This window comes from Rhinolophus sinicus, chromosome X (genome assembly GCF_036562045.2).
Source record: "Rhinolophus sinicus isolate RSC01 chromosome X, ASM3656204v1, whole genome shotgun sequence".
NCBI classification, from domain to species: Eukaryota; Metazoa; Chordata; class Mammalia; order Chiroptera; family Rhinolophidae; genus Rhinolophus; species Rhinolophus sinicus.
In genome coordinates this window covers 98,537,002-98,609,090 of record NC_133768.1, presented here as the reverse complement: position 1 = coordinate 98,609,090, position 72,089 = coordinate 98,537,002, and the positions used below count along the sequence as shown (strand labels likewise).

At 39.7% G+C, this 72,089-nt stretch overlaps 1 protein-coding gene and 1 long non-coding RNA gene across 2 annotated transcripts; one reads left to right on the top strand and one right to left on the bottom strand.

The window, feature by feature from the left end:
* The first annotated feature begins 28,676 nt into the window (after window positions 1-28,676).
* Window positions 28,677-38,761, top strand: GPR101 (G protein-coupled receptor 101). The gene is made up of 2 exons (XM_019714665.2): window positions 28,677-28,911; window positions 30,939-38,761. Exon 2 carries the CDS (start codon window positions 31,031-31,033, stop codon window positions 32,477-32,479), a length of 1,449 nt encoding a protein of 482 aa, XP_019570224.2. The 5' UTR covers window positions 28,677-28,911; window positions 30,939-31,030; the 3' UTR covers window positions 32,480-38,761.
* Window positions 38,762-42,021: 3,260 nt separating this feature from the next.
* On the bottom strand, window positions 42,022-59,179 carry LOC141569647 (uncharacterized). Its single transcript, XR_012493360.1, has 3 exons — window positions 59,067-59,179; window positions 56,784-56,955; window positions 42,022-42,099 (listed from the first exon to the last, which is right to left on the bottom strand). It is a non-coding gene; the product is annotated as an uncharacterized LOC141569647 (long non-coding RNA).
* Between the last annotated feature and the right edge of the window lie 12,910 nt (window positions 59,180-72,089).

Sequence of the window (72,089 nt, the reverse complement as noted above, 5' to 3'; positions counted from 1 at the left end):
AACCTGTAGGTAAAAAAAGGCTTAAATATACATCGGGTGCCAAAAAAATGTATACACATTTTAAGAAAGGAAAAAACTGTATTAAAATTGTAATAATATATACCGATAACAAATGATGAATACAAGTCACCTTTGACTTCTGTAATTACAAGAGGTGCTCAAAGTGGTTACCATCAGCATCCAGACACTTCTGACTACTGCAAACTACTGCTTGAGCAACGTTGACCAAAGTGTCCACTTGTATACATTTTTTTGGCACACCCGGTATATATCAAGAATATCAGTGTGTAGACCTTATTTTAGATCCTAATTCTAACAAACTGTATAACTTAAAAATATCCTATGGCATTTAAGAGTTAACTGAAAATTTTAATACTCATTGGAAAATTTATGCTATTAAAGAATTATTGTTAATTATTTTACATGTGATAATGGCACTGTGTTTATGGTTGCCTTTTTAAAAGGTTCCTGTGCTTAATTTAGAGATGCATACTGAAGTATTTACAGATGAAAGGATGATATCAAAGGTTTGCTTCAAAATGTTCTAGGGGTGAATATTTATAATAGCATTTATAACAGCATTATTCATAATAGCCAAAAAGCGGAAACAACCCAAATTTCCATCAGCTGGTAAATGGATAAACAAAAAGTGGTATATCCATACAATGGAATACTACTCAATAATTTTTTTAAACGCATGAACTACTAGCATGTACCATAGCCTCGAAAACATTATGCTAAGTGTAAGAAGCTAAATGCAAAATCTGCATATTTTATGATTCCATTTATATAAAATTTTCCAAAAAGGCAAATTTATAGAGACAGAAAGCAAATTAGTGGTTGCAGGGGGCTCAAGGTGGGAAAGAGAGTCTGGGAAAATAAGCTCAAGGAATCTCTTTGGAGTCATAAAAATGTTCTAAAACTAGATGTGATGATATTTGTACAACACTGTAAATTTACTAAAAGCCATTGAGTTTTACACTAAAAGTGGATTAATTTTATAGCTTGTAAATTATGCCTCAATAAAGCTATTTTGCTTTTGGTGCTCCAGGGCATGGGAGGAGGGAGTGGGTGGGAATTAGATAAAACAAGATTGCCCATTGTAATTGCTTAAGCTGGATGATGGGTACATGGGGTTTATTGAACTACTGTCTTTAATTTTGCATATGTTTGAGAATTTCCATAATAAAAAATAATTAAAATTAAAAAGTGAGAGGAAGAGCTTGGAAGATGAAAGTCATCAGGAACTAAGGTTTCTGTGGGAACATGCTACTCTCCACCATTTCTCTTTCTCATGTGTCACATTATCTCTCATGGTCTCTGCCCTCTTGCCTATGCCTCTCTACCTACCAAATGACTAAGCCTCTTGATGTTTTCTAGTCTAAATCCCAGAGGGCATTGCCTTCATGACCTGGCTGATTGGTAAGGACACTCTTAGGCAAAGTTCTTGCTGCAAGCCTAGGTAGGGACCACTCTTGGGTGAGGTGTCCAAACAGTACCCCCCCACACACACACACAAACACAATATGAGCCTAGTTCCCTGAGAAGGGGACTATAGAATAGGCTGTTTGGGCTAAAAGTGAAAGTTGAATACAGCAGGCACTAGCATTTCCCATAAAGCCCCCATTCCTACTGCCCATAGAACATAACACGGGCTGTTGCATTTCTGGAGCTGCCTCTCATGGGTGTGTCTCCAGCAGTTGAGTATGAGACTCAGAAAGCATGGCCTGCCAAGCAAGAATGATCAAAAGTGATGGAATGTACTCCAGTCTGGCATGGGATAGCAAAGGTTAAAGAACAAGTCAAACTCTTCTGAAAGGCCTGTGGACCTAAGTGTGGACGAATGAAAATCAAGGAGCTCCAAGCAACCTAGAGGGTTCATTAATTCAGCAGGTCTGGCAACCCTCCTTAGTGCTTCATTCTGGTGACCAACTCTCAAAGTTTTCCCCTAAAAATCCTTGAATATAAAGATGATGAGAGAGGTCCAAAAAGAAGAAGAAAAGAAAATTTCTGGGCAGCCAGACCTGTCTCTGCCTACTTTTGGTGTGGCAAGTAAATGATGGTGAGGTGTTCATTAGCAGCAGTTCACCCTGCCACCTCTGAAGTGGTTGATTATAAACATTTCCCTGGTTATTGCCCCATGAGTGCATCTACAACCACCCACAGAAATGGCATGTTGCCTTAGGCAGGGAAAGAACTATTTTGAGCAAAGAAAGCTATTCAGCCTCCAAGCCCCATTGGCTTGTCTCACTTGAATACACCACAGGAAAAGTAGGACTCTCCTCCTACCACAGTTACACTCCAGCTGCCATTCCAGCTCTTTGGCTGGCTCAATGCCAAGGGTAAATTTATCATGCCAAGCAGATGCCCAAGGCTAACACAATTAATTCCAATTAGCTGACCCCTTTTTCCTCTGCCTGTTGTTTCCAAAGCAGCTTTTCTCTGATGGTATCAGTCTAGCCAAAGCTCTTTCACAAGCTCCATATCTTAGACAGTTACTCTCTGTAATTATTCACCATGGCAGAAGAATAGAGCCAGCACTGAATCCAGTTCAGCCTTCAGAAAAGACATACTACTCCAAAATGGACCAAACTCAGGTACATTAAAGATGGATCTGCCTACACCACGCAACACCTCAGTGCCTTTTACCAAGCTCCTTCTAATCTCCACTCTCTGGATCCCAACATATCCCTCACATTTCCCCACAACTCAATGGCACAGACAAACAAGCTCTTTCAAAGGAAATCATGACATCTGTATCAAGAAATAAAATATCAGAGATCCACGAGATCCAAGATGGAGAAGTAAATAAATGCTGTACTTGCCAAATCCTGTGAACAAATCAAAATTATAACTAAATTATTGAACAATCAACCTGGAGAACCATCTGAAGTCTAGCTGAACAGAAGTTATATAACTAAGGATATAAAGAAGAAGCCACATTGAGACCAATAGGAGGGAGTGGAGACACAAAATGGGCGGGCCCCAAACCTCCACGTGGCAGAGGAAAATTAGTAGGGAGATCTCAGCCACAGAAGTTCCCCATGGAGGAGCAAAGGAGCAAGGGACCCCAGCCCCACACCAGCCTCCCCAGCCTGGAGTACTACTGCAGGGAAGAGGAGTCCCCACAACATCTGGCTGTGAAAAACAGTAGGGATTGCGATCATCTGGGTGAGACAGAAGGCTGCAGGAAACCCAGACATCCTCTTAAAGGGCCTTCACAGTCACTCACCCTGGGATCCAGCAGAGGGACGGTGACTCTGGGGGTGTCAGAGACATAGGGGGAGAGACAGAGTTGTGTAATTTTGGGGTGAGGACTGCAGGGACAGTCCCCATTTTCCTCATGGGGCCTTCCTTTAGTGGGACCAGGAGGTAGTCACCATCTTTCCTGTGTTGAGCCCACCCCCAGAAAATGGGGACAGAAAATGGGGACTGTCCCTGCAGTCCTCACCCCAAAGTTACACAACTCCATCTCTCCCCCTATGTCTCTGACAACCCCAGAGTCACCGTCCCTCTGCTGGATCCCAGGCCAAATCTGAATCTGATTGGCCTGGTTAGCTCCAGTGCTCCACCCTGCTGACTCACTGAGACCCTGCCTCATGGAACTTACTTACTGCTGGAGGCTTTATCAGTGGCTGATCCTTATAAGAACCAGCAAGTGGCAGCAGGCTTTGGAGAGTCCTGACTTTTTGTGGAGCTACCCCAGACCCAGTACTAGTGGCAGATGTCCTTGGTTCACAGTGTGGCATCTCCCATGTGCCTCCAAGTACAGCACAGGCAGCAACCAACCATGGATTACATTGTACCTCCTACCAGGTACTCTCCAGCCAATCACAAGTAGTGGCTGACCTGGGCCTGCACTGGAGCCCCTCCCAAGAAGCCCCAAAACTAGCATACTTGGAGGTTGGATTCAGACCACAGCAGAGCACCACACAATTAGCCCCACAAGCAGCACACACAAAGGGCCATCTCAACAGACATGAGAGCCCAGTGGGGCAAATCCCACTCTGTGGATTAAGCCCCCATAAGTTGTGAACATGGCCAAACACCACAGCCAGTCAGCTTCAAGGTTAACATCAGTCAAGGATCAACTATAATTGGAGGGCACACACAACCCACACAAGGAACACTCCTGGAGCACCCAGCTCAGATGTCCAGGGAGACTGTGCCACTGGGCCACACAGGACACCTACCACATAAGGTCACCCAACAAGATTGGGAAACATAGCAGCTCTACCTAATACATAGAAACAAACACAGGGAGGCAGCCAAAATGAGGAAACAAAGAAATATGTCCCAAATGAAAGAACAGGAGAAAACTCCAGAAAAATAAGTGAACAAAATGGAGGCAAGCAACCTACCAGAGACAGAGATCAAAATGATGGTTATAAGGATGCTTAACAAACTTAGTGAGAACTTCAACAAATAGATAGAAAGCATAAAAAATGACATAGAAACCATAAAAAAGAACCAGTCAAAAGTGAAGAATACAATAACTGAAATGAGGAATGCACTAGAAGAAATCACCTAGATGAAGTAGAGGATCGAATCAGCAATTTCGAAACAAGGTGGCAGAAAACACGCAATCAGAACAGTAAAATGAAAAAAAAAATCCAACGAAATGAGGACAGTTTAAGAGACCTCTGGGACAACATCAACCATAACAACATTCACATCATAGGGCTACCAGAAGGAGAAAAGAGAAAGCAAGGTATTGAGAAGCTATTTGACTGAAAACTTTCCTAACCTGGCAAAGGAAATAGACATACAAGCCTAGGAAGCACCGAGAGTCTCAAAAAAGATGAACCCAAACAGGCTCACACCAAGACACATTATAATTAAAATGGCAAAGGTGAAAGACAAAGACAGAATCCTAAAAGCAGCAAGAGAAAAGCAGTTAGTTACCAACAAGGGAGCTCCCATAAGGTTGTCTGATGATTTCTCAACAGAAACTGCAGGCCAAAAGAGATTGTCACAAAATATTCAAAGTGATGAAAAACAAGGACTTACAACCAAGGGTACTCTACCCAGCAAGGCTATCATTCAAAATCGAAGGACAGATAAAGATCTTCCCAGACAAGAAAAAGCTAAAGGAGTTCATCACCACCAAACCAGTATTACAAGGAATAATAGAGGGACTTCTTTAAGATGGAAAAAAGATTAAAAAAATATGAATAATAAAGTGTCAATAACTACTTATCTATCCACAATTGCTTTCAATGTAAGTGGATTAAATACGCCAATCAAAAACATTAGGTGGCTGAATGGATAAGGAAACAAAACCTTTACATATGCTGCCTACAAAAGACTCACTTCAGATTGAAAGACACACAGAGACTGAAAATAAAGGGATGGAAAAAGTCATTTCATGGAAATGGAAATGAAAAGAAAAAAACTGTTGTAGCAATACTTATAATAGACAAAATAGACTCTAAAATTAATACTATAAGAAGAGACAAAGAAGGACCCAGTAATCTCACTTCCTGGTATTTATCTGAAGAAATCCAAAACTCTACTTTGAGGGGACATATGCATCCTTATGCTCATTTTAGCATTTTTACAATGCCCAAAATGTGTAGGCACCCTGGTTCTTCATCAATAAAGAACAGATAGAGTCAGTGGTACATATGTACAGTGAAATATTGTTCAGCTATGGAAGGGAATGGGTGTTGCCATCTGCAGTGGCATGAATGGACCTGGAGGGTATTGTACTGAGTGAAATATGCCAGACAGAGAAAGACAGGTGCAATGTGATTGTGGAATCTAAAGAACAAAATAAACAAAACAAAAACAGACTCATACCTACAGAGAACATTTTAATGGTTGCCAGATGGGAGGGGATTTAGGGTATTGGGTGAAAAGAGGGAAGGGATTAAAAAGTATAAATTGGTTGTTACAAAGTAGTCATGGGGATGTAGGGTATAGCATAAGGAATATAGTCAATAATATTGTAATACCTACGTATAGTGTCAGATGTGTACTTGATTTATTGGTGTGATAGATCGGAGTGGGTTGGGGGACAGGGTGAAAAAGGTGAAGGGAGTAAGAAGTACAAATTGGTAGTTACAAAATAATCATGGGGATGTAAAGTAAAGCATAGGGAATATAGTCAATGATATGGTAATAAGTATGAATAGTGCCAGGTGGGTACTAGACTAGTCAGGGGGATCACTTCTTAAATTACATAAATGTCCAACCACATTCTTACATCTAAAATCAATAAAAAATAATATTGAATGTCAACTATACCTGAAAAATTAAAAAGGGGGAAATGTGAAGGGCAATAAGTGATCCAATTTTCAAGGTATAAAGCAAATAAGGGGAAGTCAGATGGCTCAGCTGGTTAGAGCGCGAGCTCTGAACGACAGGGTTGCCAGTTTGATTTCCTACAAGGGCCAGTGAGCTGTGCCCTCCACAACTAGATTGAAGACAACAAGCTGCTGCTGAGCTTCTGGAGGGGCGGCCGGATGGCTCAGTTGGTTAGAGCATGAGCTCTCAACAACAAGCTTGCCGGTTCAATTCCTGCATGGGATGGTGGGTGCACCCCCTGCAACTAAAGAATGAAAACGGCGACTGGACTTGGAGCTGAGCTGCACCCTCCACAACTAGATTGAAGGACAATGACTTGGAGCTGATGGGCCCTGGAGAAACACACTGTTCCCCAATATTCCCCAATAAAAAAATTTTTTTAAAACAAAAACAAAAACAAACAAATAAGTCATGGGGTTGTAATGTACAGCAGGGGAATATAGTCAGTAATATTGTGATAGCGTGGTAAGGTGTCAGATGGTTGCTGGACTTATGGTGATCACTTCTTTATGTATATAAATGTTGAATAACTATGATGTACACCTGAAACTTATGTAATATCATATGCTAACTATATTTTTAATTAAAAATTTTTCAGATGCAAAAAAAATAAATAAAATATCAGGGTAAAGGAGGTTTTCCCTAAAGCATACCCTTCCTGTATCATTTACTTTTCCTTAGGCTTGCTTGTTTTTCAGATTATTGGCTTTCTAAGTCTATTTATTTCACCCATTAGTCCTTCACCTTCATTTAAACCACCACTTTGCATCTGAACATACTTCCCTCTCAATTGAGCCTTTACCTTACTCTTTACTTGGCTGTTTTTCATAGATTTTGGTTGGTATAACAAAAAGCAAAGAATTCTCTTCCCCATTTGCCAACCACAGAGACACTTCTCAGTGATTCCACTTCCCCCAGCAAGCTTCCAACTGGAGAAAGCTCCTTGACCAGAGATGTGGGGAGAATCTGCCCACTTGGCACTCATTCCCTTTCCTTTTTGTTGTTGGAGGGGCTTAGCACAACTTCTCAGCGTAGAATTACTGTCCAAGGGGAAATGGCTCCTTCTAAATACATTCAAGGCTCTGGATCAATTCTGGTGTCTTGTTCGTTCCCCACATTGATCATAGTCCATGAGGTCAGAGCATAACCAAGCTGCAAAGGAGGACACTAAGCTCAGGGCAGGCCAAGAGCCATCTTCTATAGCAAGGGAGATTAACAAGGGTCCCTAGACTCCAGTCTCCACAGATCGCCTTCATAGGTCATGAACCCCCTATAATAGGATTTGGATTGGTGTGTGTGTGCATGCATTTTTCAGTGCACAGGTTCCCTAGCTTTTGTCAGCTTCTCAAAGGAGTCTTTGAATCAAAAGAAAAAATAGTTAAGAATCACTGATCTCAAAGAATCACCAAGCTTGGTCAGTGGTGCTCCTCAGCCCATTGTGAAAAAGATTAGAGAGCCAGAGTACAGAGCTGGGCCTGGTGGAACTGAGAATGAAACTTCAGAATCCTTTTCTCCAGAGCCAGACAGCCCAGTCCCAGACACCAATCCAGACCTAAATCCTGACTCCAGGGTTCAGATACTGAAGGGATCCAAAAATTTTGCCAAAAGCTCAGTTAATCTGAATCTCTACTTTATAGACAAATGTGTACAGTAAAAATATAGTGGTGCAAACTGAATCACTGGGACCACATTTATATATCCCTGTCCTTCCTGTGGGCCAGTACCCTCATTAAAATGAAAAAACTGAGCCCAGAGAAAGGAAATGGCCTATCTACTACCATACAGGGAATTTGTATGATAGTAGATGGTCTATCTACTATCATACAGGGAATTTGAGACAGGCTAGAAGCCAGATTCTCTGACACCACAGATTGCCACATAGCACCCATTGGTTTCATCCGTCCTCTCCCTGCACCCTAGGTCCCTGTGGAAGATGGAGGCCTATCTTTACTGATCAGATCATTATGAGTGAAGCCCTCTAAAATGCTTAACCCAGGATAACCAGGGCCAGCATCCCAGTTGGAGAGGGAAAGCCAAATAAATCCACCACATACTTATTTACTTCATTCTAGCAAAGGGTATCCCAACCAAATGTGATTACATAGGAAATAATTTGAAAAGTTGAATAAGTCAATAACCACAAGAGGCCCATAGATAGTTTAGAAAACATCTTATTAGGAATCCAGGGTAATGTGTGCCAAGAATTCAAATTACCAGAAAATTGCAAAGAGCTATGTTTGAGCAACTCAGTAGCCAATTAAGAGAGACATGAGCAGTATGATAGAAGCTTCTTCTTCAAATGGAAAGGTGGCTCAAGCAAAGGGAAAAAAAGATGCTCTCCAAAAGTGGCAGAGCAGAGACAAACTAAAAATCAGGGTGGATCAAGGGAACTGCAGAGGAACCAGGTAAGGTACCTGAAAACCATAGCCAAAAGCCTTTTTAGGTATAGTCTAGGAAGAATGCCAGCAAGATGATCAGTGGAGACAACTGACAATTGGGATGACAGCGATGCTTGGGAGGCCAAAAAGTAAACAGATACCAAACAGGATATCACTGGGATGTCTATTCCTCAGCTCTCACTGGAAATGTCTAAGTCACTAGATGAGATAGTGGCAAATGATGTGGTTGTCCAAGGCCTACAGAATAGGCTAAATGTGCATACTTCACTAGGACTCGAGGGTAAAGTGTCCCCATGAAACTAGGCCTGAAAGTGCAGCCTGCCCTTACCAAGAGTCCCCATGACAAAGCCTGGCACATTGCCAATTTGAGTTCCATTCAAAACATAGGGTTCTAGGACGGCCCAGTGGCTCAGGCGATTGGAGCTCCGTGCTCCTGACACCGAAGGCTGCCAGTTTGATTCCCATATGGGCCAGTGGGCTCTCAACCACAAGGTTGCCAGTTCGATTCCTCGACAAGGGATGGTGAGCTCTGCCCCCTGCAACTAAGATTGAACACGACACCTTGAGCTGAGCTGCCGCTGAGCTCCCGGATGGCTCAGTTGGTTGGAGCGTGTCCTCTCAACCACAAAGTTGTCTCCCACAAGAGATGGTGGCTGCACACCCTGCAACTAACAATGGCAACTGGACCTGCAGCTGAGCTGTACCCTCCACAACTAAGAAGTACACACTGCTCCCTAATAAAGTCCTGTTCCACTTCCCCAATAAAATCTTTAAAAAAAAGGTAGGCTTCTAAAGAGATCCTAGGGCACAGCCTGGTCAACACATAATTTTTATAGCAAAGGATGAGCTCAATGACCATTTGGACAACAGTTTACCCAAGATGAAGTCACACCCAAGCAATCAATTAGGAATTTTTAAGTGGTAAGAATACACATGTATAAAAAAGTAATGTGAAAACAGAAGCTTTTGACATAGCACCAAATCACCATGGGACTGGGGATATAGTTGTATCATGGATAAGCAAGAGCCATAGGGAAAGGAAATAAGGATAAACCTGATATTTTCTGACAAGAGAAGTGTAGACACTATGGTTCCCCCCACCCCCCAGAGACTGATGGAGAGATCAATCTTATTATGTGGAAGAAAGTCACCCTAGTAAAAACTTCAGGTTTCCAGGCAACACCCAACCCTTCTGGGTAGTAACATGTTAAGTTCTTTAGATTAAACTGGAAAAAAGATGCTGAGAGGCTGTGTGAGTGGGCTGAAAAGTAGCAGGTGAGCATCAGTGTAACCAAGTGCAACATAATACACTGAGAAAAGAAATCCCGTTAACCATTCAAAATAACAAACCAAGCTATCAAGCCTCCTTTGTACAAATCTTCAGGACATCTGCATCCAAAATGAAAGGGCCAATTCTGCTATTAAACCAATGGAGTGACACAGTGGTCGTCCAGCTCAAAACTCCTCCTTGGAGAGACGAGGAATAGAACCAAAGCCAGAGTACTCCACCAGGAGCATAGACACTGGACCTTTACTAATACTAAGGTATTAGCTTTTAAGCATCAGCTGAGAGATCAAGGGTCTTAGAAACAGTGTGGTGTAATGGAGGGAGCATGGGCTTTCAAGACAGGCACATTCAAATGTGAGCTCTATTTCTAGCTGTGCACAAATTAAGCAAGTTGCTTAACCTTTTTGAGTCTCAGTTACTTCAACTGTAAGATGGGAATCATGACACATACTCTGCAAGTGTGTTATGAGGATTAGAGATATTTTTAAAAGTTCTCTACAAAAGAATCCAAATAGACGTTTCTCCAAGGAAGATATACAAATGGCAATTTGCACATGAAAAGATGCTTGACATCATTAGTCATTAGGGACATGCAAATCAAAACCACAATAAGATACCACTTCACATCCACTAGGATGGCTATAATTAAAAAAAAAAGGAAAATAGCAAATATTGGTGAGGATGTGCAGAAATTGGAACCCCAATGCACTGCAAGTGGACATGTAAAATGGCACTGCTGTTGCAGAAAACAGTTTGGCAGATACTCAATAAGTTAAACAGAATTACCGTATGACCTAGCAGTTCCACTCCTAGACATATACCCAAAAGAATTGAAACAGGTGTTCAAACAAAAACTTGTACATGAATGTTCATAGCAGCACTATTCACAATAGCTAAAAGGTAGAAACAATTCAAATTTCCATCAGCTAATGAACAGATAAGCATAAGGTGACATTTTCACACAATGGAATATTATTCAGTCATAAAACGGAATAAAGGACTGATACATATCACAACATGGATGAACCCTGAAAACACTATGCTAAATGAAAGAAGCCAGTCATAAAAGACAACATATTATATTATTCCATTTATATGAAGTGTTCAGAATAGGCAAACCTATAGAGAAAAAATATAGATTACTGTTTGCTTAAGGCTGAGGTGGAGGGGGTAGGAACTAAGGGGCTGTTAGCTGAAGGGCATGGGGTTTCTTTTTGAGGTTATGAAAATATTCTAAAATTGACTGTGGTGATGGCTGCATATATCTGTGAATATACTAAAATTACTTGAATTGTACACTTTAAATGGGTATATGGCATGTGGTTATATCTCAATAAAACTATATAAAAATAAAGTGGTCTACAGAAAGTGATGTGTTGGTAAACATTTAACATCTGGCTCTCAGAGAAAAAAGTCCCAATTTGTATTGCTTGATGATTTCCATGGTGAAAATACTCCCTTGGCTGATTTCAAGTGACCAGTGTGATATCAGTGAATGCACAGTTGGAAAGAGATGTATAGCAGCACAGCGTTATAAAGTATTTGAACCATACAGGAAAATGAATATAAATAACCTCAAGGTCGTGGATAATAATAAAAGACGATAAAAAATTAGGAAGTGCTGTGTTTTCAGTATTTGTTACCTGTACTTTGAATGCAACTCATTTAACTGTATATTTATATAATTTATTTTTAAAATATTTTTATTAAAATATCGCTATCATACAATATTATATTAGTTTCAGGTGTACATCATAGTTATTCAACAGTACCTACCTGACGCTATCCAGAGTTATTAACACATTATTGATTATATTCTCTATGAGAAAGAAGTGATCACCATGATAAGTTCAGCAACCATCTGATAATTGTATCACACTATCGCAATATTATTGACTATATTCCCCATGCTGTATATTATATCCCCAAGACTTATTTGTTTTATATCTGGAACTTTCAACCTCTTATTCTTCTTTATATTTTCCCTCTTTTTTTAATTTTTCAATTAGAGAGGACATTCAACATTATTTTACATTAGTTTCAGGTGTACAACACAGTGGTTAGACATTTATATAATTTAGAAAGTGACCCACCTGGCATTACACATAGTTATTACCATATTATTGATTATATTCCCTATGATTTACATTCCCATGACTATTTTGTAACTACCAATTTGTATTTCTCAATCCCTTAACATTTTTCACCCTGCCCAGAACCCCCCTCCTATCTATCACCCAATAAATCAAGTACCCACTGACACCATACATAGTTATTACACTATCATTGACTATATTCCTTATTCTATAACCTACATCCCCATGACTACTGTGGAACAACCCATTTGTACTTCTTAATCTCTTCCCCTTTTCACCTACCTCCAACCCCCTTCCCATCTGGTAACCATCAGTTCTCTGTATCTATGAGTTTGTTTCTGTTTCATTTGTTTATTTTGTTCTTTAAATTACACTTGTAGCTGTTATGGAAGGCAGTGTGGAGGTTCCTCAAAAAATTATGAATAGAATTGCCATATGACCCAGCAATCCCTCTCCTGGGTATCTACCCAAAAAATCTGAAAACATTTATCCATAAAGACACGTGTGCTCCAATGTTCATTGCAGCTTTATTTACAGTGGCCAAGACATGGAAACAACCAAAATGTCCTTCGATAGATGAATGGATAAAGAAGCTGTGGTATATATACAAAATGGAATACTATTCGGCGGTAAGAAAAGATGATATAGGAACATTTGTGACAACATGGATGGATCTTGAGAGTGTAATGCTGAGCGAAATAAGTCAGACAGAAAAAGCAGAGAACCATGTGATTTCACTGATATGTGGTATATAAACCAAAAACAAGAGAAGAACAAGACAAACAAATGAGAAACAGAAACTCATAGACACAGACAATGGTTTAGTGGTTACCAGAGGGTAAGGGGGGTGGGGGGTGCGAGATGAGGGTAAGGGGGATCAAATATATGGTGATGGAAGGAGAACTGACTCTGGGTGGTGAACACACAATGGGATCTATAGATGATGTAATACAGAATTGTACACCTGAAATCTATGTAATTTTACTAACAATTGTCACCCCAATAAATTTAAAAAATAAATTTAAAAAAAAGAAAATAAGAAAAAACTACACTTGTAAGTGAAATCATATTACATTTGTCTTTCACTGTCTGACTTACTCCATTCAGCAAAATACCCTCTAGGTCCATCCATGTTGTCACAGATGGAAAGATTTTGTTCTTTTTTTATGACTGAGTAATATTCCATTGTATATATGTACCACCTCTTCTTTATCCTGTCATCCATTCAGGGATACCCAAGTTGCCTTCATATCTTGGCTATTGTAAATTATGCTGCAATGAACATATGGATGAGCACTGCCCCTCGAAGTAGCATTTTGGGTTTGTTCAGATAAATACCCAGAAGTGGGATTACTGGGTCTTTCTTTGTCTCTTTTTATAGTCTTTGTTTCAAAGTCTATTTTGTCTGGTATTAAGTATTGCCACCATAGCTTTTCGTTTGTTTGTTTCCATTTTCATGAAATATTTTTCTGTCCCTGTATTTTCAGTCTGTGTGTGTCTTTTGATCTGAAATGAGTCTCTTGTAAGTAACATATGTAAGGATCTTGTTTCCTTTTTTCTTTTTTTTTAATTTATTTTTTAAATTTATTGGGGTGACAATTGTTAGTAAAATTACATAGATTTCAGGTGTACAATTCTGTATTACATCATCTATAAATCCCATTGTGTGTTCACCACCCAGAGTCAGTTCTCCTTCCATCACCATATATTTGAAGGATCTTGTTTTCTTATCCATTCAGCTCCCCTATCTTTTGATTGGAACATGCAATAATCCATTTACATTGAAAGTAATTGCTATTATTCATGTTTTTAATTTTTTTTCATCTTAAAGAGTCCCTCTAAGATTCCGTGTAATACTGGTTTGGTGGTGATTAACTCCTTTAGCTTTTTTATGTCTGGAAAGCTCTTTATCCGTCCTTTGATTTGAAATTATAGCTTTCCTGGGTAGAGTAATCTTGGTTGTATGTCCTTACTTTTCATCACTTTAAATATTTCCTGCCAATCCCTTCTGGACTGCAAAGTTTCTGTTGCGAAATCAGCTGATAGTCTTATGGGAGCAATCTTACAGGTAACTAACTGCTTTTCTTTTTTTTTTCTTTTTTTTAAATGTTATTTTATTAAATTTATTGGGGTGACAATTGTTAGTAAAATTACATAGATTTCAGGTGTACAATTCTGTATTACATCATCTATAAATCCCATTGTGTGTTCATCACCTAGAGTCAGTTCTCCTTCCTTCCGTAGTGTAGTGGTTATCACGTTCGACTCACTGCTTTTCTCTTGCTGCTTTTAAGATTATCTTTGTCTTTAACTTTTGGCTTTTTTTTTAAAGACTTTATTGGGGAAGGGGAACAGGACTTTATTGGGAACAGTGTATACTTCCAGGACTTTTTTCCAAGCCAAGTTGTTGTCCTTTCAATCTTAGTTGTGGGGGGTGCCGTTCAGCTTCAACTTGTTGTCCTTTCAATCTTAGTTGTGGAGGGTGCAGCTCAGCTCCAGGTCCAGTTGCCATTGCTAGTTGCAGGGGGTGCAGCCCACCATCACTTGCGGGAGTCAAACTGGCAACCTTGTGGTTGAGAGGACGCGCTCCAACCAACTGAGCCATCTGGGAGCTCAGTGGCAGCTCAGCTCAAGGTGCCGTGTTCAATCTTAGTTGCAGGGGGCGCTGCCCACCATCCCTTGCGAGAGTCGAGGAATCGAACTGGCAACCTTGTGTTTGAGAGCCCACTGGCCCATGTGGGAATCTAACCGGCAGCCTTCAGAGTTAGGAGCATGGAGCTCTAACCGCCTGAGCCACCAGGCCGGCCCCAACTTTTGGCATTTTAATTATGATGTGTCTTGGTGTGGGCTTTTGGGGTTCATTTTGCTTGGGACTCTCTGCACTTCCTGGGCTTGTATACCTATTTCCTTCACCAGGTTTAGGAAGTTTTCCATCATTATTTCTTCAAATAGGTTCTCATCCCTTGCTTTCTCTCTTCTTCTGGTACCCTATGATGCAAATGTTGGTATGCTTGGTGTTGTCCTAGAGACCCCTTAAACTCTCCTCAATTTTTTGGATTCTCTTTCTTTTTGCTGTTTTGATTGGGTGTTTTATGCTGCATTATCTTCTAAGTCGCTGGTTCGTTCCTCTGCTTTTTCTAATCTACTGATTAGACCTGTAATGTATTCTTCATTTCTGTTATTGTATTCTTCATTTCTGACTGGTTCTTTTTTTAATTTTTCCATCGCCATTGTTATGTTTCCTAACTCTGTGTTGAAATTCTCCCTGAGATCATTGAGCATCCTTATAACCAGTGTGTGGAACTCTGCATCTAGTAGATTACTTGTCTCCATTTGATTTAGTTCTTTTTCTGAAGCTTTGTTCTGTTCTTTTCTTTGGGACATGTTTGTTTGTCTCCCCATTTTGACTGCCTCCCTGTGTTTGTTTCTACATATTAGGTGGGGCTTCTGTGTCCCCCAGTCTTAGTAGAGTGGCCTTATGTAGTAGGTGTGCTGTGGGGCTCAGTGGCACAGTCTTCCTGGTCACTTGAGCTGCGCACTCCAGGTGTGTCCCTTGTGCAGGTTGTGTGCACCCTCCTCTTGCAGCTGAGCCTTGGTTGCTATTTGCACGTCAATAGGAGTGACTGACCCTTGGGCTCATTGGTTCTGAGGATTGGCCGTGACTACAGTGGAGAAATTGTGGTGCAGGGATGCACCCTACAGAGCAGGATGTGCCTCAGCAGGACTCTGGTGCCTGTCCAATCCTCCCCTTGGGTCATCCTTGGATGTGGCTGGGTGACACTCCATCTCATTTCAAAGCTGGCCACTGGGGTTGCCAGCCCCAGGGCTACCTGGGAGGGGACCCATTGTAGGTCAAGTTCAACGCAGCCAGTGCTCTACCTGGGGCCACTGGCAGGAGCCACAAAGATATCTACAGATGGCTGCCACTCATGCCATGCTTGGAAGTGCCTCGAGAGGCCAAGCCATGAATTAAGGCCAGCTGCCACTTGTGCCGGGCTTAGGGTTGCTCAGCCAGGTGTACAGGACATGCTCTAACCAGATGCTGTTTGTCTGGGTTCCACAAACTTTTGAAAGACCCTAGGAAAGTCTGCAGCATGATCTAAGGCAGGTGGTTTGTACAAAAATGCAGCTTAGGTGTGCCTGAAAGTTGGGCAGGACAGGGTCTTGAATGACCAAGGTGTGGCAAATGAACAGCATTAGCCAGCTTGATGGAGACTGACATATGGCTGCTGCCGCCTGCATCTGCATGGCAGGCAAGGGGAGGGCTCAACAAAGAAACAATGGCCTCTGCCAGCTCCTCCATCCAGGAGAAAGCTGCCCCTTCAGACTCCGTCCTGAAGCCAGACAACTCAGTTCCCCACCATATGTCCCTGAAGCCTCTCCAGCTGCTGCCCCAGCACTGGAGCTCAGAGCCAATGATTCCATCTGTGAGTAAATCTAGTGTGGTCCCTTTAAGAGAAGCACCTGGGAGTACAGCAGCCCTCCATCTCACTCAGTCACAATCTCAGCTGGTTTTCACAACCAGAAATTATGGGGACTTCTCTCCCTCGTAGTGGAACCCTGGGCTGGGGTGGGGCTGGGACCTCTCCCTCCTCCCGGAGGTAACTCCACAGCTAAGATATCCCTCTCAATTTTTAATGGTAATACACAGGTGTGGGACCAGCATGTTCTGTGTCTCTGCTCCTCCTACCAGTCTCAAGGTGGTTTATTCTGCATGACCTTAGTTGTAGGGCTTTGATTCAGCAAGATTTTTAAGTGATTCTCAATGATTGTTGCTTTGTAATTTAGTTGTAACTTCTATGTGGTCGTGAGAGAAGGTAAGCACAGCATTTGCCTACTTTGCCATCTTGATTAGAAATCTCCATTTATATAATTTAATGTTTAATGATAGCTTAGGAAATTCCTGAAAACTTAACAATCAGTTCTCACAAACTGGTACAGACTGTCTCTAGGTACTACACTGAAACTACAAAACACTCTTTTTTCCAGTTTTATTGAAAAATAATTGACATACTTCACTGTATAAGTTTGAGGCATATAGCATAATGGTTTGATTTACATATATTGTAAAATGATTACCATTACAACACCAGCCAATATCCATCTTCTCATATAGATAAAATAAAAATATAAGAAAGAAGAAAAAATAATATCCTTGTGATGAGAACTCTTAGGATTTACTCTTAACAACTTTCCTATATATCATACAGCAGTATTAGCTATAGCCATCATGTTGTAGATTGTATCCCTAGTACTTAACTTATAACTGGAAGTTTGTATCTTTTGACCACCTTCCCTCCTTTCTTCCTCCCCCCAGTCTACACCTCTGGCAACCATAAGTCTGATCTCTTATCCTATTGGTTTGGTTTGTGTGTGGGGGTGGTTGGGTTTTTTTTTACTTTTTTTTTATTAGTTTCAGGTGCACAAGACAAAGCAAAACTTAGACGTTTATTATTTATATCCCTCACACTGTGTGAACCCCCCTACCCCCATCCACTATCCCTCTGAGAGGTTTTGAAAAATAGTCAGTAACCACAAGATGGTCATGGTTTTGAAAATTAATTTGGGGAACGTACAGTGGGGGTGGTTGTTTTGTTTTATTTTGTTTTGTTAGATTCCACATACAAGTGAGATCATATATTATTTGTCTTTCTCTGTCTGACTTAATTTCACTTAGCATAATGCCTTCAAGGTCCACCCATGTTTTACAATGGTAGGAGTTCTTCATTTTTTTTGGCTGAACAATATTCCACTGTATGTGTATATATATATATACAATTTCTTTACCCATTCATCCATCAATAGGCACTTCGGTTGTTTCTGTATCTTGACTATTGTAAATAATTCTTCTATGAACATGAGGGTGTAGACATCTTTTAGAGTTAGTGTTTTCGTTTCCTTTGGATATAGTCCCATAAGTGGAATTGCTGAGTCATATGGTACTTTTTTTAAATTTTTTGAAAAACCTCCATACAAGTATTGTTTTCCATAGTGGCTGTACCAATTTAGAATCCCAACAGTGCCCAAGGGTTCCCCATTCTCCTCATCCACATGATCATCTATCTCTTCTCTTTTTAATGATGGCCATTCTTCTTTTTTTAATTCAAATTTTATTTTATTTTTTGTATAGGCAACTGTTTCAGCCCTGATGGGCTAGGTTGTGCTGTGGTCACAAACAATGCCAAAATTCCATTGGCTTTCAAACCTTGCTCATGCTCCATGTTCATTCCTAGTTATTGGCAACTTTGCTCCATGCCGTTCTCTACTCAAGGGCACCAGCTGATAGAGCTTCCACTGCTTATCTTCCATGACCACTGGCTTTCTCTGCGGACCACTGAGGCCACTCCACATGGTCTTCCTCCTCATGGGACTGGAGAGAGTCACTATATTCCCTTCCTGGGCTGAAGCACAAATCACCACAAGCTTGGTGGCCTGGGCACTAGTGGAGGAACTGCGGATGTGGGTAGGGGGTGCAAGAGACACAGAGGGAATGACTGAGCTATGAGGTACCAGGGCAAGGGCTGGAGGAAAGTCCACCATTTTCCATGTGTTAAGCGGATGATAGCCATTCGAATATTTGTGAGGTAATATTTCATTGTGGTTTTGATTCACATTTCTCTAATAATTAGTGATATTGAACATCTTTTTCAAATACCTGTTGGCTATCTGTATGTTTTCTTTGGGAAAATATCTATTCAGATCCTCTGCCCATTTTTTAAACTAAATTTGTGTTGTTGCTGTTGTTGTTGTTGTTGTTGTTGTTGAGTTATAGAAATACTTTGTATGTTTTGGATATTAACCACTTATCAGATACATGGTTTGCAAATATTTTTTTCCATTCCGTAGGTTGTCTTTTCACTTTCACTGTGCAGAAGCTTTTTAGTTTGATGTAGTCCCACTTGTTTATTTTTTTTATTTTGTTGCTTGCGCCTTAGGTGTCATAACCAAAAATATCATTACAAAGACCTGTGTCAAGGAGCTTTATTCCTATCTTTTATTCTAAAAGTTTCATGATTTCAGGACTTACATTTAAGCGTTTAATCTATTTTGAGTTAATATTTATAACTGGTATAAAATATGGGTCCAGTTTCATTCTTTTACATGTGAATTATTCCAGCACCATTTATTGAAGAGACAGTCTTTTCTCCATTGCAGAACACTCTTGATGAAGAATTTTACATGAGCATCTTCTGGAAAAGTACCACCCTTTCTTTGCATTCCTCTGGACAAAAACTCAAAAACTTATATGGCCATTATAGTTTGGCTTGAATAGGTGAACTTCTCCTCCTCTAATGCTGATATCTGAGCATGGCAAAAATATTTTCCTAAATGTGGAAAAATAACCCTATTTTCTGTAGACTCCATTTTGAGGCATTTTGGCAACATCTATATAGCAAACAAGCAACACTAATGGTTCAAGGAAGGCACCAGAGCACACTTGATGAATCACCTTTCTTTGGTCAACCCACCGGCTTCTGGGCTCCCTTCTGATTCTTAACCATCAAGCTCAGAGTTTGTACTGTTTTATAAAGAAAAACTTCCAAACAACTTAATTCAATAACAAACAAAATAGGGCCAGCCTGGTGACTCAGGCAGTTAGAGCTCCATGCTTCTAACTCCGAAGGCTGCCGGTTGGATTCCCACATGGGCCAGTGGGCTCTCAACCACAAGGTTGCCAGTTCAATTCCTCGAGTCCCGCAAGGGATGGTGGGCTGCACCCCCTGCAACTAGCAACGGCAACTGGACCTGGAGCTGAGCTGCGCCCTCCACAACTAAGACTGAAAGGACAACAACTTGAAGCTGAACAGCACCCTCCACAACTAAGATTGAAAGGACAACAACTTGACTTGGAAAAAAGTCCTGGAAGTACACACTGTTCCCCAATAAAGTTCTGTTCCCCTTCCCCAATTAAAAAAAAAACTAAAATAAATAAATAACAAAATACAAATTAGCCTTTGAGAACTCCAAAGACCCCGACATTAATGCAGAGCCATGAGAGATTTGGTAATTTGAATATTTATTACTAATTAACAATATGTCAGTTCTAACCACCCAAGCCCTTCACTCAAGGAATACGCGTTGTAGACTGGAGTAGGCTGCTCCAGTGCTCCGGGTACCTGATACTGCACCAAAGTCACACTGTGAAACTGTTCAGCCTCTGGGCAAGTTGACTCAAGAATAGTAAGTGTGGTTCTAAAGATGAGAGAGTTTAAGTTTTTAATGTCCTAGAAGGTGATAGTGAGCAAAGCAGCTATAGAGAGTGGACTGTGAAATTATCCATATGCTATTGGGATGGCTTTAAACAAATTATTTAGCTTCTCTGAGCCTTGGTTTTCTCATCTATAAAATGAGGAATACAAACAATATGCACCTCATAAGATTATTGGATAATTAGATGAGGTACAGTGTATAAAGCTCCTCACACATCAATAATACATTTTTTTAAAATTGCTTAGGATGGGGAAGCAAAATTGTGTAGCAGCTAAGCATCCAGGCTGTAAAGTCAGAGTCAGTCCTAAATTCATTTCTAGCCCTGACTATTTCTGAGTGACTCTGAGTAAGTAACGGCTTCTTTCTAAGCCTTTGGTTCCCAATCTATTTTTTTAAAAAAAGAGGCTAATGATAGCATCTATCTCACTGCATTAATTATATGAGCTGGGAGAGGTCAAGTACTAGGTATACTGTAATCCTCAGTAAATGGGAAATGTTAGCCTGCCGTGAGGGGATGGACACAATCTTGCAAGCATTTGTGAAGAGCTTCCATTGTGTTCTCATCACAGAGGGAAGGTAGAAAAAGGATGTTAATTACTAGAATACAAGTGTGGACTGATGAGAGCCAAGACAGGGATGCTGGGTGGCCTGATAGTTCCCTCAGGGAAAGGCCAGTGTTTTAATGTTAGAGGTGGGATCTTGGACACACAAACCATTGGCTTTGGGTTTTTTCCTCCAGGGACTCATTTTTATTTACAGGTTTATTTATTTATAATACATGTAGATTGAACTGCACATACACCAAAAGTATAATTTGATGTGTTTTGACATAGATATACACCACAAACCATCATGACCACCAAAAAGATAATGAACATTTGCATCACCTCCAAAAGATTCTCTATACCCCTTTTGTAACTGATTCCCCTTCCCACTCTTCTTCCATCCCAATGGCAACCACTGATCCGCTTTATGTCACTTCAGATTAGTTTTTATTTCTGAAATTTTATGTAAAAAGAATCATACAGTATGTACTCTTTTTTCTGTAGTTTCTTTCACTCAGCATAATTATTTTGAGATTCATTCATGTTGTCATGTTTTATCAACAGTTTGTTCTCTTTTTGGCTGAATAGTATTCCAATGTGTGAATAAACCATTTACCTGTTGATAGATATTAGAGTTGTTTCTAGTTTTTATCTATTACAAATAAAGGTGCTATAGACATTCATGTACACCTTTGGATGGGCAAGTGCTTTCATTTATTTTGGGAGTGGAAAGTGGTCATATGGTAGGTGTATGTTTAACCATTTTTTAACCAGCCAAACTATTTTCTAATGTGGTTGTTCTACTTTACATTCCAAAATCATTGTATGAAAGTTATAGTTGCTCCATATATCCTCACTAACTATACAGTGAGGATTTATGGAGAAGCAATAAGCATTATGATGTGCCTTGGCATGATTTTCTTCATGTTTCTTGTGCTTGAGTTTTATTGAGGTTCTTGGATCTGTGGGTTTATAATTTTTAGTACATTTGGAAAACTTCCAGCCATTATTTCTTCAAATAATATTTCTGTCTCCCTAAATCCCTCTGGGACTCCAATTACACATACAGAGGGTGCCAAAAACATATACACATTTTAAGAAAGGAAAACTGTATTAAAATTATAATGCTCAATATATACCAATAACAAAAGATGAATACAAGTCACGTTTGACTTCTGCAATTACAAGAGGTGCTCAAAGTGGTTACCATCAGCATCCAGACACTTCTGATTATGGCGAACTACTGCTTGAGCAATGTTGACCAAAGCGTCCACTTGTATACATTTTTTTTTGGCACCCAGTACAGTAGGCCACTTGAAGTTGGGCCACAGCTCACTGTTGCTCTGCTCACTTTTTCCTATCTTGTTTCTCTTTGTTTCCTTTTGGACAGTTTCTATTGCTATGTCTTAAAGTTCACTAAACTTCTTCAGCAGTGTCTAATATGCCAATAATGTCATCCAGTGTATTTTTATCTCAGACATCATATTCTTTATTTTTAGAAGTAAGATTTGAGTCTGTTTTCTATCTTCTGTATATCTCCTTCACATGCCCATGCTTTCCTCCACATTCTTGAACATATGAAGTATATTTTTAAAGCCATTTCAATGTCTTTGTCTACTACTTCTATCATCCGTGTCCATTTCTATTTTTCTTCTCATTATGGGTAATATTTTCTTGTTTCATATGCCTTGTAATGTCTTATTGTATTTCAGACTTGGCAATTTTCACCTTGTTGGCTGCTGGATATTTTTGTACTCCTTTAAATATCTTTGCTCTGAGTTACAGTAAAGATACTTGGAAAACAGTTCAATCTTTCTTCCTATGTGGGATCAAAACAAACTTTAGACTAAGGTTAATTTGGCTCTACTTTTGAAGCAATTTTATTCTGAGTACTCAGTCTGATGCCCTGTGTATTATGAAGTTTCTTCTCTCTGGCTGTTGGGAAACTGAGCTGTTCCCAACCCTATGTGAGCTCCAGAAATCACTCCACCTACTCCTTTTGAGTCATTCTTTCCACACCCTTGATTACTTTGCTCACATGCATGTGCTGATCAGTATTAAGTCAAGGATTTGAGAGGTACCTTTCACAGATCTCTAAAGCACTCTCTCTGGGAAGCTCCTCTCTGGTATACTATCTTGTAAATTCAAGCCACCCTCACTCCCTGAATTCTGAACTCTGTCCCCTCAACTTAGGCAGACTTTCAGGCCTAGCCTGGGTTCCCAGTCTGAAAACTCTCTGTAGGTAGTAAACTGGAGCAATTGTAGGGCCCACTTCATTTGTTTCCGTTTTCTTAGGATCACTGTCCTGTACTTCCTGTTTTCCAATGTATGAAAACCATTATCTATATATTTTGTCCACTTTTTCAGGTGTTTAAGGTAGAAGCATAAATCCAATCCTTGTTACTCTTTCATGGTCAGAGGCAGAAGTCCAGTTTTCAGTTCTTAAATATTTGGGTTGGATTAGTTTGGGGATTTTTAATAACACGCAGATAGAAAGTAGATGGAACCAAAAGCCATTGATTGGCAGAACAAAAAAAATCATCAGATTTGTATGGAACCACAAAAGACCCAGAATAGCCAAAGCACTCCTAAGAAAAAAGAACAATGTTGGAAGTATCACACTCCCTGACTTCAGCTTGTACTACAGGGCTACAATAATCAAAACAGCATGGTATTGGCAGAAAAACAGTCACACAGACCAATGGAATAGAATTGAGAACCCAGAAATAAAACCACATAAATATGGACAGATAATTTTTGGCAAGGAAGCAAAAAACATACGATGGAGAAAAGACAGCCTCTTCAATAAATGGTGTTGGGAGAATTGGAAAGCCACATGCAAAAGAATGAAACTAGACTGCTATCTGTCACCATGTACCAAAATAAACTCAAAATGGATCAAAGACCTAAACATAAGACCTGCAACAATAAAATGCATAGAAGAAAACATAGTTATTAAACTTATGGACCTTGGGTTCAAAGAGAATTTTATGAATTTGACTTCAAAGGCAAGGGAAGTAAAAACTAAAATAAATGAATGGGACCATATCAAACTAAAAAGCTTCTGCACAGCAAAAGAAAAAATCAGCAAAATAAAGAGGCAACCAACAAATGGGAGAAGATTTTTGCAAACAATGCCTCCGATAAGGGGCTAACACCAAAATATATAAGGAACTCATACAACTCAACAACAAAAAAACAATTATTCCAATTTAAAAATGGGCAGAGGACCTGAATAGACATTTCTCCAAAGAGGACATACAAATGGCCAATAGACATATGAAAAAATGTTCAACATCACTAATTATCAGAGAAATGCAAGTAAAAACCAAAATGAGATATCACCTTACCCCAGTCAGAATGGCTATCATCAACAAGACAAATAGTAACAAGTGTTGGAGAGGCTGAGAGGAAAAAAAGGAACCCTCATACACTGTTGGTGGGAATGCAGACTGGTGCAGCCGCTATGGAAGGCAGTGTGGAGGTTCCTCAAAAAATTACGAATAGAATTACCATATGACCCAGCAATCCCTCTCCTGGGTATCTACCCAAAAAATCTGAAAACATGTATCCATAAAGACACGTGTGCTCCAATGTTCATTGCAGCTTTATTTACAGTGCCCAAGACATGGAAACAACCAAAGTGTCCTTCGATAGATGATCGGATAAAGAAGTTTTGGTATATATACACAATGGAATACTATTCTGCCATGAGATGAAATAGTGCCGTTTGCGACAACATGGATGGATCTTTAGACTATAATGCAAAGCAAAATAAGTGAGGCAGAAAAAGGCAAGAACCATATGATTTCACTGATATGTGGTATATAAAACTGAAAACAACAAAGGAACAAAACAAACAAATGAAGAAACAAAACCTCATAGACACGGACAATAGTTTAGTGGTTACCAGAGGGTGGTGGGGAGGGAGGTGGAGGTGATAGATGAGGGTAAAAGGGACCAAATATATGGTGATGGAAAAAAGAACTGACTCTGGGTGGTGAACACACAATGTGATATATAGATGATGTATTACAGAATTGTACACCTGAAACCTGTGTAACTTTATTAACACTTGTCATCCCAATAAACTTTAATTTTGAAAAAACAGACATCAATTGATAGGATTCTTAGAGATTACTTAACACTGCCCCTACCTCATTTGCCGGATTAACAGAACTGAGATCAGAAAGGGAAGGGGATCTTCTGAATGTCACACAGCAAGTTAACCACAGAATTAGGACTAGAAACCAGGTCTCCTGCCCTTCATTTTTAATCCATCCAGTTCTTTTCTGCTGGTTTTCTCTTCTAAACCATTTTATTTGGAAATATATAGTTTTGAAATCTAGACCTTCTGTCCTACCCAAGCTCACAAAGTGGGCATTATTGGTTCACACTCAGATGGTACTTAATTTCATTTCAATTTGCAAACACAACCCCAAGGGTTGGTCTAAAGTGAATACCAGATCAATTCATAACACTGAAAAACTTAAAACACCCCCATAGGTAGGCACTCCAATACAAAACCATATATTTTCCCCACTGACTTATTATGAACTTGGTAGGCAGGTAGGACTGTGATTTAGAATTTAACTAATTCAGTCATTTCACAGACTATGGGAATCGTATCCTACAAAAAGAAGCCTTTCTCACTGTAACTGCATTTGTTTTTCCACAATGCTAGCAATTCACCTGGACTCAAAATTTTTTTCTAGGCTGGATCTCTGGGAGACTTTCTGCCTTGCCTACTGAGCCTTCCAAGAAGTAGCATAGGAAATGCCCCTGTGTTGGAGTCAGATAAAACAGGTTTTACCTCTCAGCTCCAACACTTGCTGTGTGACCTTGAGTAAGTTACTTAACTTCTCAGTAATGACAGAGATGGCACTGTCATACATTGATCCTAAAGTATGTGGGTTTTTTTTTTCATTTTAGCATCTTTGAAATCAAGATGATATTATTACCAGTAGTGTGATAGTTAAATTTGCGGCCTTTTCTTTTCTTAATGGTATGTGGTGTCTTAGGTTCTAAAAATACTGTATTAATCTCTAACTTGCAGAGTTTCTTCAAGGATTATATAAGATAAAGCAAGCATAAGGGTTGGCACATGATAGACACTCAAGGACTCTTACTCCCCTATTGTTACTAGAACCAATACTTGTCTGGGTCATAGGCTTCTGACTTCAAAAGCTGGCAGTTGGTATATCTATCAGGGCAGTCTCACCAGGTGAACAAGTCTGGGAAGACCAGGCTGGCACACTGCTGGTGGATATTGCAGCTTTCATTGTTATCAGGCCCTAGATCCCTTCATAGCTTCTTACCCTCAAGCCCTGCCCCATGAATACCATTAGCTCCATCTTACCTCTGCTGCTACAGAATTACAAAGGTAGGGAAATGGACTAGATGACTTCTTGCACCATCATCCCAAAGTCTCCCTGTGTCATCCCAAAAAAACCTCCCAATAATCTAGAGGCTTGTCAGTTGAAGGGCTCTTCCAAGGCCATCAGAATCAGAGCCTGCAGGGCCTGAAGCCAAATCCACATTCCCCAAGGCCCCCCACATACCTCCAGTTGGGATGCTGATACTTGCATGCCTTTGAAATTCAAGGACACCAACTCTGCTCAAGCCTGGAAGGAAAAAGAAGAAACAGACACCTGAGGATTAACAACCCTCAAACCTCTCCCTGTACAGAAAAGTGGCTTGCATTTGTCTCCCAGTGATTCCTCGGCTCCTTTATGCAGACAGAACTTGGTTGCAGGTTCTTCTATTCCCTATCAGCGCCCTTAGCATCAAGGTGCAGTTGCAGACTCCATGAGCCTGCCTCTCTTAGTCACCCACCCTTAATATGGACCTAATGCTTCTCACCCTATCTCCTGCTAGATCCCAGCAGTCCAGGGAACTCTCAGGACTACAATGAAAAGGAGGAAAGAGCAGGATGGACTGGACTGGACTTTGTGTCTGGCCACTGCTCGCAGCTTGACTGCCTCCAAAGTGATTCCAAAATATTAAGTCCGAGTAAACTGCTATTTGACAGTACATGCCACTCAGGATCCTGTGCCATGGTCAGAGTGAGGCTAGAAATTTTTAACTGTGAGTGATTATCATGGAAACTGTCTCCAGGAAAAACAACTCTGTTTATACCATTCAACCTTAAGATAAAATCAGGCCTAGCAAAACAAAACAAACAAATAAACACCAAAAACGAATGATCTTTTTTTAGTAAATGTAGGACTTGAAATCCAAAGAGCATCCTGGGGCCTGATTATGTACCTTCCTTGTTTCTTCTCCAGGAGGCATGGGGAGAGATCTCCATCCAGCCTATCAACCAACTCAAAATCTTGTGCTCATCCTATACCTTCCCAACACCTCCTTGCCCTTATCCCTCTCTACTGTTAGTTTGGCTTCTTTGTGGGTTTCTGCTCAGCCCCCACTGTGTGACCTGCTCAGACACTCTCTGTCTCCTGCTGCAGCCTTCTTTCTGCTCTTTCTCCATTCAATACCTCACCCACTCCCATCCCAGCCCTGCTTCTAGAAAACCCTGGAAAAACAAATCTCATCACATTGCCCTGCATAAATACCATCAATGAGCAATAATGGCAAAATATTTATCATTGTTAAGGTTGGATGGTGAAAACAAGAGTGTTTATTATTATCATTACACTTGTGTGGGTTTGAAATTGTTCATAATAAAACAAATTCTTAATGGTCCTCCAGTGATCTCAGGATAAAATCCAAAATCCCCAGACTGGCATTCAAGGTTAGTCAGGACCTGCCCTTACCCAGTTTTTACAGCTCACCTCCTGGCACTCACCCTGCTGCAGCTTCTCTTGGCACCCAGCTCTCCCCTGCAGCCATCTTTGCCCATGCATCTCCTTCTTGCAGAACACACTTCCCCTTCTGTCTCGCCTAGAAAACATACTCATCCCTTGGAAATCAGACCCAAATGATCCCTGATCTGGGACACTTTCCTAGACCTGAAACTCCGTTCTGGATGGGGGTGGAGGGGAGCTTTATGCCCTGGTATCTGACCAGGGGTACTACAGAGCAAACACCCAAAATGTGTTTGGGAAGACCAGAGAGTCTTGGTTAATGGAGCAGGTGCAACACTTACTTGAACTTAGGCAAGTAAGGAATCTCTGTTGGCTTCTGCTTCTGTCTCTATAAAATGAAGATAATAGCAATACTTATCTCAGAACATTGGAATAAGTATTCGTTAGTATTCTCTGTGTAAGCAGCTTAACAGAGTACCTGGTGGAGAGAGAGAGAGAGAGAGAGAGAGAGAGAGAGACTTACAGACATATTTCAATCAAATAATGCAGTGGTTGATTAAGTGGCTTGCCTTAGATTAAATGCTCCCAAAACCTACAGTAAAGGAACTGCTCCTTAGCTCTTGCTGGAGCTAGAAGGAATTGTGGAAAAACGGTGATATCAAAGTCAGGATTCCTCTCTCCAGCCCTTGGGTAGTTCATACTTTAGGGAGGTGGGGGTTTTCAAAGGTCAAGACCCGAGGCCCAGGCCCAGGTTTCTGGCTTCTCTTTGGAAGAATTATGCAGGTTTGTGGCCAGGACCCAGCCAGAAATCCGACGACTAGGAAGGCATAAGGTTTGTATGAAAATCAGCCCGGAGGGGAAATACCCAGTCTGCGAGGTCTCAGTGAGCTCAGGCCCCCTGTAGTGGGGACACCGGGTGAGAAAATCTGAATGGGGTCCGATGCCGTGCCCCCCACCTGCCAGACCCGCTCCTCCTAGCGCCCGCCGCCTCGTGCGTCACTGGCGCAGGCGGGGGCCGAGGGGAGGGAGGCGCCGCAAGGTGAGGGCTCAGCGCTGCGTTAAGAAGCTGCGCGCCCCCGCCGCCTCTCAGAGCTTGCAGCGCGGTGCGCTGGCGGGACGTGAGGGCACAGGCGCCCCATTCCCCCCACTCCTGCCGCTCCCGCCGCCCGGTACCTGGTGCCCAGACCGGTGCGAACTCACAGCCTCCGGCGCCTCGGGTTGCAGCCCGGTCGAGCTCTGCTAGTCCTGAGGGACCATCACGCAGCTCCCGTGGCAAGACGCTTCCAGCAGCAACAGGTAAGAGGCCAGCTCTGCTCCCGGAAGCGCGGCCCCGGCGCCTGACTGGACCCCGCGCTAGAGAGCCCAAGACTAGCTGTCGACCGCGGCCGGACCGCAGGGGTGCGGCCGCTTTTCACCGTCCCTCGGTCGTCCTCTCGCCCTCGAGTTTTCCCTCGCACTTTCTCTCGTGCGTTCTCTCACCCCCAACCACCACCACCACCAATTCTCTAGTTTGTTCCTCCTCCTTTCTCTCATTCTCTGTTCCTCATCCTCTCGTTTCTTATTCTTTTTCAATTTTGCTGTTCCATCTCTCCCTGTCTCTCAGTCTCTCTCCCTGGCTCTCCTTCTGTCTCTCTCATTCTCTCTCACTCTCACTGTTCCTTTGCTCAGTTATTATCTCTATATCTATTTCTTCCTCTGTCATTTCTCCCTGTCTCTCCTCATCATTCTCTTTCTCTCTCATTTTTTCTCTCTCTTTCTCTCTCGGCGTCTCAATCTCTCTCTGTCTCCCCCAGACTCTCCCCACCAGCCTGGCACCCCTGCATCCTCTCCCGCTCTGCTCAGCTCAGTCATTCCGACACCCACCGCCCTGGATACTGGGTGGGCTGGAGAATGCAGGGAGGATGCCGAACTGGAGGTGGGGGTGGGAGGTTGCAATAGACATCCTCCCTGCATCCAGCCACCGCTGCGCTGACGAGAAACTAGGAGATTTATCCGCCAGAGCGCGCGGTGGCCAAGGCGGCAGCTGGTTTCCATGGCAAAATAAAGTCGACAGAGAGCAAGAGATCGGAGACAGAGATCCAGCCAGAGAAAAACCAAGGTGAGACCGAGGTGAGGGATTGTCAGTGAAAGATGGAGAGAGACAGAGATGCACACACAAACTTACATAGAAAGTGTTTAGCGAGAGTCCCAGGGAGAGAGTGAGAAACAGAGAAATTGTTTCCCTAAGGGCACGCGCAACAGAGAGCATGAGCAATGGAGAGACAGAGACAATCCGGAGGGATAAGCAGTGGATCTTCAGAGAGCAACGGAGACAGGTAGACAGCGCTAAAAAGATAACGCACAGAGAGACAGAAACCGCAGGGGAAGACAGGGACACAGAGAAGTGAGCCTTCGAGAAAGAGCAAGTGCAGCGAGAGACAGAAGAAGACGCATAGAGAACCCAAGGGAGACACGGAACCTGACAAAGATACACATACAGCGAGTGATACTGAACAGGTGCGCTAGAGAACCACATTGTTAGGGAATTAGACTGAGAGAAATGGAAAAAATCAGGAAAAAACGGGGAAGCGCACGCTCTAGTGAGCTACAGGCAGTGACAGGTAGAGACACAGAGACAAGAGCGCATCAGAGACAGAGGGAGCGACAGGGACCAGACGCGGAGAAAGACACGCACACACAGCTACAGAGAAAGTGCGTCAGCGAAAGAAACACACAGAGAGACGGAGAGACAGAGAAACTGAGCGAGAGTGGGAGGGAGAGACGGGAGTAACCAAGAGGCAGAAAGGGAAGAGAGAGGAAAACGACAGAGTGACAGAGACTGACAGCACACAGGTGCTAGCGAGAGACTGAGAAATAGAGACAGACGGCAGAGTGAGAAACGGGTGAGAGAGTCAGAGAAAAACGGCGAGACACACACATCCCAAGAGATACAGAAAAAAAGTGCGTTAGTGAGAGACAATGGAGAGAAAGAGAGAAATGAACAAGTGTAAACAGGCAGAGACACAGAGCGCGCGCATGAGCTAGCGGGAGAGACAGCTGGGGAGATCACTGGAGAAACCCAAACTCAAACACCCAGAGATAGTAGGGCAGATACGAAGAGAGAGCGTGCGCACGCGCCAGAGGGAGAGACAGATGAAAGGTACTCAGCGAACCCGAGAGAGACCCAAAGAGTAAGAGAAGGATTCAGGGAAACTGCCCGAATGCGCACGGGGGGTTGCGCGGGGACCCCGGGGAGGGGATTATGCAGGGCCGCTGCCCGTCGCAGAAGCGGCGCCCCTTCTACAGGGTGACTAACCTGGCCGATGTTTTTCTTTCGTCCCCAGCATAGGCAGTGAGTGCAGTCCGTGCGCCCCTTCACCTCCCGCTGCTGCGAGCTCGGAGCCTGCACCCTATCTCACGCCGGTCCGCCGAGGCCATGACGTCCACCTGCACCAACACCACGCGTGAAAACAACAGCAGCCACACGTGCGTGCCCCTCTCCAAAATGCCCATCAGCCTGGCTCACGGCATCATCCGCTCCAGCGTGCTGCTCATCTTCCTCACCGCCTCATTTGTGGGCAACATAGTGCTGGCGCTGGTGTTGCAGCGGAAGCCGCAGATGCTACAGGTGACCAACCGATTCATCTTTAACCTCTTGGTCACTGACCTGCTGCAGGTTTCACTTGTGGCCCCCTGGGTGGTGGCCACCTCCGTGCCTCTCTTCTGGCCCCTCAACAGTCACTTCTGTACCGCCCTGGTTAGCCTCACTCACCTGTTCGCCTTTGCCAGTGTCAACACCATCGTTGTAGTGTCGGTGGATCGCTACCTGTCCATCATCCACCCCCTCTCCTACCCGGCCAAGATGACCCCGCGCCGGGGTTACATGCTTCTCTATGGCACTTGGATCGTGGCTGTCCTGCAAAGCACACCCCCACTCTATGGCTGGGGCCAGGCTGCCTTTGACAAGCGCAATGCCCTCTGCTCCATGATCTGGGGGGCCAGTCCCAGCTACACCATTCTCAGTGTGGTGTCCTTTATCATCATTCCACTGGTTGTCATGATTGCCTGCTACTCTGTGGTGTTTAGTGCAGCCCGGCGGCAGCATGCTCTTCTGTACAATGTCAAGAGACACAACTTGGAGGTTCGAGCCAAGGATGTTGTGGAGAACGAGGACGAAGAGGGAGAGAAGAAGGATGAGTTCCCAGGTGAGAGCAGGTTCCACTACCAGAATGAAGGTGAGATCAAGGCCAAGGAAGGCAACATGGAGGCCAAAGAGAGCAGCATGGAAGCCAAGGATGACCGCATGCAGGGTAAGGAAGGCAGCACCAAAATTGAGAGCAGCATGACAGTAGACAAGGGCCGCATAGAGATCAAACAGTGCAACATTGACTTGGGTGAAGATGACTTGGAGTTTGGTGAGGATGACATCAATTTCAGTGAGGATGACATTGAGGCAGTGAACATCCCAGAGAGTCTCCCACCGAGTCGTCGAAACAGCAATGATCCTCCTCTGCCCAGGTGCTATGAGTACAAAGCTACTAAAGTGATCTTCCTCATCATTTTCTCCTACATGCTGTCCCTGGGGCCCTACTGCTTTTTAGCGGTCCTGGCTGTGTGGGTGGATGTCCAAACCAAGGTACCCCAGTGGGTGATCACCATAATCATCTGGCTTTTCTTCCTGCAGTGCTGCATCCACCCTTACATCTATGGGTACATGCACAAGACCATCAAGAAAGAAATCCAGGATATGCTGAAGAAGTTCTTCTGCAAGGAAAACCGCCCCAAAGAAGACAACCACCCAGACCTGCCTGGAACTGAAACTGGCACAGATGGGGGGACTGAAGGCAAGACCGTCCCTTCTCATGATTCTGCCACTTCACCTTGAAGTGACTTGTAAGGAAAACCTAGAACTGTTGGTGATACAGAAAACAGAATAGCTTTCATTTAAATGGACCACCCACAATCCCATTAATGCCAACCCATACCATTCCAGGCAAACATGTTGCACACATTCGTCTAACCACAAGGTAGATAAATATATGGAAGAGGTAGGAAGAGGAGTCTTCTCTTAAATGTGTGTCCCTCAAAGCATGGACTTGAGGATTCTGACTGAAATTTCCCCGAAAAAAATTATTAGGATCTAAATTTCTTAAAGTAACAAGGGCTATCCATTTTGGATCTGTACTTGGTTGATACCCTGTCTGTCTCCCCAGAGCTACAACGTGTCAACTTTTACTCTGAGGAAAAAGGAAGATTATGCTTATGAACTTAAGTACTTTTCAGCCCTCAGGTCATGAGCTCATGGTCAAGGGCTACAGCCTATGTCCAACTGAAAGAAAAGCAATGGACCAAATCATTCATGGAGCCCAAGAAGAAGAACCTGACAGACTGATCAACGTATGAGACCCACAATCTGGTGCAAACACTATTGTGGAAACTATGACAAAGGCATGACGTAGTTAAAACACCAAAGTTTCTAGATCCTCTACAGGGATCCAGAAAAGTGGAAGAGGGCATATTTGAAATGGGAAGCTAGTCCAAGGGAGAAGATAGAAAAATAACACACATTCATGGGCCTAACAGTTCTTTTTTTCTATAACATCCTGGGTTTGTGCATGCGCTGGGATCAAGGTCATTCCATGCAAATGGAAAATTGTCAATTGACATTAAACTATTTTCTGTCTCCTATTTGAATAATAGTAGGACAGAAATTATGCTCACTATTTTACAATTTTCCCTTTGTAATTGAATTGGGATGCTCACAAGAATCCTTCCAATCTCCTCTATCAGTCACGTGTGTGGTGGGGGTGGGGGTGGGGAGGGCGTTCCAAATAGTCCTTTTTGGTCAAGCAGTATTTCAAAAAAAGAAGAGAGAGAGAGAGAGAGAGAGAGAGAGAGAGAGAGAGAGAGAGAGAAAAGAAATTCACGTAGAAATTGCCAAAGTTCTACAAAACTCAGAATCACTATCAAGAGTGATGTGCCCATTAGAAATCTCTTTAGTGTCCATGAGATCATAGACAAGAAATATGATCTCCACATGGGAGCAAGTAAGGCAAGATAAACATTTTCCTTTCTCCAGGCACACCCATGTGTCTTTTCCACCTGTGGCTCTCTCTAAAGCCTTTAAGCTCTCTGCAGATGTGAGAGAGAGAGATAAGAGAGTCAGAAATAACAGACAGGATGGCTTCTCAATACCTGGCAAGCATCTGACCTATTCCACACAATCCTAAAATCAAAGTATTCAGGTCAGACATATCCGAATTATTGCTGTTGAAATATATCACTTTGGAAATATATTTAAAATATCTAAATTACCTCTTGGGTCAATACAGAGGTAGAGTTTTCAAATCCCAAACCCTGAAATCACTTTGAGAAGGGATCTACCTGTATATTTCTGAGTGCATACACCATATTCTTGACCAAATAACATGGAACCAAAAAATGGTCATGACAGTGTTTTTGATCCTCATGAAGATCAAATTAAATAACTCTATGGTCAATCAACTGTTCATGCAGAAATCCAATGTTAATATGGGTGGAGGGACAGGAGGGAGTATTTGGTTGAAAAATAGTTAATCAGGTTGTTGTACATAAAGATGGCCATATTCAAAGTGTAATCTCATTCTTGTGTGATCACCATGTCTATATATTAGAACTCAAATTTCATTCATATAAATGCCCAGCTTGTTTATATTTTCTTTATCTCTTCCTCCTCACAGATTCCAACATGACCTTCTCAAGGGGGAAGGTAAACAGAAGTATATTTGGGCTGTGAATAAGTCTGTGTGGTAATTTGGGATTGCCATGTTCAGAATTTAGGAAAGGAGAGGGGATAGACCTAAATAATGTTGAACTGACTTGTCAACTCGATATGTCCATTGAAATCTTATTAATTCCAATTCCATTAATTTGGAACCTGCGGTAATTCAGACAAGACATGGGTGGCTGAAGTTTTCCCTTGCACAATCATTTATTTTCTACCATATGTATAAAGTGAATTAATAGTCATAATTTTATTATACCAATTTATTGCCAGACTCTTCTATTGACCTGTCCTCAAAAGGATATCTGGGTAAAGAAATGGCCTATGTGACCAATCTTCTTATGGGGGGGAAGGCTATTGCCTTGAAGATCTGAATGGTTGAAAGAGTTCAAGGTAGCTGTAGCCTGTCTTTTGAGTAGAAATGCTTACCTGGATAGGAAACAGGATTTCAAACATAAGTGTCTCCAAATATTTTGTTGAAACTGAACTTCTTGTTTTATTTTTAAAGCTCAACCCCTTCAAAGTGTATCAGAGAAAACTGTTTGCCAAAATTCCAAATCAAAATGGAACCAGACCTGTACAAGTGTGGTAAGTTCATTTAACAGCACACACAATATTCTCTAGGGCACCAAGTCTCACTGATTTCCTTTTTTAAAGTTCCTCATTTCCCTATTTGAGTCATTGTCCATTCTTAAGGCAAATTGGATTTTTCAAAGGTGAAAACCTTTTGAAAGTAAGAGACTGGAAAAGAGGACCTTTGAAGTAAGGGCATTCTGTTTTGCTGACATTTTCTCCTTAATGAATGAACAATAGCGCCTCTAGTTAACTTGGTGATAGCAACTGCTTCAAATTTTGTGCTATTTTGAATAAAACACTACCAATGAGGCTTTACTGCACATACTATTTTGTCATATGAAAATCTGAAAGCACACACAAAAAAGCCATCATTAGCCTCACAGATCTTCATGTGCAATAGCTTTCCCTAAATGTTTTTAAAGGATGTATTGTTTTGCCAAGGCCACTTCATATGTGCAGTAAAAATCCCATTAAAGTACAGGGCCAGATAAACCAGACTTTGAAATTATGTTATTTTCAATTTAATGATTTCCTTATTTTATAATAATAGAGGGTCTAGTTTGCGAAGGAGTCACAGGTGCTTTGACTAGCACACCAATTTCAACAAGCTTGGGAAGGTCGTAATAAGGAGGAAACCCTGGGCTTCTGTGAATTCTGTGATGTGAGGGTCCATCTTCTCTATGGCACCACAAATACCAGCTGCTGGGAAGTCCTCTGTACTTCCAGCTCCCTGCCTACCTCTTGCCATCATGCCCACTGCCTTCACCTGCCTCACTCCCCCCTACCCCTGCCACCCTGCTGGCCCCTCAAGAATACCCCTTGCTGGAAGCTCTGTGTGCTCACTCAGTCCCATTCATCCCCTCCAAACCCAGAGCTGACCATTCACAGGGACTAAGGGCCTATGGAAACAGGGAAGAAGAGAACAATAGGAGTGACCATCATTTAAAGGTACTTTTCTGTCTCCTCCCCAACTCCAATCCAATTTAGACATGACAGGATTCCTACTTCAAATTCAACAGGTAAGGAAAAGTGCCATTTTATAATTTAGGAGATAGGCACCTCACTTCTTACCAAAAAAGCACCTAATACAACACATCTTTGGGGGCACATTCAATCCTGTAGATACTGTCCAATTATGTAAAAAAAAATTGTTTACCTATAAAATGATAAGGTGCCTAACATTGCCTTAATTTATACATAGTTAGCCAATTAAGCTAGGTAAAGTTACTTCAAAATATTTTTTTCATACTATCTGAAGAATAATTTACAAGATTAAACTAGGCTCTTAGACTTTGCCAAAATGCTCTTTAAAATGTCTGAAATACACCATTTGGAAGAGAAACATTATGTATTTGGTAATTTGAACTTGCCAAGATAAAACCCTGAGGTGGTTGGGATGAAATAAAGAGAGGAAAATGTTAAACTACTGGACTGTATTTTTTTTCTCATAACTACTCTATCCCATATTTTGAGGAGGAAAACAATCAAAAGAAGTGTTTTTCCTCATGTCTTTTTTGTTTTATTCCTCTTTAAGACAAAATCCATGCTGTCAGGAGAGGATTCTCCAAGCAAAATGTCTTTTCCTTCTAGAGCAGACAAAAGATTAAAGGAACAATTGGCTGTGAGCCAGTTACCAAGATAAGGAGAGAAAATCTGGTCAGTCATGGCTTTTAACCCTCTCCCTCTTTATCTCTGTCTCTCTCATTTTCTATGGGCCAGATGGGTACTCTTGGCCCCCTCAAAGCCCCTTCCAGTTTAGGCATGATGAGACAGAAGTCATGAGCTGCAAACAGCAGACCATAACCTAAAACTCAAAAAGAAGAGAAATCCTTGTCATAAATTCTGTCCGGTTACTGACAATCTCTTCCTCTATAGCAAATGTCCAGCCTGCTTATAGCAGTCTTCTGCTAAAAGCAACAAGACTGGCTGAAGGAAGAAATAGGAAAGCTAAAATCCACAGAACTTGGCATTGAATGCCAGGTCACTGGCAAGTCCATTGCTCTTTGGTAAGTAGAATAAGAATCCTCAAGGTAAATAAAGGTTGCCAATAGGAGTCAAATGTTTCCATCATTGCCTCCCAAAGCTCTCATATCTCAAAGTACACACACCAGGGGGAAACCACAGTAACTTGTAGACTTACAAGAGGTTTGCTATGTCTGAGGATTCATTACTGGCTCTCGGCCTAAAATACAGACATAAACAAGATTGGTTTTAGTTTGGTGCTTCAAAGTTGAGTGGATTTCCTCCCTCTTCATCTGTGCTACAACTTTAATGTTAAAAGTTTGGTATTTTTGTCTGTTTCAGTGGTATATTCTTTTCTGTAGTAATTCTCCTAGACGTAAGATGTAACTGTATATAAAATATAAGTGTTCTTGGAGATAAGGTGCTAGATATTAGACTGTATGTATTCGTAGATAGTGTCATCCTCAAAACTAGGTACTAAAGACATGTAAAGTTAGTTAATAAAATGCATGCAGAATTCTGTGTGACCCACACTTTGGTCAATTCCTGAAATAGAACATAGTGTATTTATTTTAAAATTTTTATGTTAAGTATACTACAGGATGTATAAGATGGCTCCAAGGTGGGGTGGCCAGAAGTGGTGCCTTTCATTCTTTAAATCCCTGTTTTCTTATAATAATGACAGGTAAAAACTTATTCTGGTATGGTGGGTCATTAGTGTAAACTAATCATCTTGGCTGAAGTCCTCACTGGTAGTTGTCCACAACACACTTGGTACCGCTATGCCTGTTTTCCATTGATTGAATGTATAGAATGCAAAATCAAAAAAGACAATCCTTTCCCCCTTAAAGAGCGAAGACCCCAGGATAGGCTGTTGGAGTTCTGTTGGCAGGATGGAAAGAATACTGCACTGTCAAGACCCAACCAGTACCTGACTACGAACTGACAGGATTTGCATTTAGTAGATCGATATTGTGACTATCCCCACCTTCCTAGAGCAGTACCAAAAACTAGAAAACAAATGCTCTGGTTTTTTTTTGTTTGTTTGTTTGTTTCATTGGTTACCTGAAAGATAAGATATAGCACAGACGGGTAGATAGATAAAGAGGTAATGGGACTCCTCTGGGGGTCACAGTCAAGGTGTCTGAGAATTATAATCATTATCAACGGCATTTGCATCAGACAATAAAAGAGAACTATCAGATGAACTTATTATATTTTAAGAATACAAATATTAAAACTAGAAATATATATATATATATATATATATATATATATATATATATATATATCCTCATTAAATAACTTCTAAAACTGCCTTTAATACCAAATTTTGTGCTGCTTTGAGAGTGAAAACAACAGAAAACTGCATCAGTCAATAAACAGTTCTAATATTTAAAATTTTGAATATAAAAATTTCCTTTTCCTTAAAAAAAATCATTTGTAATTTAAAAGTGTCTTTTTAAAGGATTGCCAAACTACAATCCTGGGGCCAAGTTTCCACTGGTACAACTTACCTTCAGGTGCACAAAAGGGTGGGTTTTATCCTCCTCCCCGCAGCAAGATGAGAAACCCCTTCACACCCCAATCAAATTCATAAATCAATACTGGTTACATGGATCAGTAGTTCAGACACTCTGCCCAAGGACATTTCATATATTGGCTGGTTTTAATTGGATCCTTTCTAAAATGGTTACATTTTTTTGTTGATGGACGGGAATAATGGACTCCTACTTGGGGAATACGGAGATTGATGTTCGATGTTTGTGGTTTAACTAAATATTAAGTAATGTTTGTGTTTCTTAAATAGGTGCTGTTAATCTGTCCTTGGTATATTCTTAAATATGCTAAATAAAGTCTAATTTTAATGTGTGTATCTGGTTATTATGCAGAACTCTGTGTGGAAACACATAATTAAATCTCCATCCCTTCTCTTGCTTGAAACGGGACAAACTAACTGTATTACACAGTACAATGAAATATATGGGATCCAATATTTCACACTGTGTTATTCCAATATAAAGAATATGCAGTGGAATGGGGGAGTCATCCTGATGGGCTTCCTGGAAGAGGGGAATTTGCCTAGACCTCTATGAATGAAAAGAATTTCAAAGTGAGGGTGGGCTGGGCAGAGTGAAAAAATGGGGCCAGATGGTTTGTGGGGCTCTCAAGTGCCAGTCTTTATTCTCAAGGCAAAGAGGTTTGAGCAGGGGGAGGGGAGTGAATAGCCTTTGTTTTTAGGAAACACTACTGCCCAGCACCTGGGTCACTGCCACTGGGCCCCTGCCCCTCTCAGGGCTAGGAAATCTCCCTCAACACAGTTTAGCCACACTCACACCCACCTCAGTTCAGTCCAAACTCACCAGGGTTTACAAAATAGGAAGGCAGGTGCATGCTCCCTCAAGCCCTAGTTTCAGAAAATGGTTATACCTCCAACACTAGCCATGACATAGGAAATCATAGGACACATATGAGATAAGCAAATATGTCTAAAACCTAAGAGCTCACTAGTTCCTCTTGAGTTGATGTGCTTGACCTACTAGTAGCTTTTCTTCTGGTAATCTCATCAGCAGTGGTGTGAGGAACTGCACGCCTCATGCTTCCAAAGTGGCATTCATGGGCTCACTCTCAGAGGCTCAGGGAGCTATTCATCTCAGTTTCAAAGTAAAGTGCCCTTCTCCAATTGTCACTCCAAAATCAAGCAAAATACTGTCTTACACACTGCATTTCACGATGTTCAAAGATGGCTGCCAGGAGAATTATGGCATGCAACTGCCTTCACCTTAACCTATGAACACCATCTAGGTGATGACTTTTTCCTGCTGTAGAAATAGATTTGCCTTTCTAGCAAACTACTACCATCAATGTCAATAAGAGGTCTTGTGAGCTCAGATAAAACTATCAGGCAGCAAACCCAGTGGGAAAAGAGTCCCCTGGAGCTCACTGTAATACTGCTTAGTTCAGAGTGAGTATTAAGAGAATGGAATTGATTCCAATGAATCTCATAATAGCAGCTACTTCTCTGAGGCAGGGCCAAGGGTTCAGCCTTGGATAATGAGAATGAATGGGAGACGGTTGAGAAGGTCTGAACACTTCACTGTCAAGAGACACCTTTGACCTTTTGTAGCCACTCCCTTTCCCACCAGTCTGCTCCAGGCCCCAGGCCTACTTTCCACCAATTATAGCTCTGATCCTTCCGATATACAAAGTGTGATAAAAAATTATGGTGAATGTTTAAATAATTTATTACAGTAAAAGACACGTTGCCATTAATCCCCCCTCAAAATACACCCCCTTGCTTCAAACACACTTATTCCATCATTCCTGCCACTTTCTAAAGCAGTTCTGGAAGTCCTCTTTCATGAATGTCTTTAGTTGCACTGTCGTGGCTGCCTGAATGTCCAGAACCGATTCAAAATGTTTACCTTTCATGGTCTTTTTGACTTTGGGGAAGAGCCAGAAGTCGCAGTGACAGATCTGGTGAATAAAGTGGGTGAGGACACACCATAATGTTTTTATTGGCCAAACCAGAAGTGATGTGTGACATGGAGCATTTCTGTTGTGATCAAACATATGGGGAATGCTGCTGCCGAGTGCCATCCAACAGAAAGGCCGGGATCCGGCACGTTGAACCTTAGTAACAGTGTGTGACAAGTTTCAACTTGTTCAGTGCAATCAGTCGGGTGTGAGCTATGGTTGAGAGAAGATGTGTTTTAAAGTGTGCCATAAATCCTCCATCATGACAATGCTCTGTGTGACACATCGCTTCTGGTAGGGCAATTTCTGTCAAATAAAAACATGGTGTGTTCTTATCCACCTTATTCACTGGGTCTGGCACCATGCGACTTCTGGCTTTTCCCCTAAGTCAAAATGATTCAAGACATCAAAGCAGCCATGGCACAGCAACTAAAGACACTCACAAAAGAGGACTTCCAGAACTGCTTCAGAAAGTTGCAGGAACAATGAGATAAATGTGCTCAAAGTGAATGGGGAGTATTTTGAGGGAGATTAATGGCAATGTGTCTTTTACTGTAATATTTTTTTTTATTTAAACATTCACTGTATTGTTTGATCACACCTCGCAGACAAAAGCATACTACTGGCTAGTGGATTCTTTTCTTCCATGAGGTAACTAGTCAACTCCTACTTTATTTCCCACTCTTTTTCAAGATGCAATTCTCTGACCCTATTCCCCCTCATTCCCATCTCCCTTTCAAGGGCAACAACACCTCTTTGATCCCTGCACACACAAACAAGTACTCCTAAGCTTCAGGACAGCTTTGAGAATGTTCAGGAATTAAAGGGTATAGACAGTTTGCAAATGTTTTTCTCAATAAGACAAGACCAGTATTTCTCAATAAAATTTATCACAGAAAATATATGACTTTCATGACTGCTCCCCCAAACTGCAAGCTTGAAGAATATTTGCAATACAAATTCCCAACATTTTGGGAGTTGTGACACCTGACTATTGTTTAGTTGAAGTAAATAAATCCAAGAAAATGACTCCAAAGATTTGTTATCTATACACAACTAAGTCAAACTTGAACATTCCCAACTTCCAAAGGATAGCAAACAGAAAAAGACAACCAACAACCAGAAATGTGCAGATTTAACTGAGGGATAAGTCAGCAAACATTATCTGGTATTTCATAAACTCTATATGCTAAACCAAGATATATTTTCCAAAATGATCACCCAGATACAAAGGTGTAATATAGTTTGTACAATCAACTGAAATTAGAAAACTTCACATTTCACCTAAGATTTATTTGACAATAGTTCTCATGCACTAAAGAAAATGAGGAAGAAAAAGGGAAAAAAGTGCTTTCATCTGAAAAATCAGTGTACTCAATTTATTTTTCTTTTAAAATGTGCATCCCTTGCTCTAGTTTCTTTAAATTAAACCCTTTTATTGTATCTTTTCAGAAAAATGTGACTTACACTAAACCTGTTTCCTGTTTTTATCCCATACAATCAGTATTTTGTGTCATACAAACTGAGGCCAGACAATTAGATTTTAAATTGATATATATTTAAAATATATCATTGGAAACATACATATATATCTGTATAGATGTTCATATAGTATTAGAAAGCAAGGGTGATGTGCCTGGAAGCCTTTGGGAACATTCTTTAATCCACTTTCACCACACTGTAAATTTTAGTAACAAACCAGAAGCAGGAAAAAAACCCAACCGTCCCTGAAATAAAATGAAAAACATCTTTGTTAACCAGACACTATAGAAAATCAAAGCAGCTATCTCAAAAACACAAAGCATGTCAGTTTTGAGGTGGGCTACTGAGTCTGTAAATCCCAAGACTTGTACATTATCAAATGAAAATCATCAGGCTCTCTCGCTGAGCAAAGAGCGTGAGCAGCAGTGCTGGAGTCAGTCACCTGCAAAAGGATGTGAGAATCCATTTGATTGAACGCTGCAGGTCTCTAACCAAAGCATAAAAATTTAAAATGAGTAGCTTAAGTTCTCTATTCCAAAAAGATATAAAGAGGTCCAAGGCTCATTTCTAATACAATAAACTTCATATAACTTGCTTCAATTTAGAAAATGTAAATAACCACTAACATTTTACATAGCAAAAGCAGGACTATTTATTTTAATACTTGGAGCATACATTAGTTTTCTTTCTTTCTTTCTTTCTTTCTTTCTTTATTTGTTTTTTAAATTTATTGGGGTGACAATTGTTAGTAAAATTCATAGATTTCAGGTGTACAATTCTGTATTACATCATCTATAAATCCCATTGTGTGTTCACCACCCAGAGTCAGTTCTCCTTCCATCACCATATATTTGACCCCATTTACGCTCTTCTAGAACTCCCCTCCTCCCTTACCCTCTGGTAACCACTAAACTATTGTGTACGTCTACGAGTTTTTGCATACATTAGTTTTCTAAGTTAAAGTTTTCTATTGTATAAATTGAGAAATATCCCATTTCTGGGGATTTATCCTTCCCATAGAAGAAAAAATTTACATTCAGAAAAGGTGTTCATAACACTATGATTTATAATATTGAAAAATTACAAACAAACCAAATGCCCCAAAATAGGTCACAAGCTAAACCAAGGACTAAGAGTCCAATGAAATAAGATAGTCATCAAAAATGAAAAATACGTGTTAGACTCATTGTGGTGATCACTTTGTAAGATATATAAATGTTGAATCACTATGTTATACACCTGAAACTAATATAAATAGTGTATGTCTATTATAATTTTAAATAAATTGATAAAAATTAAAAATAAAATTTAAAAGACAAATATAAAGAATATATAGCATTCTGGGTCAATCTTTAAAATATGGTGTTAGGTGAAAAGAGCCAGACCTTAAATAACTGCCAGGCATCCCACCAATGCCAATACTCCAAAAGTTTAAACCCATGGACTAGATATAACAGAGCACAGACAAAAGAAGATACCTTTATATTTTAAGGTGATATGATGGGCAAATTTTTCTTTAACATAGGATTTCATTGATGTTCATATTATAAAAACAATTTTCAGATGGTAGTAAGTTTAATGACTTAATTGAAAAAAAAAATATCTAACATGATTTCCAGCTCTTATAGTCTGATGGGGCACCCCAAGACAATTCAATTATCTAGGAAAACATATTACTCAATAACAAGATCACATTAATTTACTACCACCAAGAAATAAAGTAATATGTTGGTAAAATAAATAAATAAGTAACAAGATCCAAGATGGTGGAGTAGATAAACAACGTGCTTGCTTCCTTCCATGAATACATTGAAGTTACAGCTAAATTATAGAACAATCAACCTAGACAACCATCTGAAGTCTGGCTGAACAGAAGTTTTATAACTAAGGATATAAAGAAGAAGCCACATTGAGACTGGTAGGAGGGGCAGAGATAGGAAACAGGCTGGCCCCAAACCTCCAAGTGGTGGTTGAGAATCAACAGTGATATCTCAACCACAAAGGTTCTCCACAGAAGAGTGAGGAATTCCAGCCCCACACCAGGCTCCCCAGCCCAGAGTCCTGGTGCCAGGAAGTGGAGCCCCCACAACATCTGGTTGTGAAAAACAGTGGGGATTCTGACCATCTGGGTGGGACGGAGGCTGTGGAAAACCAGACATCCTCTTAAACGGCCTGCACACAGACTATCTCACACCCAGACACTCATTGTGTACTCTGGTGGAGGTACAGTAACTCCAGAGACAACAGAGGAACATAGGGGACAGACTGAGGTGTCAGGCTTCGGGGCAAGGGCTGGAGGATAGTCACTATTTTCCCTGTGTGTGGTCTTTCTCCCATCCAGCTTGCAGGTGGGCACCATCTTTCCTGTGTTGAGCATTCCCCACCATAGCCAAATCTGAATCTGAATTGGTCTGGTGAGGTCCACTGGGATCCTGTCTCACCCAACTTCCCCAATGCCAGAGGCACTTCCTCAGTGAGCAGCCAACCTCACCTGCATTGCACTCTTTCTTGGAAAACTATCAGAGTCCATGGGCACCAGGCAGGTGGAAACTAGCCTCAGTGTACTCTAAGACTCATGCTGAGTAGCTCCTGGCTCAGCACTGGCACCAAATCATAGTCTACATTAACCTGTTGACCACAACACTTCCCACTCATGACTCCCTGATATCCTACCTCATGCAACTCGCATACTGCATGAGGCTTCATCAGTGGCTGAACCTTAAGGGAGTTGGCAGGTGGCAGTAGGCCTCAGGGTGTCCTGGCTTTTGGTGGAGCTACCCCAGGCCCAGTACTGGTGACAGCCATCCTCAGGTATCTCCCATGTGCCTCCAAGCTGCCTTAGCACAGGCAGCAAGCAAATGTGGATCACTTTGTAGCCCCTACTACATAATCCCTGGCCAGCCACAGGCTGTGGGTGACCTGAGCCTGCACTGCAACCCCTTCCAGGAAGCTCCAGAACAAACATACATGGAGGTTGGCTTCAGACCACAGCAGAGGACTGCCCAATTAGCCCCACAAGCAGCACACACAAAGGGCAGTCTCAACAGGCACCACAGCCTACTGGGGTGATCCCCGCTCAGTGGGGTAAGCCACCCTGCACAGCAAGCCAGAAGTTGTAGATGTGGCCAAACCCCCACCATTCAGCTTGAGGACAAATGCCACCCACTGACATACCCATAGCAATAAAGGATTAACTATAATAGGAGGGCACAATCAACCCACACAAGGGACACTCCTGGAACACCCAGAGCAGGTGACCAGAGAGACTGTGCCAGGGTCCCACAGGGCACCTACTACATAAGGCCAAATGGCCAAGACTGGGAGACACAGAAGTACTACCTAATGCATAGAAACAAACACAGAGAGATAGCCAAAGTGAAGAAACAATGAAATACCTCACGAATGAAAGAACAGGAGAAAACTCCAGAAAAAAAAAATAAACAAAATGGAGGCAAACAATATACCAGAGACAGAGTTCAAAACAATGGTTATAAGGATGCTCAAGGAACTTAGTGAGAACTTCAACAAAGAGATATCAAGTACAAAAAAGGACAGAGAAACCATAAAAAAGAACCAGTCAGCAGCAAAGAATACAAAAGCTGAAACAAAGAATGCATTAGAAGGAATCACCAGCAGACTAGATGAAAGAGAGGATCAAATGAGCGATTTGGAAGACAAAATAGCAGAAAACACTCAATTGGAAGAGCAAAAAGAAAAAAGAATCCAAAAAAAATGAAGACAGTTTAAGAAACCTCTGGAACAACATGAAGTGTTACAACATTCACATCATAGGGGTACCAGAAAGAGAACAGAAAAAGCAAGAGATTGAGAACCTATTTTAAAAAATAATGACAGAAAACTTTACTAACCTGGTGAAAGAAATAAATGTACAAATCCAGGAAACACAGAGAGTTCCAAAAAAGATGAACCCAAAACAGGGCCACACCAAGACACATTATAATTAAAATGGCAAAGGTTAAAGACAAAGAGAGAATCCAAAAAGCAACAAGAGAAAGGCAACTAGTAACTTATAAGGGAGCCCCCATAAGGTTGTCAGCTGTTTCTCAACAGAAGCTTTGCAGGCCAGAAGGGACTGGCACAAAACGTTCAACATGGTGAAAAGCATGGCCCTACAACCAAGACTACTTTACCTAGCAAGGTTATCATTTAAAATCCAAGGACAGATAAAGAGCTTCCCAGACAATAAAAAGCTAAGAGTTCATCAGTACCAAACCAGTATTACAAGGAATGTTAGAGGGACTTCTCTAAGATGGAAAAAATTAAATATTAAAATTATGAATAACAAGATGGCAATGCTACATATCTATCAACAATTACCATCAATGTAAATGAATTAAATGCTCTAATCAAAAGACACAGTTGGGGGGTGGCCAGATGGCTCAGTTGGTTAGAACTTGACCTCTCAACAACAAGGTTGCTGGTTCAATTCCTGCATGGGATGGTGGGCTATGCCCCTGCAACTGAAGATTGAAAACGGCAACTGGACTTGGAGCCGAGCTGCGCCCTCCACAACTAGATTGAAAGACAATGACTTGGAGCTGATGGGCCCTGGAGAAACACACTGCTCCCCAATATTCCCCAGTAAAATAAAATAAAATAAAAAGACATAGGAGGGCTAAATGGATAAGAAAAGAAGACCGTTACAAGAGACTGCCTACAAGAAACTCACTTCAGATTGAAAGACAAACACGGACAGAAAGTAAAGGGATGGAAAATGATATTTCATGAAAATGGAAACAAACAAAGTTGGGGTAGCACTACTTATACCAGACAAAATAGACTTTAAAACAAAGGCTATAACAAGAGACCAAGAAGGAAACAGTATTCCCACTTTTGGATATTTATCCAAAGAAATCCAAAACACTACTGGCACGTATGCATCCACATGTTTATTGCAGCATTATTTACAATGGCCAAGATGTGGAGCCAGCCTGGGTGTCCATAGATGGATGAATGGATAAAGAGTAGGTGGTACATATAAACAATGGAATATTGCTCGGCCATGGAAGGGAATAGGTTTTTGCCATCTGCAGCAGCATGGATGGACCAGAAGGGTATTGTGCTGAGTGGCATATGTCAGACAGAGACAGATAGGTACAATATGATTTCGCTTATATGTGGAATCTAAAGAATAAAATAAACAAAGCAGAAACAAACAAACAAACAAAGAATGCCAGAGAATGCAGTTTCTGTTTACCTCTGGGGAAAGGAAATGCTTTGCTTCCTTTGAAATGTTTTAGTATGATATCAAAACTGGGAGACTACTGTCTGCCACAGGGCTTAGAGTTAGAATAGGTCTGTGACTACTTGCACTGGGAAAAACAATAGGACACAGAGGTTTTCAATATCTATGAGAATAGAGCGGACTCTATTCTGTTTATTCTTACAACACATAGCACTTTGAGTTGGAATTGAAGAGGTAATGGAATTATTCCAGAGGTCACACTAGACTTGACTCCCTCTAACCTAGAATAATGTGGAAAAAACTGGAAGGATATGCCTCTATTATTTTTAAACAAGGGCTGAAAAGGCATGGAAAGGGTTTGAGATATTCTGTTTTCATCATATATTCTTCAGAGCAATATTTTTTTGCTTTATGTGCACCAGTCCTAGTTATCCCAATTCAGAGCCTGATCAAATAAAGGACCACAGAGCAGATTCCACAGACTTCTTTTGGTTATTGGCTTGACCCCAGCTCAAAGAAAGGACGTCTTTCTTGAGGAGGATGTAGAAAGTTGCATATAAGAGAATGATCTTTGGAATAAGACCAATCTGGATTTGAATCCTAGCTCTAACACTTCCTGAGTGACCTTAAACAAGTCACTTAATCTCTCTGGGCCTCAGTTTCTTCATCCAGGCGATGGGAGGAATGTGACCTATACCTCAGGATAAATAAACAAGTACGTGAAAATTAAATGAGAGAGATGTATGTAAATAGTTGGCACATGGTCAAATCAATAAAAAACAAATAGTATTTTATCTTATGTTTCCATATTCCCTATTAGCACATTGCCAAGCCCATAAAAGATGCTTAATAAATATTTTTGGTTGGTTAAGAATTAATACATTTTTATCCCTTTTAGATATTTTGGCCTTCAGAATTGAAATTTTTAATAGGGCAGAGACAACTTGGTATAATAAAACACAAAAATCCCATGATAGCTAACATTTATGTGTTAAGATAAATGGACTTTTCCTTCAGTATACTATCTTTCATTTTGCACTGTGTGAGAACATGGACTCTTCACTTTAATTTAGTGATAAACTGTTATACAGTAGACTGTCTCAAAATATACTGAACTTCATTGCCTTCTTTTAATAAATAAAAATATATTTAAAGCACAATTAGGGAGAAAGCCAACAGAAAAGCGCTCTGCACTTGGCTGATACTTCTTCTGGGTTTTAAAAGCTCTTTGTATCAAACTGGCAGATTGATTGGTGGTTCAGAGTCTCAGATTCTAAACATCATCTCTTGAGATGATCAAAACTCCACAGCAGCTCCCCCACCTTATCTGTGGTTTCACTTTCCACTGTTCTTGTTGGCCACGATCAACCACAGTCTGAAAATATTAAATGGAAAGTTCCAGAAATAAACAATTCATACGTATTAAATTGTGCACCATTCTGAGTAGCATGATGAAATCGTGTGCCCACCAGGGATGTGAATCATCCCTTGTCCAGCATATCCATGATCTATATGCTCTCCTACCATTTAGTCACTTAGTAGCCAACTCAGTACCAGATCGACTGTTGCAGTATCTCAGTGCTTGTGTTCAAGTAACCCTCATTTTACTTAATAATGATCCCAAAGTACAACACTATTGATGCTGGCAATTTGGATATGCCAAAAAGAACCTTAAATCGATTCTTTTAGTTGAAAAGGTGAAAATTCTTGACTTACTAAGGAATGAAAAACAAAATGCTGAAGTTGCTATGGTCTATGGTAAGAATGAATCTTCTATCCATGAAATTCTGCAGAAGGAAAAAGAAATTTCTGCTAGTTGTGCGGTCGCACCTCAAAATGCAGAAGTTATAGCCACAGTGCGTGGCAAGGGCTTAGTTAAGATGGAAAAGGCATTAAATTTGTGGATGGAAGACATTGCTCACTTAGTAGTCATCTCAGTTATCAGACTGACTGTCGTGGTATTCCAGTGCTTGGGTTTAAGTAACCCTTATAGTAGCCTAAGGCTACATCTCAATGCGTACATCATTCACCTCACTTCATCTCATCACATAGGCATTGTATCATCTCACATCATCACTAGAATAAAAAGGGTAAGTACAGTAGAGTAAAGTATTTTGAGGGAGAGATCATATTCACATAACTTTTATTACAGTGTATTGTCAAAATTTTCTATTTTATTATTAGTCATTGTTGTTAATCTCTTACTGCTCCTAATTTATAAATTAAGTTGTATTATAGGTATGTATGTACAGAAGAAACAGTATACAAAAGGTCTGGTACTATCCACAGTTTCAGGCATCCACTGGGGATGTTGGAATATATCTCCTGCAGATAAGGGGAGACTACTGTATTTTGAAAATAGTATTCATTCCTAAGTAAAGGTGACATTCAAAAATAGTTTCCTCTAGACCAGGGTTTCTTTCTTTTTTCTTTTTTCTTTTCAGTTTCAGGTGTACAAAACAATGTAATAGTTAGACATTTACACCCCTCACAAAGTGATAACCCCCCTCCACCAATCTACTACCCCTCTGACATCGTATATAGCTGTTACAATTCCACTGACTGTATTCCCTATGCTGTACTCCACATCCTGTGACTATATATGTATAGTTGACATTCAGTATTATTCAGCTTCAGCTTCAGGTGTACACTGCAGTGGTCAGGCATCCAGGGTTTCTTAACAGAGGCACTATTGATGTTTTGGGCCAGATAATTCTTTGTGGTAGAGGACTGTTCTGTACATTGTAGGATGTTTAGCAGCGTCCCTGGCCTCTACCCACTAGATGTCATTAGCACCCGTCCCAGTTGTGATGATCAAAAAATGTCTCCAATTGGATAGCCACGTGCAAAAGAATGAAACTGGACTGCTATTTGTCACCATGTACCAAAATTAATTCAAAATGGATCAAAGACTTAAGCATAAGACCTGACACAATAAACTGCATAGAAGAAAACATAGGTACTAAACTTATGGACCTTGGGTTCAAAGAGCATTTTATGAACTTGACTCCAAAGGCAATGGAAGTAAAAGCTAAAATAAACGAATGGGACTATATGAAACTTAAAAGCTTCTGCACAGCAAAAGAAACCATTGACAAAATAAAGAGGCCACCAACTGAATGGGAGAAGATTTTTGCAAACAGTGCCTCCGATAAGGGGCTAGTATCCAGAATATACAAGGAACTCATGCAACTCAACAACAAAAACCAAACAACCCAATTGAAAAATGGGCAGAGGACTTGAAGAGACATTTCTCCAAAGAGGACATACAAATGGCAAATAGACATATGAAAAAATGCTCAACATCACTAATCATCAGAGAAATGCAAATCAAAACCACAATGAGATATCACCTCACCCCAGTCAGAATGGCTATCATCAACAAGACAAATAGTAACAAATGTTGGAGAGGCTGTGGAGAAAAAGGAACCCTCATACACTGTTGGTGGGAATGCAGACTGGTGCAGCCATTATGGAAGGCAGTGTGGGGGTTCCTCAAAAAATTACGAATAGAATTGCCATATGATCCAGCAATCCCTCTCCTGGGTATCTACCCAAAAAATCTGAAAACATTTAGAGATAAAGACACGTGTGCTCCAATGTTCATTGCAGCTTTCTTTATGGTGGCCAAGACATGGAAACAACCAAAATGTCCTTCGATAGATGAATGGATAAAGAAGTTGTGGTATATATACACAATGGAATACTATTCGGTGGTAAGAAAAGACGATATAGGAACATTTGTGACAACATGGATGGATCTTGAGAGTATAATGCTGAGCGAAATAAGTCAGACAGAAAAAGCAGAGAACCATGTGATTTCACTGATATGTGGTATATAAACCAAAAAACAACAAAAGAACAAGACAAACAAATGAGAAACAGAAACTCATAAACACAGACAATAGTTTAGTGGTTGCCAGAGGGTAAGGGGGGTGGGGGGTGGGGGGTGGGAGATGAGGGTAAGAGGGATCAAATATATGGTGATGGAAGGAGAACTGACTCTGGGTGGTGAACACACAGTGGAATTTATAGATGATGTAATACAGAATTGTACACCTGAAATCTAGGTAATTTTACTAACAATTGTCACCCCAATAAATTTAAAAAATAAATTTAAAAAAAATGTCTCCAGATATTGCTAAATGTTCTGGGGAGTGGGGCAAATATGCCCAGTTGAGAATCGCTGCTCTAGAATAATAGACTGTGGCTAAATGCAAATATCTTTTATTGTTTGCCTAAAATATATATCATCATATAAAATATTTAATTTACTACCCAATGGCAATGCCAGCCAAGGTTTATATTAGGTTCTGAACTCCATTATTGTAATGTAACACAGCATTTTAGACTTTAAGAGGGTGCATCCTAAATGTTAGATCTTAATTGGTTATTGTGACCTTATGTCCAGTATATCAAAATAGAAATACATTATTTCAATTAATTTTCTTTAGACTTTAAGTCATTTGTTGGTATCTAAAACAAAACTTGATGTAAATAAAGAATCACTATCTTCCAATCAATATCAAGCATCCATAAGTGTGCCACCCATGAGCATCCATTAGAGATCTGAGTAAAGCCATCAAGTTAGAAGAGATCATAGTCTACTTGGTCATGTACAGACTTTATTTCTTTTTTAACTAGTTTAATCAGATGTGAAACTAGTTTTATTAAAACTAATTAGGATTTTGGGTAAGTCACCAAACCTTAACTGAAATTTCCTTATCTTTGTCTATACAATACAAGGTTTCTCTCCTGGTACTCTTTGATGACATTGTTGGTATATGGTGGCTTATCCTTCCTCTCCCTGTGCTTTGAGTCCTATTTCAATATGTAGTTTACACATCTGTAAGGGTGCTACCAACAGAAAATTGGGTGGAGGAACACCAACCACAATGCACATCACTTCCTTTCGCTTAAAAAATGAGAGGAAGAAAACAATGGGGTGCCATTTTAGATATACTGTGTTAACAAAAAAGAAAACCACTTTGGGTTGTTTTTTTTTTTTTTAATAATACTCAATACCAGCCAAGGCTGTAGGGAAACTGATACACTCTGCTGATGGCAGAAAAGCATAAAGAGCCATAAAAATATTCATGTTCTTTGACCCCGTTACCCTATTTCACAGATTATCTTAAGGAAATAATCGAAAATAGGGGAAAAAGCAAGTTTGACAGTGAAAAACAGTTAAGTAAAGTAATCTGCTCAATGCATTAAGCAGCCACAAAAATAATAAATATAAAGGATATGTAGCAACATGGAAATACACTTAGTATGTTAATAAAGTATCTTCCTATAGTCACAATATGCAATATTAAGTATTAAATGTGAATACTCAAAATTCACAGCTGTGAATTAAAATTAAATATTAAATGTCAATATTCAATATTCACAGCTATGAAGTCCTATACTTTGACTGTGATGCTATGGATGAATTCAAGTACCAAAGAGGAATGAGGTAACAAGGCAGAGCTTTGGATGAATGCATAATCATTCTAAATAAGTGTGAAATGCCTCAGCATTTTTTACATGCGTGGTATTGCTAATTTTAAAGGTATAATTTTTTTTAAAATCCCTCTCAGAAATATTTGTCTACAGCAATAAAGAGTAATCAGCTATTAATAACTACTAATCAGCAATTAATAGCTAGATATGTACCTCTATATTCCCAAGACTACTTATTTAATTAAGGATGTCTTCCTCAAAAGTGAAACAACACGAACATAAACAATAAGGCTTGCTTTCTGTTATGAACCTCAAAACATAATGATAAAATTTAAAGAGATGCTATTTAAGAATCTGTAAGCAGACAGTGCTGTTTAAAGAACAGTTCTAGAAAACAGATGTCAGAAACACACTTCATAACTTTACTAATTTTTTTCCTGATATGACAATAACTAGAATTTACTTTGGAGGTTTCTCATACCCACAACTTAATTATAAAATACATATGGAAACATTATACCATATTGGTATCTCCTCTCTTTCATACTCCATGCAATTCAAGAAGAACCATGTGCTTAGCACTATGAAGGATACAAACTAGGCACAAGACATAGTCCCTGTTCTCAAGGAGATTTGTTTTTTAAGATTTTATTGTGGAAGGGGAACAGGACTTTATTGGAGAACAGTGTGTACTTCCAGGACTTTTTCCAAGTCAAGTTGTTGTCCTTTCAATCTTAGTTGCAGAGGGCGCAGCTCAGCTCCAGGTCCAGTTGTTGTTGTTAGTTGCAGGGGGCGCAGCCCACCATCCCTGCGGGAGTCGAACCAACAACCTCGTGGTTGAGAGCCCACACTCCAACCAACTGAGCCATCTGGCACTGGCCCATGTGGGAATCAAACCAGCAGCCTTGGGCATTAGGAGCACAGAGCTCCAACCGCTTCAGCCACCAGGCCGGCCCTCTCAAGGAGATTTTAATCTGGTAGGGGAGACATGCTCAAAAAGTTGGGAACAGACATGCCTGGGTTGGTAAGTGGGTTCAGCTTAGAAAGGTTTAGAAAATACATTGAGTAGGTGGAACAGGAGACCAAACACCAAGGTAAGTTTAGACCTTGATAGAGAAGAAAGTATGGCACTATTAAAGTTTTCTAATGAGAAGAATGATATTATTACATTAGTCCCCTGTTTAAACCCCCTCAACTTCCCATCGCTCCTACAATAAAATCTAAATTCCTTAATACAGTTTATAAGATCCTTGTAAGATCTCACTGTTCCTTACCTCTCTAACATCACTATTGCCTCTTAGAGCCACCCTCCCTCTCTGGCCATCCTGGACTTCTCTGTGTTCTGTGAAGATGTCAAACCCCTTCCCACTTCAAGACTTTTGAACACGCTGCCCCTTCTACTTGGAACACTCAAACATCCACGTCTTCTTCAATATCATTTCTTTCACAAAGCTCATCAAACCCATAATTTCTTGTCTCCCTTCCATTAAAATATCAGGTTCACAAGAATAGGGGACCTGGGAGTGGCCGGTTTGCTCAGTGGTTAGAGCACAGTGCTCATAACACCAAGGTCGCCGGCTCGATTCCCACATGGGTAAGTGAGCTGCGCCCTCCACAACTAGATTGAAAACGACTTGACTTGGAGCTGATGGGTCCTGGAAAAACACACTTTTCCCGAATATTCCCCCAAAAAATTTTTTTTAAAAAACAGTAGACCTGATCTGTCTTCTTCACCACTGTATTGCCATCACCTAGCATAGTGCCTCGTACAATGCAAACATTCTATAATATGTGTTGACATGTTAAAATTAATCTTGAACTGAATTGCATTATTATAATGGGAAAAAATGAAAGTAGTTCACCTGACAGCAGAGAGTGTGTAGAATGGGTTAAAAAAAAGATGAGACCAGAGTCCAGCAAACCGAATAGGAGGCAGTTGGAGCAACCCAGGCATAAAAGAATAGAGTCCTGGACTAAGACTGAAAGAAATAAATGGGCAGAATGGAGCTTCTGAAGAAGAATAAATAGGAAAGTTGTGATTAGTTAGCTATCAAGCATGGAAAGGGTATGTTAAGAATTCCTACAAAATAAGCCAAGGAGATCAGAGATTAGAGATGATGATGATGATCAAAGTGAGAAAGAAATTAAGATGAATCAGTTTTGGGAAAAGGAAGTACTAAATTCACTTTTGGGGGCATGTTGAGTTGGCAATACCAATGAGACATGCAAACGTTCAGAATATAAGTGGATAGAGGTTATGGCTAGGGATACAGATTTGGGAGCTGTCAGCATTGAGGAGATAAGTGAAGCCATGGGATTGAATGAACTCTAAAGGGGAGAGTGTAGAAACAAAGTACTGAAATGCAGAATACTGAACGTTGGATAAACGCCAGACAGGAAGAGGAAGGAAAACATAAGAAGGCACAAAATGGTACAAGGGGAATAAAGCAAATCATGTTGAGAGAATTTCGGAGAATAGCTGTTGAGTAGTGTTAAACAAAGAAGCCAAGGAAGGTGAAGAGTAGGGAGAGGCCATTAGATTTGGCAAGATCACTGTGAACGTTTGAGAGTCGGTATTCATTGTAGTGTGGTGACGGAAGCAATGCACTTGGTGGAGCCAACCACTGGGAAAAGATTTTTGTCGGCAGTGTGACCATTGAGGATTACATCTAACTTTTGGAAGAAGCTGCTGTAATATGAGACTGCCAGAAAAAAAACAACCTGAGTCAAAGTGTTAGGTAATGAAGAAAACAAGCCTGAAATTACTGTGCTCAATACATCCAACTGCACGTTACACAAATACAAAAGCCAGTAACTTCCTGTGGGAGAAATCCAAAACAAAAGATATGCGGGGTATAGATGATATCTACACACAGTGATATGGGTGAATCCCACAAACAATATCAAGGGAAAGATACCAGATACAAAAGAAGCCAGACATAAAAGAGTGCATCCTGTGTGATTCCATTTACATACAATTCAAAAACAGGACAAATTAATCTATGCTGTTAAAAGTCAGGATTGACTCTGGGTGATGAACACACAATGTGATATATAGATGATGCATTACAGAATTGTACACCTGAAATCTATGTAACTTTACTAACAATTGTCACCCCAATAAATTTAATTAAAAATAAAAGATAATTGTTGCCTTTGGCGAAGGTGAGTAGATAGAGGCCCAACAGTGGCTTCAGCGGTGTTTATTATGTACTGTTTATTGATGCGGATATTAGTTTAAAAAGTATAGTCACTTTGTGATAATGCACTGAGCTGTACACTTATGATGTGTGTGCACTATTCTGCATTCATATTTCAATAAAAAGTTTTTTAAAAAAAACTAAACAACAAACACGAGGAGCCTGGTTAGACTAGAATGGTGAGACACTCTCAGATCTTCAGTTTTAAGTAGAACTTCTGGTGGCTAGGAGACGAGAGGAGGCCTGCATGGTCTTCTCTGTATTTAGGAGTTTGGACCAGTGGTACACAGGTAATACTATATCAACAAGAAGCCACCACCAAGACGCCCAGTTTCTCAGATAATATTTACATTTGTCTTAAGGTTTTGATTTCTGACAAGCTCCCATTGCTAATATTTACATATTTGTTGAATCTGAGAGTTAAAAATCAGAAATAGTATTATACTTGAAATTTTCCAAACTGACCTACATGAGTGATGTCTTGAGGTAAAACCAGAACTTAAAAGTGAGGCAAGTAAAGATGGAATGCTGCTTCACTTGTGTTGAAAAGAATTTAAAGCTTTCCAACTTCGTTATTTCTCCAACTTGATCATTTTATAATCCACATCATTTTTTTCACCTGCTTTAAGCATCAATCTAAAGTTTCCATCACAGCTGAACCCAAATAACAGCTCCACATGAGTAATCCTGACAATTGTACATTTTGTTCCTCACATATAATTGATTATACGACCACACATTTACTTTATCTAATTTTACTAATTCAAAAGTTATTCAAGTCAGTTAATTTTTATGCTTGGAAGCTATTCAAAAGTGATTACACATAACCCTTTCTGTGCTTTGGAACACAACGCTACTGTTTAAAAACATTCACAAGGGACAGTCTTGCAGCTAAGTACATAAGGTCCCCTCACCATTTCCCTAGGCTTTGCAATCTTTTATCCCCAAAGCATAAAAATGAACATGATGACTTTGTTCCCTAGTCTTTCCATTAATTGTTAATTGATGCTTATTACATCATGGCTAGCTCCAAGTCGCTTTAGAGAATCTGAAATACACAAAGTAATTCTGTGATTACCTGTAAAAAGGAAGAAAATCAAGACCATGATCATCGTGTACCCAAAGTACAAAATGATGCTTGCAATGCCCGTGATTTGAAGTTTGGTAAAGAAGTAATAAACTGCATACATAAAAAGATAAACAGCTGTAAAACTGCTGGTGAAAAAGGCTCTCCACGACCAATGATAATCCTGCAAAAAAAGTAGAAAAAACAACCTTTTTGATGAAATTCTAACTATACATGGGTTATCAGTTATTGTAATAACAAACAATATAAAGGAGACTCTTTAAGATTATGGATTAAAAGAAATAAAGGAGGAAGTTTTACAAGAAATTGAATATATAATGTCTGACTAATCTATGTTCCACTTGGGGTGCCCTAACAATTATAAACTCTTTTTTTCTAGGAGGACCATGTGTGCCCTTGGGGACTATACTTCCAATGTGTGCATCCCCTCTATCATGACACTGCTTCAGCCCTGTAAGTTTCCATGTCAGTTTCAATTTACTGGCCAGAGTTGTGCTGGACCTGAATTGATGCCTCAGGCCAGGTAATAAAGGTTAGTATAGAAACTTAAGATAGACCTTTATGGTTAATGGGCTTTGTTTTAACCAGCTAAATTCAGAACCCATGGAGGCATGACTGAGGAAAATATGCAGGTTAGTCTCACCGTGCCCCATGGACTCCTGCAGATAATAGTTTTACTGTAAAGGCACTGTGGTCAGGGGCCAAGGGGACAGGCAGTGCAGAAAAGAATTAATATAGCAGGTCTGAGGCTGCTATCCTTAGAAGGGCCTGCTTCAAGGTTGACCCTTTACTTACATCTGGAAATTTGAAATTTAATCATTCCTTGATTGATAAGACTGGTTTTCTATACCTTGACTGTACAACCAATGTGATTTATGGAGAACACTTGTTTTCTTTTTGGGAGTCTGGAATTTTGTAGTTGCTAGGCAGAGGGTGCCTATGTGATTAGCCCCCAGTAAAAAACGTGTATGCTGAATCTCTAATGAGCTTCTATATTACTGTATTTTTTTAAAAATGTTTTTACTGGGGAACAGTGTGTTTTTCCAGGGCTCATCAGCTCCAAGTCAAGTCGTTGTCCTTCAATCTAGCTGTGGAGAGTGTAGCTCAACTCCAAGTCCAGTCTCCATTTTCAATCTTTAGTTGCAGGGGCCACAGCCCACCATCCCATGTGGGAATTGAACCAGCAACCTTGTTGTTGAGAGCTCGCACTCTAACCAGCTAAGCCATTCAGCTGCCCCATTTTGCTGTATTTTTTTAATGCTGGAGAAAGGATCACACTTAGTGTGTCCACTCATGGGAGAGAGAAAGCATAGGAAGACTGCACATGGATTTCTCCAGGTTCCACCTGTGTGTTTTTTCCTTGTCAATCCTGTTGTGTTTCCTTTTGCTGTAATAAACCCAAGCTATGAATACATCTATATGTTGAGTCCCATGAGTCCTTCTAGTGAATCACCAAACATGTGGGTAGTCTTGGGGGCCCAAAAAATATTATTTAAAAAATAAAAATGTATGCATTAATGCCTACTACAATATGTCTCATTAAAGATTGTTGCAGATGTTCTCTGAGAAAATGTACGATAGAATTATTGAGTAACTAAGTATAATATATACTTAATTCTTATTTTTTACCTTTATACCTATAACTCAAGAAGAAAATGCTCTAAGGAATTGTGTATATAATAATCATTCCCTAACCCCTGTATTGTCACCTTTAAAGAATCACTTTTAACTATTAAGAGTGATTTAGAAGATTTTTTAAAAAACAATGTTCACTCCCACCTTAGTTATCTAGAACAACGTCAGGAAAAACATGGAGGTGGAGTGGGGTAAAAAGATTTATGCCCATGGTAACCAAAAGGCAATGAAATTGAAGTAAGAGTAACTGCCTTTAGCAGCCATCTCAAACACAAAAAACATAATCCTGGCCTAAGCTACAAAAAAATTTAATTGTTAAAAAGAAAACACCATTGAACCAGTTCTTTTATGTCTAAATATTAAATCAGTTCCCTATATTTCTATGTTAACTGAAAATTATGCAGCAATTAAAGTAACTAGCCAGAAAGAAATTACTTTCTGTTTAAATTTTCCATCAAAGTAGCATTAATTTGATAGCTGCATCAAAATCAAAATGTCGTTAAGAAAGCACAATATAAAACTGATCCCAATTTGTAGAAACCATGCAGTTAACATTTATATCATTTCTCAACACAGACTTCTAATTCCAATAATGCAAGTTTAGAAAACTTAAGATGCATTAGTTTCTTATGTCTTTACCTCAGCACATAAATGAAAATAACACAGCAAAACTGTAGCTTCTGAACAGGTAATCAGGAGAATTATAAAGGCTAAGAAAAGGAAGCCAAACATGAAGTATACCTGATGAGACCTGAAAATAAAAATGATAGCTTTAAAATAAACTGGAAATTAATAATACTGAAAGATCAATCCAAATCTACACAAAAACCACACACTTCTCTACTAACCTTTAACTCTTCATTCCAAACCTTCATCTATCCGTCTAGTATCAAAAAATATATTTCTTTACCTAAGCAGCTTGAGTTTGGCCATATCTTCTCTAGTTAGAATCAGTGTTGCTACTTACCCATATAATTTAGTTTTCATTTAAGACCCACCAATATCTCTATAATTTTCTCGATACACATTTTAAAACATGCTTTCTCTTTAGAAATGGAAGGCTGTAAATGCCATAAATACCACTGACTACATTATACAACAGAAAACCAGAGACTCAAATGCCACTTTGACTTTGAAGGTCTATTAACAGGCAGTCTCCCCAAGTAGGTCTTTAAAGCACAGCACACACAATTCTATTAAATACACTTTCAAACATGCATCTTTTCAAAAATCTGTGTGTGGATTACATTTAGTTCCAACTTTGAAGGAATGGAGTAATTTCTTTCATTATTGTAGAGCTGAGCTGACTATATTGGGATGAGCAATATAACTTTTTAAAAGCTTTCTGAAGATAAGAAACTCATGAAGCAATTAATACCCATTTGAAAATCTCATGTAAAATATATACCTGGGTATGAGGACAAAGGATAGGGATTGGGGATAATCATTTCTATAGATAATAAATATATACAAAGTTGTACACAAAAGCACAGTTTCTCATTAAAACAAAAATTAATTTGTCTAATGAACCTCTCAAATTTCACTAAAAATTACTTTTCCATTAAAAACATCTGGAAAATAAGGTTACTATAATCCATTTTGCAGCATGTTGAATATTTAGTTGCCGATGAGGTAACAGATTTTATTGCTTATCTTTCAAACAAATTTGGCATAATGCTGTTTAAAAGGTGAGCAATTAATGTGTATGATTAAGCCTAATTTCTGAGGACTTATAAGTTTTGTCTGAAAGATTCATTTGGGACAAAAGTGTTGTCATAAACACACACAGTTGGCTGCTGAATTTTATTTTATGGTGCTTTGCTCCATTGCCAAAAATTCCTCCACAATAACACCCCACTCGGCCAGCTCCTAAAACCAGAATGCAGTCAAGAATCAGGAAGTAAGAAAATAAAACAAAATTAAAAATAAAAAAAGTACTTAGGGGCAAAAAAAAAAAAAAAAAAAAGGTAAAAAGGGACTCGGAGCAACTGAAATAGCTGTCAAAAACTCAGACACACAAGCTGTTGAACTTTAATCAGAGAGCACTAGTTCTTACTTTACATGCTTTCTAACTATCTTGGTTATTAGAATTCTTAAATCACAACAGATTAAAAGTAGCAAATGAAAAGAGGAAAGCTATAAGGATCAGGGATCCTGAAACCAGAACTAACAGTTGACAGAAAGGAAGACAGAAAAATATTACTTACAGCTCAAAACAGATGAAGACCCAAAGTCAGTGGTCTCCAGATTATTTTCAGCAGAGGAACTCTACCTGAAATCTCGCATGGAAGGCCAGTACGAAAAACTGATACAAATCAGAGCTGCCCCTTCCCATCTTTAGGCACCTCCCTCCAAGGGACACCCCCACCCCATCCCCCACAAAGGTTCAGACAAGTACAGTTTGAGACCAACTTTTCTAAACCACCTGGAAAGGTTTTGAAAGGTTATTAATTTTAAAAAAGGAAACATTTATAGAAATTTCTATCAAAAATTGGCTTTAAATTTTTGTGAATTAAGTCTTAGTTCCCTAGGAAATTCTCCCAGGTCAGATTGCTATTTCCTGGATAAAGCAGGGCAAACGAAGTTTTGCCATACCAGAACTTAACCACCTTGAAATATAGGAATATTAATTTATTAACAATTATGATTTTTGAGATTATGAAGATACAATACTCACCAAATACTGTTTAGAATAAAAAAAAGTTGAATAAAAATACAGCCAAAAGGTAAAATGCCACCGATGATCATGCCAAGAAGTGGTTTTGTAAAGAAAGTTCGTTGAGGAATCACACGGGGAATCTGGTTTGTATGAACTGGATACCTAAACTGCTCGAAAATAAATCAAGTGAAAATCAGAATGACATGAAATCCAAATAAATTTATACAGACACAGTCACAATAGAGAATCTTGAATCTGAGCAGAACATGAAACATTTCCAAGTGCAGTCATGTGGACAGAGGCTAGACCAATGCTGCACAATGAAATATAATGCCAGCCACATACTCAGTTTTAAATCTGTTAGCACCCACATTTCAAGAAGTAAAAAGAAACAGGTGAAATTAATTTATTTTATTGTATCTAATATGCCCCGTAGTATCATTTAAATGTGTAATCAATATAAAAATTATTGATGAGATGTTTTATATTCTTGTTGTTGCTTTAAATGTTTGAAAACCAGTGTGTATTTTACACTTACAGCACATCTCAATTTGGACTAGCTGCATTTCAACCACTCAAAAGCCACATGTGGCTAGCAGCCACCATACTAGATAGCATGTAGCTAAATAATAAGGATGCTTGTCCTTTCCTATAAATTTCAAGGAAGAAATTGAACAAGATTTACTAATGACTATTCCAATATAAAATAATATGTCAAAAAGTTCTTTCTTAAAATTTATCAAGAGATTTTTTACTAATTTTCCTTTTTTCTGCTCTGTGTGGAACTCCCCTTCCTTGTCTGATTTCTCCCCTACAAATTCATGCTATATCTTTATACAATATTTTTGCAGTGTGGACTCATTTAGCCTTTTTGATATCTCGCTCTTTTTCCCTATACATTGATTAGGCTAACTTCAAATCTGTAAACTGAACAGCCCCATTTCTTAGGCTATATCTTGGCTTTCTTTCTCCATTGTATAATCCTATTACTTTTCTGACTTTGTTCAAGTCAGCCTTCCTGTAATATGTCCTTTTAATTTTGTCCATCAGAAATAGAGGGAAATATAAACAACCTATAAAGTGAAAAAGACATTAAGTAATGTCTTTTAAAGTGTTACTGTCTTTCATTTAAATTTTCAAAAACATTTTTTCCCCAAAATGATTATTCTTTGTATTTTTCTCCAATGGTGCATTTGCATTCCATGTATAGTATATACACACTGAGGTATTATTTCATATATCACTCAATGGTCAAAAGCAGTATTTAAAAAGTTTACCTTCTTCTTGCTTCCAAAGTATGCACCAAAATATGTCAGTGGAACTGAAATTCCAAACCACATTGCAAGGATACCTATCAGAGTACTGAAGGACATGGCAGCCGATGACCCTTTCACCCAAAGAATTAGATTCATAATAAAGAGGTCAGCGAAGACGATACTAGGGGGGAAAAAGTCAATATGCTTTCAGGAAAACATTATAAATGTTCTTGATGTAAATGTCAGAAAATTCGTTTGGTGGGAAAGATATAATAAATTACAAAGTTAAACCCTAGAAGAATATTAAATCACACTGTGTAAACCCAGTTGTTGAGCTGGGGGTTAAACCCAATACCATATAAGATAGCAGCTTATTATAAGACATAATTGCCACCTCCTACTCATCTTTGCACCTCCAGAGTCTAGCAGAAAATAAATAAGGTGTAGAATAATATATCATGGAAAAACAATATGCAATATACTGAATGCAATTAAGAAAATGCATATATTAAAAACAGATTTTAGAATCCTAGACTGACATGGGTTATAAGAAGCCTCAGGTCAAAAAAGTATTCACTTAAAACTGAGAGTTTTAAATTAGTCATGCAAAATCAATACATCAACTGTTAAGTCTACTGGATAAATCACCAGGTAAGACCAGCTATCATGCCCCTATTTGTTCCAGATAAGTTTGATCAAAGCTACAGGTGAGTATGGGTGTTGGTATAGATGTGAGTGTTTCTGAAAACCTAAAAGATGAAGTTGAAAAGGTGGGTAGAGACTAGACCATGGAAAGCTTTTAATGTCATGTTAAGGAAGGTAGACTTTATCCTGTCAGCATCCAGAAAAAACTGAAGGGTTTTTATACTCAAAGCTGTGAGGTACACAGAGCAGTTTTTCAGGAATATAAATCTACAGAATTACAAAGGACTAGAGACATGCTAGAGATGTGGAGACTAGATATAGAAAGTGGTAAGAATCTGTATAATGTGGTGATGGTTAAAATGTAAAGGAGGGACAAAAAAGACATGGAGAAGTAAGAGACTTGGTTAAAGAAAGCAGATTGAACTCACACATTTAGCTCTGCTCCCTCATCAAAACTCAGATACAATTATAATAAAGGAATTTTAAAAGGGCATAAATACACAGGATGGAGGATACAGGAGAGAAGACATTAGTAACAAATTTTGGAAACCTGATAGAAGATGGACAAATAGTAACTGAGTTAGTAGACTGGGAAACCTGTATCCCAAGTTGTCAGAGGGGAAAGCTGAGGGGCAATTTAATCTATACCACAGAACTCCAAAAAAGGCTCAAGAATTTGTAGTGCCAGGTACCTCTGTAAGTAGTGGGTAAGGACTTCCTAAAACCAGGAGGAGTGGTTGGAAGTCATCCTAAGATACTGATAGACCTACAGATTTTCTCCCCCCCACTCTGCAGAACCAAATCACTTTCCTTCCCAACCCGAGCAGAAGACTGGAGGTTGAGTCTTTTAGAGAAGATCCCTGAAGCTCAAAAGAAAACTTTTAAAAAGAAAATAGATGATTGGCATTCCCAGAGAAATTAGAGGAGACGTTGCAACCATGAGAGAAGAAGAGAAAATTTTAAGACCTATTGAGAAAATAAAAAAGCTCTTTATAATTAAATATATGATAAGAGGAATTAAAACCTTAATAAAAAGGTTGGAAGATAAAGCTGATGAAATGTCTTATAAAGCAGCATTTTAAAAAAAAAGAAAGAAAGAAATGGATAATAAGAAAAAAAAGGAAAATTAGATGACCAACATAGGCATATGAAAAATAGGAGTTACCTGATACACAGAGTTGTTTCTTAATGTCTTTTAGAGATATTAAGTAATTGCTCAAGTTCCAACAACTGATAAGAGGCAGAGCTGGGATTCTAACTCAAGTGTGTCTGAGTTTTTAAGGGCAAGCTTTTTCCATTCCACTATGTTTTAATGAAGCCTCTATGGTGAGAACCCAGGTCACCAATCACATATAGCTTCTCCTCCCTCAGATATTTTATTAAAGACCACATAGAGGGAAGGTGGTGACAGCCACTTCATGATGCACCAGGTTCAGCTTTGAGGTCTACAGTTTAGGAAATCTCTGGTTAGTTCTTTAGTTGTACCATATTTCCCCCAAAATAAGACCAGGTCTTATATTAATTTTTGCTCCAAAAGATGCATTGGGGCATATTTTCAGGGGATGTTGTTTTTTTCATGTACGACAATCTACATTTACACAAATACAGTCATGTCATCTTCTTCTGGAACATTGTCATAATGTACTAAATTTGTCCATCTGGCTGATAATCTTAACTGGGGCTTATTTTCGAGGGAGGTCTTATTTTCAGGGAAACACAGTAAGTTCTCTCAAGGTCCACTCCAACTCTAGTATTCTAATACTGCCTTCGTATTTGCCATCTCTTTTCAATTTCTTATTTAGGATCATTGTTTTTGACCCTTCCACATCTCTCATTAGAAGTGATTTGGTTAATATCCAAAATATATTTTAAAAACTCATACAATTCAAAACCAAAAACACAAACAACCCAATTTAAAAATGGGCAGAAGACATGAAGAGCCATGTCTCTAAAAGGACATACAGATGGCCAACAGACATATGAAAAGATGCTCAATGCAAATAAAATGCAAATAAAAGAGGAATGCAAACAAAAACCTCACACCAGTTAGAATGGCTATCATCAACAAGACAAATAATAACAAGTATTGTAGAGGCTGTGGAGAAAAAGGAACCCTCATACACTGTTGGTAGGAATGCAGATTGGTGCAGCCACTATGGAAGACAGTGTAGAGGTTCCTCAAAAAATTAAAAATAGAATTATCACATGACCCAGCAATCCCTCTCCTGGGTATATACCCCCCAAAAATCAGAAAACATTTATCTGTAAACATATATATTCTCTGATGTTCATTGCAGCTTTATTTACAGTGCCCAAGACATGGAAACAACCAAAGTGTCCTTTGATAGATGATTGGATAAAGAAGATGTGGTTATATATATATACAATGGAATACTATTCTGCCATAAGGAAAGATTAAATAGTGCCATTTGTGAAAACATGGATGGATCTTGAGATTACTATGCTAAGCAAAATGAGTCAGAGAGAAAAAGTCAAGAACCATATGATTTCACTGATATGTAGGATATAAAACTGAAAACAACAATGGAAGACAAACAAATAAAGAAACAAAACTTCATAGACACAGACAATAGTTTAGTGGTTACCAGAGAGTAAGAGGAGAGGGGGGTGGTAGATGAGGGTAAATGGGATCAAATGTATAGTGACAGAAGGAGAACTGACTCTGGGTGGTAAACACACAATGTGATATATAGATGATGTATTACAGAATTGTACACCTGAAACCTATGTAACTTTACTAACCATTGTTACCGCAATAAACTTTAATAAAAAAGAAGAAAGTGCAAATTAGTAAACAAAATATAGTCACAGGGATATGAAATACACTATGGGAAATATAATCAATAATGTTGTAAAGATTATGTAGGGTGCCAGATGGGCACTGGACTTATCAGGGGACACTTCATAGACTGTGGAGATGTCTGACCAATATACTATACATCTGACACTGAAGTAGAATAATATTGAATGTCAACCATAATTATATATATATATATATATATATATATATATATATATATATATATATATATATATATATATATATGGCCATGGGATGTGGAGTGCAGCATAGTGAAGATAGTCATTGGCATTGTAACAGCTATATATGATGTCAGAGGGGTAGTAGATTGGGGGGTGCTATCACTTTGTGAGGAGTGTAAACTTATAACTATTACATTGCTTTGTACACCTGAAACTAATAAAAAGAAGAAGGAGAGGAAGGAGGAAGAGGAGGAGGAGGAGGAGGAGAAGGTGAAGAAAAAGGAGAAGAAGAAGGAGGAGAAGAAGAGATTTGGTCCTTTCTAAACCAACTTCAGTCATTTGTTCTTTCATTTTTCTATTTCTACTTTACCTTTACACTTTGTGTTTATGATCTCTCCTGTCTACTAAAACCTATGTCAGTAGGTTTATCTATTCTGCTTTTAGAAGAGTCATACTTTGCTCCTACTGGAGATTTAGTTTTGAATCCTTTCAAATGACAACAAATACAACAAAACTTCCACCTTATGTCTCATCTGTTTCTGGCATCTTAATGAGGGAGACTGGTTCCCATGATTTAACCAAACTTCTTTAAATGTTTTTAATACCTTTCTGCTCTAATGAATTTGTTTAGCCACAGTATTCCTCTGCCAAATTTCCTAGCATTTGAAAGATTCCTTTTAGCTGTTATCATTCCATGGCCAGAAAAATTATTTCTCACTTGACAAATCATAACCTCCCTTCTTACACATAAACTCAATTAAATCGTTTCAACAATTTCCCTTTTGAAAGTACACTCTAGAATGTTAATATGCGTTTAAAAATTCTGTAACTGTCCTTCAATTTCATGTTTTTATATTCTAAATATTTCTTCCTTTGTCAATATCTAATTATTTCTATACCTTCTTATAGAATCTTAAACAGCAGAACTAAAAGGAAACTTAAGAGGTCACCTGGGTCCATCTCCAACCTGGAACATTTATTCACACATTCATCAAACATTTATTGAGTACCTATGTGTAACTCCCTGGCATTCAAAGATAAATAAAACAAAAATCTTTGCTCTAAAAAAAGCTCAGTCTAGTGGAGGACAGTGACAAACAAATAAATTACAGTACAACATGGGAAATGCTATAGCAGATGATAAATACAAAGTAGGAACACAGAAAAAAAGAGTGACCAAAAATGCTTTATAGCTTACAGAACAATTTCACAATCCATTAGTTCATTTACTTCTATAAACAACTCTGTGACACAGGTATTACAGGAAAGGAAATGGACAATCAGGAAGGCTATAGGACTTAACCAAAGTCATTTAACTATTAATAATACTGAGTGCTGGGATTCAACTTTCTTCTAATGGGTAAACATACCCATCAAAGTATGCTGACTCTTCCCTTTCCTACCTACCACTTTTGGGGTTACATAAAGGAAAAGTACATCATTTAATAATTTTACTTTCCTCAATTTAATTTAGGGAGCACACATGTTCATTAGTCCAATTGCTTCTCCACCTAAATTTAAATCCATTTTTACACTGCCCATTTATATACTGTAAAGCACTGAAATTCTCGTTCAACCTACCACATTCTAAGAAATAAGAATCCCAGTACCTTTTGATTCTCTCTCCCATCTACCTGAGAGCCCTTAAACCACTTGAGGGAAATATGTCATTTGTATCATGCCTGGTTTATTGCTGGAAAATTGTATTCAGTTCTACTAACAGAACTAGGAAACTGAATCTGTTTTGCATCTTTTAATTAGCCACATGATTCAATCATACAGTAGACATTTACTGAGCACTTATTCCATTTAAGGCACTGGGTTATACACTGTGAAAGATACAGAAAAAGAATAAGACATAGTACTTGCCCTTCTGCATTTTAGAATGCATAATGAGAGATAAAACATACCACAAATAACTACAACCTAAGGAAAACTGTGATAAGTGTTATAATAACAGTAATAGACTGTACAATATCAGAATGAAAGTGGTGGAATTTGAACTGGGCTGGGACTTAAAGAATGAATAGAAATTTAGCATTAGTAAATTGGAAAGAAGGGGTTACAATAGATGGAAGAACATGAACAAAGACATGATACTAAGGGAATAAAATAGTAGCTAATAACAAGTTACCATTTATTGAGCACTTATTATGTACTAGGCATTGTTGCAAATGTTTTACATTATCCCATTTAATCTTCATAGCAACAATGTCAGGTAGATATTACCATTATTTCCATACTGCAGATGAGGAAATCTAAGATTAAAGAGGTAAAATAACTTGCCCAAAGTCCCATGATTAATAAATATTATCTAAGGAGCGGATATCCAAGATGGCAGAGTAGATAAACACTGTGCCTGCTTCCTTCTATGAACAAATTAAAATTACAAATAATTTTAGAAAATCAACCTGGAGAACCATCTGAAGTCTGGCTAAACAGAAGTTTTACATCTAAGGATATAAAGAAGAAGCCATGCCAGGACTGGTAAGAGGGGCAGAGATGTGGAACTGGCTAACCCCAAATTTCTGTGTGGCAGTTGACAATCATGAGGGGTATCTCGGCTGTGGAGGTTCTCCCCAGAGGAGTGAGAACCCCCAGCCCTACACTGGCCTCCCCAGCCCAGAGTACTGGTGCTGGGAAGAGAAGCTCCCACAACATCTGGCTGTGGAAAACAGTGGGGATTCTGACAATCTGGGTGGGTTGGAAGGCGGCAGGAAACACAAGCATCCTCTTACAGGAAGTGCACACAGACTCTCTCACTCCCAGGCACTCACCTGGGGCTCTAGCAAAGGGACAGTAACTCAGGGGATGTCAGAGACATACAAGGGGCAGACTGTGTTGTGTTGCTTCAAGTTGAGGGCTGGAAGACAGTCACCATTTTCCTGTGAGGAGGTCCTCTTCCCATGCAGCCGGCAGACGGGCCCCATCTTTCCTGTGTTGAGCCTGTCCCCACAGGGCCATATCTGAATCTGATTGGTCTGGTGAGCTCTGCAGCTCTGCCTGCTGACTCACTGGGACCCTGCCCCACCCAACTCCCACAATGCTGGAGATAGTTTCTCCAAGAGCAGCCAGCCCCACCTGCTTTGCACTCTTTCTTGGAAAACTATCAGAGTCCAACAGACCCAGGTGGGCAGCTAATGGCCTCAGTGTGCCGCAAGACTTTTGCTGAGTAGCTCCAGGCTCAGCACTGGCACCAAACAAGAATTTACATTAACCTGGTGACCAGAACTCTTCCCACTCTCGTGACTCCCTGAGACTCTTCTAATCCAACTTGCATACTGCATGAGGCTTTATCAGTGGCTGAACCTTAAGGGAGCTGGCAGATGGCAGCAGGCCTCGGGGTGTCCTCGCATTTTGAGGAGCTACCCTGGGCCCAGTACTGGTGGCAGACGTCCTCAGTTGACAGCATGGCCTCTCACACATGCCTCCAGGGTTAGCAGAGGCAGCAAACAACTGTGGATTGCTTTGTAGCTCCTACTAGGTAGTCCCTGGCAGGTCACAGGCAGTTGGTGACCTGGGCCTTCATCAGAGCCCCCTCGCAAGAGGCCCCAGAACCAACATACTTGGAGGTTGACTTTGGACTACAGCAGAGCACTGCCCAATTAGCCCCACAAGCAGCACACCCAAAGGGTGGTCTCAACAGGCACCAGAGCCCTCTGGGACCAATGCCAATCAGGGTAAATCCCCTGTACCCCAGCCTGTAAACTGTGGACGTGGCCAATCCCACAGACAATCCCACCCACTGATGTGCCAAATAGCAATCAAGGCTCAACTATAACAGGAGGGCACACACTAACCACACAAGGGACACTCCTGGAGCATCCAGCACAGGTGACCAGGGAGACTGTGCCACTGGGCCCCACAGGGCACCTACTACACAAGGCCACTGGTCAAAACTGTGGGACGTAGCAGATCTACCTAATACATAGAAACAAATGCAGAGGGACAGCCAAAATGAAAAAACAAAGAAATACTTCCCAAATGAAAGAACAGGACAATACTTCAGAAAAAAAAGAAATAAACAAAATGGAGGCAAACAACATACTGGAGACAGAGTTCAAAACAAGGGTTATAAGGATGCTCAAGGAACTTAGTGAGAACTTCAAAAAAGACATAGCAAGCATAAAATAAGACAGAGAAACCATAAAAAAGAACCAGTCAGCAGTGAAAAATATAATAACTGAAATGAAGAATGCAACAGAAGGAATCAACAGCAGACTAGATGAAACAGAGGATCAAATCAGTGATTTGGAACACAAGGTAGCAGAAAACACCCAATAGGAACAGCAAAAAATAATTTTAAAAAATGGGGATAGTTTAAGAGACCTCTGGGACATCAAGCATTACAATATTCACATCATAAGGGTACCAAAAGGAGAAGACAGAAAGCAAGGGATTGAAAACCTATTTGACAAAACAAACAAATGAGAAACAAAAACTCATAGACACAGACAATAGTATAGTGGTTACCAGAGGGTAAGGGGGTGGGGGGTGAGAGATGAGGGTAAGGGGGATCAAATATATGGTGATGGAAGGAGAATAGACTCTGGGTGGTGAACACACAATGGGATTTATAGATGATGTAATACAGAATTGTACACCTGAAATCTATGTAATTTTACTAACAATTGTCATCCCAATAAATTTTAAAAAAAGAATCAATCTAGCCCACCAAAAAAAGAAAGAATTGAAGGACAGATAAAGAGGTTCCCAGACAAGAAAAAGCTAAAGGAGTTCATCACCACCAAACCAGTATTACAGGGAATGTTAGAGGGACTTGTTTAAGATGGAAAAAATAAAAAGATCAAAATTATGAATAATAAAATGACAATAGCTACATATCTATCAAAATTACCTTCAATGTAAATGGATTAAATGCTCTAATCAAAAGACATAGGAAGGCTGAATGGATAAGAAAACAAAACCCTTACATGTGCTTCCTACAAGAGACTCACTTCAGATCAAAAGACACACACAGACTGAAAGTAAAGTGATTGAAAATGATATTTCATGAAAATGGAAATGAAAATAAAAACTGAGGTAGCACTACTTATACCAGACAAAACAGACAGATACAGAGAACAATTTGTAGTTACCAGATGGGAGGGGCGATGGAGGGCTGATTCAAAACGGGAAGGGTTTAAGAACTACAAATTGGTAGTTACAAAATAGTCATGGGGATGTAAAGTATAGCATAGGGAAGATAGTCAGTAGTATTGTCATAACTATGTATGGTGTCAGATGATTACTAGATATATCAGCTGATCACTTTATAAGTTATGTAAATGTGTAATCACTATGTCGTATACCTGAAACTAATGTAATATTGTATATCAACTGTAATTGAAAAATAAAATGTTTGAGAGAGAGAAAGAAATACAGAAATACAGAAAGGGAGGAAGAAAGAGAGAAAGAAGGAGGGGAATTAGGGAGTGTGGGAGGAAGGGAAAGAATATGGTAACTGTGAGATTATGGATATGTTAATTAGCTTGATTGTGGCTATTATTTCACAATGTATACAATATATCAAAATATCAAGTTGTATACCTTAAATATAAACAATTCCTATTTGTCAATTATAACTCAATAAAGTTGAAAATTTAAAAGAAAAGAAAATCTTCCTTATTTAGGCTAAGAGAAAAGATTTCTCTCCACTGATAAAAGGCTGATTTGAAACTTAAAATGCATTATTACTTTTCAAGTTATTACTTGTTATAAGTAATACATGTTATTATTTAAGTAATTATTTTAAAGCTAACAAATTCCACCCAGGAGATAACTTTTTAAAACTTGCTGATTAAAAATTACAACTCCTATGTTTTCCTGATTGTAAAAGTAATTGGTGACACATTTAAAAAATTTGGAAAATGCAAAACAATTAAAGAATAAAAATCACCAACATTTGACACATTTTTTACAAAGTAAGTCTAAAATAAATAGTCTCCTTCACACTCTGGTCCCTCAATGTAGTAACCCACCCAGAAGACAACCACTGTTAACAGTTGCTTTTCCAATTAACAAAACTGTTTTCTTTTATTTTTACAAAATTGTGGTTTCACATTGCATCACTTCATAGTCCATGTAAACCTGAGTCAT

Excerpts from the sequence above, each read along its gene's own strand:
- GPR101 (XM_019714665.2), top strand. The coding sequence starts at position 31,031 with ATGACGTCCACCTGCACCAACACCACGCGTGAAAACAACAGCAGCCAC.